The following is a 72,089-nucleotide window of genomic DNA, read 5'->3' as shown; positions in this document are numbered from 1 at the left end:
AATCAAAATGTCATCCAAATACACAACCACATTCTTACCAATCAAAGGTCTCAGGATGTCATTAATAAGGCTCTGAAAAAATGCAGGTGCATTGGTAAGACCAAAAGGCATCACCAGATTCTCAAAATGACCTACTGGAGTGTTAAAAGGAGTGTTAAAAGCAGTTTTCCATTCATCACCCTCCTTCACTCGTAACAAATTTTATGCCCCCCGGAGATCAATTTAGGAGAACCACTTGGCTCCCACTAACTGGTTAAACAAGTCAGGAATTAACGGCAATGGGTAGGAATTGCGTACGGTAATCTTATTAATTTCACGAAAATCCAGACATGGACGTAAACCGCCGTCCTTTTTTTAACAAAGAAGAATCCAACTGCCACAGGCGACTTAGAAGGTCTAATGTGACCAGCAGCCAGGCTAGTCTCTATGTACTCCTCCAAAGCCTTTCTTTCAGGGATAGTCAGATTAAACAAGCGACTTTTGAGAAGAGTAGCACCCGGAACAAACTCAATGGCGCAATCATAATCCCTATGAGGAGGTAAAACTTGCGAATCCTCCTCCAAAAAAACCCTCCGAAAATCCTGAATAGGTACAGGTAATTCCCCTTTTTCCACAGCCGCAATGCGACCATTACAACATTTATCATAGCACTTCGGACTCCAAGACTTAATCACATTAGTAGACCGGTCCAATAAAGGATTGTGCAGTTTTAACCAAGGCAATCCTAGAACAACTGGAGAGGGCAAATTATCCAAAACAACCAAGTCCAAAATTTCTTGGTGAACTCCATTGATAGTGAGGGAAAATGCAGCAGTCTTGTGAGTAATACATTTCAAAGGAGTGTTATCAATTGCAACCACAGAAATAGGTGATGACAAAGGTTTGGATTTCAATTTAAGGTTTTCCAAAAACCCTTTATCAATCACATTAAGTGTTGAACCACAATCCACAAATACCTGAAATTCAATCAAAGCTCCCTGCAGAGTAGTACTCCCAGAAAGAAATACTCCTGCAAAGCGTAAACAAGCTATACGGGCATAACTTACCTTTTTTTTTTCTTTACTTAAACGACGCTCACAATACTTAATCAAATGGTCAGCTTTACCACAATAAAGACATAAACCCTCGGCGAATCTCCGGTCTCTTTCCTGAGAGTGGAGTGACATTGCCCCCACCTCCACTGGTTCTCCGCTGTCAGAGCAGAATTTCTGAGAACTAGGACCTGACGTTACAGGAGTTGTTACATCATTCACCCTGGACCTCAGCCTCCTGTCCACACGAACAGCTAACTGCATAGCTTCTTGCAGAGTGTCAGGTGCAGGGAATGCAGTTAGCAAATCCTTAACTCTTTCACTCAGACCAGCAAGAAATAAACATCTCAACGCAGAATCATTTCATTTAACTTCTGAGGCCCATCTCCTGAAGTGTGTGCAATAATTTTCAACATCATCTGACCCCTAATTCAAACGTCTAAGTTCTGATTCAGCAGATGAGATTTGATCAGGATCGTCATATAATAGCCCCATAGCAGAAAAAAATTCTTCAACAGAACTTAAACACGGATCATTAGGCTGGAGAGAAAAGGCCCAACCCTGTGGTTCTTTGTACAAAAGTGACATAATAAAACCAATGCGCTGTGATTCATTCCCAGAGGATCTTGGTCTCAAACGACAATATAACGAACAAGCATTTTTAAAGGAAAAAAAATCTTGCTGTTTACCATAAAAAACATCAGGCAGTCCTACCTTCGGTTTGACAAAATGTGCTCCAGGACAGCTACTCACGTGTTGCTGAAGCTCGGCCACCTCCAGAGACAATCCCTGCAGGCGTTGAGCCAAATCCTGGACAGAAACCATACTGATCCCCGAATTTCTTTCCTTTAAGTTTTTTGGGCTGGACTTACTGTTATGATCTGCAACAAGAACTAAGGAAAGATAGGGGAAAGCTGTCCCTACAGTAAGACTAAGCTGAATCCCTACAATGTAGCGGGCTGCCTGTTCCTAGTGAACAGACCCGCCTTCGTCCTCGGCTAGTCTGAATGAAGACCTATAGAATTAAGGGAGGGGTCCCTAAAAGAACTAAGGACTGGGACAAAAATGGGACACCTCCTAAACAGAAATTGTTGTAGAACACAAAAGACAAACTGACAAAAAGTACTAGAGGTCCCAGAGGACCAAGCAAACTGACAGAGGAAGGCATCGAAGCACCAGGCTAGCAAAACAGTCAAACAACACTGAAGTCCAGCAAAGCCAGAAGGGCGGAGCAGGAATATATAGGCAGATGGTCATGTGACCGCAAAACACAAGATAGAAAAAACTAACAGGAAGGTTCTAACAATGTCATCATCTCCAAACATCCTTTCAATTGATGGGATAAGAAAACTGTCCAAAATATCAATGTAAACTTGGGTATTTATTGACGATGTAATCTCCCCATACCTGACATCCTTTAATGACAGCCTTTACCTGACATGAAGCCCCATATCATCAATGACTGTGGAACTTTGCATGTTCTCTTCATGCAGTCATCTTTATAAATCTCATTGGAACGGCACCAAACAAAAGTTCCAGCATCATCACCTTGCCCAATGCAGATTCGCAATTCATCACTGAATATGACTTTCATCCAGTCATCCACAGTCCACGATTGCTTTTCCTTAGCCCATTGTAACCTTGTTTTTTTTCTGTTTAGGTGTTAATGATGGCTTATGTTTAGCTTTTCTGTATGTAAATCCCATTTCCTTTAGTCGGTTTTCTTACAGTTCGGTCACAGACATTGACTCCAGTTTCCTCCCATTCATTCCTCATTTGCTTTGTTGTGCATTTCCTGTTTTGGAGACATATTGCTTTAAGTTTCCGGTCTTGACGCTTTGATGTCTTCCTTGGTATACCAGTATGTTTGCCTTTAACAACCTTCCCATGTTGTTTGTATTTGGTCCAGATTTTAGACACAGCTGACTGTGAACAACAAACATTTTTTGCAACATTGCGTGATGATTTACCTTCTTTTAAGAGTTTGATAATCCTCTCCTTTGATTTGACATCTCTCGTGTTGGAGCCATGATTCATGTCAGTCCACTTGGTGCAACAGCTCTCCAAGGTGTGATCACTCCTTTTTAGATGCAGACTAACGAGCAATCTAATTTGATCTGGCGGGCTGAACTGTAGACAGACTGGCGGGCTGGACTGTTAGACAGACTGGCAGGCTGGAATGACAGGCAGCGGGAACTGAGAGCTGAAGCAAGAGACCAGCTCTCTACACCAAAATACCAATACCAGCCACCCGTCAATCAGAGGCCAGCAGCTGACGTCAGCATCCTGGTGCTACCGCACATGACGTCATTGCTAAGCGACCTGGCTGTGGAGGAGGAAGAGGACGCTTTTCACAGAGGGAGCGAGGTCAAGTGAGGAGAATTTTTTTATGTGTGTAAAGAGCGACAGAATGTGGGACACTGTTACAAGAAGGGGGACAAGGAACGGAACATCTCTAGGATGGAACCTGGATGGGAAGATTACCATAAAATGGGACCAGGACGGGAATATTACTATAAGATGGGACCAGGATGGAAAGATTACTATAAGATGAGACAAGGACGGGGACATTACTATAAGATGGGACCAGGAAGGGGGACATTTCCATAAGGTGGAACCAGGATCGGAAGATTACTATAAGATGGAACCAGGATGGGGACATTATTACAGAACAGGGGACATTATTACAGGACAGCGACATTATTTCATGATTGGGGTCATTATTACAGGATAGGTGCCCATTATTGCAAGATGAGAGACATTATTACAGTACAGGGGACATTACAAGCTTACGGATTATACTACAGGATAGAGGACACTATTACAGGCTGAGGGACATTATTACAGGACAAGGGATATTATTTCAAGCTTGGGAATATTATTACAGGGCGAGGGACATTATTACAGGATTGGGAACATTATTACAGGAATTGGGAAATTATTACAGGATTGGGGAATATTATTACAGTACAGGGCCATTATTACAGGATTAGAGACATTATTACAGAATTACTATATGGGGCTAATTGTAAAACTATATTACTGTGTGGGCCCGATTGAGAGTAAAAAAAAAAGCAAAACATTTAAAAAATGTCATATAGAAAAATAATGGCATCATTGAAAACTTAATCTTCTCCCACAAAGAACGCGGCCCTTCATATTCAATTTTTTTCTATGTGTGGCCCATTTACCCGGATTAAATTATTTATAGGGATCAGTAAATGGCGTAAAAAAATGGGGTGATTGATATTTTTCTCTATTAAACCCTTAAAAAATGTAAAAAAATGTAAAAAACTGCAGTTACTTTGTTAAGTGTAGAATCAAAGTTTTTCTGTACTATAAAAAGCACATTAAAAACGCGGCTTCACAGCTGCCACAAAAATGCATCAAATAAGAAAACAAAAAACACAGGATTTATGCTACATGTGAACACAGCCTTACAGACACAAAAAAGCCAGACGTTGTATAGTAAAACTATAGGCGGATTATAATGAAGGCAATCTGGGTTACCACCCGGGGCCCAAGGCTTCGGGGGGGCCCATCGCTAGATTGCCCTCATTATAATGTTTTGTGCTCTGCCATCTGCGGTGCACATATCCCGGCAGGTAGCTCCCCAGGAGCTCTGCTGCCGACAATACATAACAGCAGTGCAGCGCTAGGAGAGCTCCAGTCCCCTCTGCAATGACGTGCCAGCGCGATGAGATCCTCAGCTGGCGCCGACGATGACGTCATCGCACCAGCATGCAAGTAAATGCTGACCAGTAGCAGTGGACCTTCAGGAACCGGAGCACAGTGCTGCGGGAACGGGAGCGAGGTAGGTCTATATGTTTTTTTTTTAAATTAATGAGTGTATAGAATGTGGGGCTCATATTTTAAACACACTATATGCAGGAGGCTATATATAGGGGCTCATATTGTATATAGGAGGTGATATGGGGGCTCATACTGTATATAGGAGGTGATATGGGGACACACTGTATACAGGAGGCTGTATAGGGGCTCATTGTATACAGGAGGCGATATGGGGGCAAACAATGTATGCAAGAGGCTATATATAGGGGCTCATATTTTATACAGAAGGATATATGGGGGCACACACTGGATGCAGGAGGCAATATGGGGGCACACACTGTATGCAGAAGGAGATATGGGGGCACACACTGTATGTAGGAGGCGATATGGGGGCACAGACTGTATGCAGGAGGCTATATATAGGAGCTTATATTGTATACTAGATGGTGGCCCGATTCTAACGCATCGGGTATTCTAGAACATATATGCGGCCGACCAGGCGCGACTAATCAGCGAAGCCGTATTTAAATGGGTTGTGCACTACTTTAAATTAACCCTCCAATGTATCCCCCCGGGGCCCCTAAAGAATTTTAGAGGACCAGGGAGCGAGGCCGCCGGTCGGGGTACTTCTGCTGCGAGCAGCCGGGAGATGACCGGCTAGCACAGGGTGAGCGTGTGAGGGAGATGACCGGCTAGCACAGGGTGAGCGGGTGATGGTGTGCGTGTGAGGGTGAGCGTGTGGAGGTGTGTGTGTGAGGGTGAGCGTGTGAGCATGTGAGGGTGAGCATGTGAGGGTGTGCGTGTGAAGGTGTGCGTGTGAGGGTGTGCGTGTGAGGGTGTGCATGTGAGGGTGTGAATGTGAGGGTGAGCATGTGAGGGTGAGCATGTGAGGGTGAGCCTGTGAGGGTGAGCGTGTGAGGGGAGCGTGTGAGAGTGAGCGTGTGAGGGTGAGCGTGTGAGGTTGTGCGTGTGAGGGTGTGCGTGTGAGGGTGTGCGTGTGAGGGTGTGCATGTGAGGGTGTGAATGTGAGGGTGAGCATGTGAGGGTGAGCGTGTGAGGGTGTGAGCGTGTGAGGGTGAGCGTGTGAGGGTGAGCGTGTGAGGGTGTGCTTGTGAGGGTGTGCGTGTGAGTGTGAGCGTGTGAGGAAGAGCGTGTGAGGGTGAGCGTAGGAGCGTGTGAGGGTAAGCGTGGGAGCGTGTGAGGGTGAGCGTGTGAAGGTGGGAGCATGTGAGGGTGAGCGTCTGAGGGTGAGCGTGTGAGGGTGAGCGTGTGAGCGTCTGAGGGTGAGCGTCTGAGAGTTTGAGGGTGAGCGTCTGAGGGTGAGGGTGTGCGTGTGAGGGTGTGCATGTGAGGGTGAGTGTGTGAGCATGTGAGGGTCAGCATGTGAGGGTGAGCGTGTGAGAATGAGCGTGTGAGGGTGAGAGCGTGTGAGGATGAGCGTGTGAGGGTGAGATTGTGATCGTGTGAGGGCGAGCGTGTGAGGGGGAGCGTGTGAGGGTGAGCGTGTGAGGGGAGCGTGTGAGGGTGAGCGTGTGAGGGTGAGCGTGTGAGGTTGTGCGTGTGAGGGTGTGCGTGTGAGGGTGTGAAGGTGTGCGTGTGAGTGTGTGAATGTGAGGATGAGCATGTGAGGGTGAGCTTGTGAGGGTGTGAATGTGAGGGTGTGCGTGCGAGGGTGTGAATGTGAGGGTGAGCATGTGAGGGTGAGCGTGTGAGGGTGTGAGCATGTGAGGGTGAGCGTGTGAGGATGTGAGCGTGTGAGGGTGAACGTGTGAGGGTGAGGGTGTGCGTGTGAGGGTGAGTGTGTGAGGGTGTGCATGTGAGGGTGTGCGTGTGAGTGTGAGTGTGTGAGGATGAGCATGTGAGGGTGAGCGTAGGAGCGTGTGAGGGTGAGCGTGGGAGCGTGGGAGGGTGAGCGTATGAAGGTGGGAGCATGTGAGGGTGAGCGTGTGAGGGTGAGCGTGTGAGGGTGAGCATGTGAGGGTGAGCGTGTGAGCGTCTGAGGGTGAGCGTCTGAGAGTTTGAGGGTGAGCGTCTGAGGGTGAGGGTGTGCGTGTGCGTGTGAGGGTGAGCGTTTGAGCGTGTGAGGGTGTGAGGGTGAGCATGTGAGGGTGAGCGTGTGAGGGTGAGCGCGTGAGGGCGAGCGTGTGAAGGGGAGCGTGTGAGGGGGAGCGTGTGAGGGTGAGCATAGGAGCGTGTGAGGGTGAGCGTGTGAGGGTGAGCGTGAGAAGGTGAGCGTGAGAGGGTGAGCGTGAGAGGGTGAGCGTGAGAGGGTGAGCGTGTGGTCGTGAGAGTGTGAGGGTGAGCGTGTGGGGGTGAGCGGGTGAGGGTGAGCGTGTGGTCGTGAGCGTGTGAGGGTGTGAGCGTGAGTGGGTGAGGGCGTGAGGGTGATGGTGTGAGCGTGAGTGGGTGAGGGTGTGAGGGTGAGAGTGTGAGCGTCTGTGGGTGTGCGTGTGAGGGTGAGGGTGAGAGTGTAAATTTGGCACCAATATCGCTGATTGGTTGTGGCCGGCGGCATCGCCGCTTACCTCCATGCGGCTACCGTCGGGAGATCAACGGCTAGGGCCGCTGATCTCCCGACGGCAAGTGTGAAGGGGGGGACCAGGGAGCGGAGCCTCCTAGGCCGCCGGTCATCTCCCGGCTTCATCGCCGCTGACCTCCGTGCTAACGGCCGCCATCTTGTTCTGAAATCCCGCGTCGCTGATTGCCCGCGGCCGGACCAATCAGCGACGCAGGATTTCCTGGACAGAAGGACAGACAGACAGACAGACGGGATAAAACAATTATATATATTAGATAGGAGGTGATATGGGGGCTCATACTGTATACAGGAGGCTATATAGAGGCTCAAACTGTATATAAGAGGGTATATAGGGGCTCAAACTGTGTATAGGAGACTATGTGCGGGCTCATACTGCATATAGGAGGCTATATGGGGGCTCATACTGTATATAGGCTATATGGGGCTCATCCTGTATATAGGAGGCTATATGGGGGCTCATACTGTAAACAGGTTGCTATGTGCAGGCTCATACCATATATAGGAGGCTATATAAGGGCTCATAATGTATTTAGGAGGCTATATGGGAGCACACTGTATACAGGAGGATATGTGCAGGTTCATAACGTATATAGGAGGCTAAATGGGGGCTTACACTGTATAAATGGGGGCTCATACTGTAAACAGCTTGCTATGTGCAGATTCATACTGTATATAAGAGGCTATATAGGGTCTTATAATGTATATAGGAGGCTGTGTGCGGGCTCATACTGTATACAGAAGGCTGTATGCAGGCTCATACTGTATACAGGAGGCTATATAGGGACTCATACTGTATACAGGAGGCTATGTGTGGGCTCATACTGTATATAGGAGGCTATATGGGGGCTCATACTGTATATAGGGAGCTATGTGCGGGTTCATACTGTATATAGAAGGCTATTTGGGGCTCACACTGTATATAGGAGGCTATATGGGGGCTCATACAGTATATAGGAGGCTATTTGCGGGTTCATACTGTATATAAGGAGCTATGTAGGAGTATACTGTACGTAGGGAGTTATGTGGGGACTCATACTGTATCTAGCTATGTGGGCACTCATACTATATGTAGGGGGCTGTGTGGGGGCTCAAACTGTATGTAGGGGGCTATATGGGGGCATATTGCCTGGGCCTGTGAACTGTTATCCTCATTGCAATACGGAGGGGAAAAAGCGTCAGAAGAAGATGCCATTAAGCTAAGTATACAACTGTTCAGGCCATAAGAAAACCCCTTCTCAATCCCCATGCTTGGCCCCGATAAAATAAACAAGCCTATACTCACCTCCGGTGTCGGCACTTACCGTCCCGGGGCTTTTGTGCAGTTGTATGACACGTGATACCTGTTGCCCAATCAGCGCTGGCATCACTGTCTCCGCCTTCTGTCGAATTGAACATGAAGAGGAAGTCAGAGAGCAGCTGCAGCCTGGACTTCCTCCTCATGTTCAATTTGTCCAAAGGTGGAGACAGTGATGCCAGCGCTGATTGGGCGCAGGGGTCATGTGTCATAACAGAACGAGAGCCCTGGGAACCTGAGTGCTGACACCACGGGAACGGTTCCGGCATGGGAGGTGAGTATAAGCTTTTTTTATTTTGTAGGGGCGAAACGTGGGGTATGAGAAGGGTATGAGAATTTTTTAAGTGTTTTATTTTGTTATGGTTTACATGTATAAGGGCCCCATGGGTTGATCGCTTTGGTTGTTGATTGTGAGGGCTATGTATATGTACTGTATATACTGTATATAGGGGGATATCAGCATACTTAATTCTGCTCAATATTAAGTCATACAATTATTAATATTTCTTAAATGTTAATATTAACCCCTTTACCCCCCAAGGTGGTTTGCACATTAATGACCAGGACAATTTTTACAATTCTGACCACTGTCACCTTATGAGGTAATTACTCTGGAACGCTTCAACGGATCCCACTGATTCTGAGACTGTTTTTTCGTGACATATTGTACTTCATGATAGGGGTAAAATTTATTTGATATCACTTGCGTTTATTTGTGAAGAAAATGGAAATTTGCCAAAAATTTAGAAAATTTCGCAATTTTCAAACTTTGAATTTTTATGCCCTTAAATCAGAGAGATATGTCACACAATATAGTTAATAAATACCATTTCCCACATGTCTACTTTACATCTGCACAATTTTGGAACCAACATTTTTTTTTGTTAGGGAGCTATAAGGGTTAAAAGTTGACCAGCGATTTTTCATTTTTACAACAAAATTTACAAAAACATTTTCTTAGGGACCACATCACATTTGAAGTGACTTTGAGGGGCCTTTATTACAGAAAATACCCAAAAGTGACACCATTCTAAAAATGTCACCCCTCAAGGTGCTCAAAACCACATTCAAGAAATTTATTAACCCTTTAGGTGCTTCACAGGAATTTTTGGAATGTGGAAGAAAAAAATGAAAATTTATTTTTTTTCACAAAAATGTTACTTTAGACCCCAATCTTTTTATTTTTGCAAGGGTATCATTAAAAAATGGGCCCTAAAATTTGTTGTGCATTTTCTACTGAGCACACTGATACCCCATATGTGGGGGTAAACCACTGTTTGGGCGCACGGCAGAGTTTGAAAGGGAAGGAGCGCCATTTGACTTTTTGAATGTAAAATTTGCTTAAATAATTAGTGGACGCCATGTTACGTTTGGTGAGCCCATGATGTGCCTAAACAATGGAAAGCCCCCACAACTGACACCATTTTGGAAACTAGACCCCTCAGGGAACTTATCTAGATGTGTCGTGGGCACCCTGAACCCCCAGGTGCTTCACAGAATTTTATAACTTTGAATCGTAAAAATAAAATTTTCACATTTTTCCCACAAAAATGTTTTTCAGCCCCCAATTTTGCATTTTCATAAGAGTAACAGGAGAAATTGCGCCATACTATTTGTTGTGCAATTTCTCCTGAGTAAGCCGATACCCCATATGTGGGTGAAAACCACTGTTTGGGCGCATGGCAGGGTTCGGAAGGGAAGGAGCGCCATTTGACTTTTTGAATTTAAAATTTGCTTGAATAATTAGCAGACGGCTTGTTGCATTTGGAGAGCCCCTGATGTGCCTAAACAGTGGAAACCCCCACAAGTGACACCATTTTGGAAACTAGACCCCTCAAGGAATTTATCAAGGGGTATAGTGAACATTTTGAACCCAGAGGTACAACACAGACTTTGATAACATTAGGTCATCATATTAAATAAGTTGTCATTAGTCTTGAGCGCAAGTGCTCGCTACTTGAGTTTGCATCGGGTGCTCAAGTATGTACCGTGTATCTCGGGTGCTCAAGTGACATGCTCGAGTCCCCACCCCACATGTTCCACGGTTATTAGACACCAGAAAAAAAACCATGAGGGGATCGCTCGTGCATGGCAGGCAATTCCCGCAAGGTTTTTTTGGCTGTATAACAGCTGCAAAACATATGGGGCGGAGACTGGAGCACCTGCGATACTCGGTGCATACCCGAGCACCCGATGCAAACTCAAGTAGAGAGCACTTGTGCTCAACACTATTCGCCATATTGTCGTCATTTTTTTTTCTTTACTTTTGTAAAAATCCCAACTCCAACACAACCCTAACCCCAATCCTAATACAGCCCCAACCCTAGAACAACCCCAACCCTAGCCCAACAATAACCCTAGCCCAACCCCAACCCTAGCCTAACCCTAGCCCAACCCTAACCCTAGCCCTAGCCCAACCCTAACCCTAGCCCAACCCTAACCCCTGTGCTAACCCTAGCCCAATCCTAACCCTAGCACAACCCTAACCCTAACCCTAGTCCAACCCTAACCCAGCCCAAACCTAACCCTAACCCTAGCCCAAACTTAACCCTAGCACAACCCTAACCCAAAACATATGGGGCGGAGACTCGAGCACCCGTGATACTCGGTGCATACCCGAGCACCCAATGAAAACTCAAGCAGCGAGCACTTGTGCTTAACACTATTCGCCATATTGTCGTCATTTTTTTTTCTTTACTTTTGTAAAAATCCCAACCCCAACGCAACCCTAACCCCAATCCTAATACAGCTCCAACCCTAGCACAACCCCAACCATAACCTTAGCCCAACCCCAACCATAACCCTAGCCCAACCCTAACCCAAGCCCTAGCACAACCCTAGCCCAACACTAACCCTAGCCCAACCCTAACTCTAGCACAACCCTAACCCTAGCCCAAACCTATCCCTAACCCTAGCACAACCCTAACCCTAGCACAACCCTAACCCTAGAGTTTATTATTTACGCCGTTCCTCGTGCGGTATAAGTGATTAGACAACTTTATTCTTCGGGTCGGTGCGATTACAGCAATGCCAGATTCATATAGGTTTTTTTATGATTGACAGCTGTCACACACTAAAAGACACTTTTTTTTGCAAAGACTAGTTTTTGCATCGCCATATTTTGAGAGCTATAATTTTTCCATATTTTTTTATGTTTTGGCGCTTTTACACAATAAAAACTATTTTATAGAAAAAATAATTGTTTTTGCATCACTTTATTCTGAGAGCTATAAATTTTTTTATTTTTCGGCTGATGGAGCTGTATGGCAGCTTGTTTTTTGCGGGACAAGATGACATTTTCAGCGATACAATTTTTATTTATTATTTGTCTTTTTGATCGCGTTCTATGCCATTTTTTGTTTGGCGATATGATGATAAAGCATCGTTTTTTGCTTTTTTTTTACCGTGTTCAGTAAAGGGATTAACTAGTGGGACATTTTTATAGGTCAGGTTGTTCTGGATGCGGCGATACCAAATATGTGTACTTTTATGGTTTATTTTTTTTCAGAATAAATAAATATTATGGGTACAATATATATATTTTTGGGGGAATATTTTTTTATTTTTTTTTTAGATTTTTATAATTTTTTTTTTCACTTTCTGCCACTTTTTTTTACTTTTACACTTTGTCCCACTATGGGACTTTCACTTTTTGCAGCCTGATCGGCTGTATAGCATAGAGAGAAGCAGCTCCCTATGTTATGCAGCCTGTCAGCGCTGCACAGGCAGAAGTTACTTTGGTCGTGCACTGCGCATGACCAAAGTAACTTCCTGATGTCTGGTGACCCGGATGTTGTCATGACGATATTGGGTCATCATACTTAGGCCCCTGTACAGACTAGTTAATCCCTAGCCACACAACTAAAATCACCACCTCGGACCAAACTCCCTAAAAGGCCGTTGAGAGGTTACTTGTGCCTCCAGAGGAACCAGAAGGGAGGCCACAACCAGGGCTGCCACAAGGAATTTCAGGGCCCCATACTGGCAAAATTTTCCGGCCCCCTTGAGACTCAGCCCAGGCTCCACCCCAGCTCCGCCTCCACAGTTCCACCGCCCACTCTTGGAAAAACTCCTCTTTTGTACCATATCCTCACCAATCACACATTAACGGTTCCCATCAATCACATGCATAGTCATCAGCTTTTGTTTTGGCCAAAAGATTTTTTAAGCCTGCCACCGCGACAAGGTAGACTCTTTTGGCCGGGCCCTACTCTAACCTATTAAACAAATCTTAAAAAATTCAATACTCTTTTTAGGTATATTTTTCTTTATTTTTCTTTAAGGGAATGTGTCACATACATTTTTCAAAATGACCAATAATACCACATACAATGGACAAATACTGTCACACTATGGCCGGATCACATATTACCACCATATAGTGCAAAATAATAATACATACAAGGAACAAATACTGTCACACCATGACCAGATCACATATTACCACCACATACTGACCGAATAATATCATATACAGGGGACAAATACCACCACACCATGACCAGACCACATATTACCTCCACATAGTGACTGAATAATATCATATAAAAGCGACAAATACTGCCACACCGTGACCAGACCACATATTGCCACCACATAGTGCCTGAATAATATCATGTACAGTACAAGGGACAAATACTGTCACACCATGGCCGGATCACATATTTACACTACATAGTGACCGAATATTACCACATACAGGGACAAATACCGCCACCCCATGATCAGACCACATACTACCACCTCATAGTGACTGAATAATACCACACACGAGGGACAAATACCCCCAAATCATGACCAGACCACATATTGCCACCACATAGTGACCGAATACTACAATACTGATCATTAATAAAAAAACACAATACTAATATAACCATAAGAGCCATTATACACAAGAGCTCTGTATATAGTATAATACACTGACTCACTGGTGAAATCGTTGGTTGAAGTCCTTCATCTTCGCATTTCTTCTTCAACCAGCGCAGACCGCCATCACTTCTTCCAGCCAGGACTCATCTCTGCAGAAAATAGCACACCGCTATCTAGAGCACCGCTTCCAGAGCACGTTCAACACTTTTTCCTCAACTTCTACACTATGCAGCTGGCTGAATACAGATGTGCACCCACCATTAATATATAATTAGTTATTGTGCAACTCACCATTCCCTCAAGCCCATTTAATTCATTTTATTAAAAAAAAAATGTCATACTTCCCTCTCGTATCCCAGAGAGTGGAGCGCGTACATGCCACATGTACGCGATGAGGTCATAGCATACACACTGTCACCAACACATCACACAAGAGGTGGAGGGACTCCCTTGGAGCTGCACGGATGTTCCATGGAGCTCCAGAAAGGCTCCATGCGCCGGAATTCAATGGTTTATTTTACCCTGGGGCCCGATGAGCAGAAGCACAAGATGGTGGCCCGGAAAGTGTCCAGTCCCTTCTCTTTACTTCTACTCACCGGGCCCCATACAACAGTAAGGGCAGTAATGCCCTGATGGTGGCTCTGGTTGCAACACACTGCCAACAAGGGGAGAAGAAGGTGTGAAGGTGGATAGGAAGACCCAGAGTGAGAAACCTAAAGCACGTTCATAAAAGGAGGAGAGGAAATAGTACGGAGAACAAAAAAAATAAATTAAACTAGAATAACCTCCCAGCAACCTAAAATTGGTAAAAGGAAATGGTGCTGGGAAGGTAGATAAACAGGCACACAGCAAAAATATAAGCAGTGCAAGCCTAGCAGGGTAAATCCTTTCGCTAAAGGGCTGGAACTCCATAGCACAAATCTACCTTGAAGTATAGCCAGCAAGGAAGTGCAGTGAAGGGATAATATATAAAGCCCCACGTAGAACATGATAGGGCAAACCAAAATGGGAAAATGGAAAACACTTGTAAAGGAACAAACCTAGAAGGGAAAATAAAGACAATAGGAACAATCAGCATTTGGACAGGGAATGAAAAGAGCAATAGCTCAACAGATAGAAGAACCGACCACGAAGACCCCAAACTGAGCCATGACAAATGGAGTCTCTCAGTTTAAAGACCTCGAGATGCCTTTATTTATTACAGGTGACACAGATGGCTAATGAATAGTTGTCAGTCTAATCAAAATATTAATTTTATAAATGTACTTCTGTGGTTATGTGTTACATTATATCAATATATCAAATAAAGCTCATGATTTATATGATGCCAAAAATTATTTCCTGAAAACATATTGCTAAACTTATTTTGCTTATGAGTACCATTTGTACTTATGATTGAAATATCACAAGTCCTATAGCTCAGAATTAGGACAGAGGTCTTGATGTGAAAATAGAACAGACAAAACAAAGGACAAAATAGAGTACGTCAAGAACAATATTATGTTCATTCTTTCTGGTTATCCTATTTTCTCTTACATAACCAATTTATAAAGCTACATAATAGAAATGTTTGTATATGAAGTTTTTCACTTTTCATTACTTTGAAAGGTCTGTTATTTAGCCCATTCATGTTTTGGCATCAATTTTTCTTCTTGAATGTACCTACCTCTCCCATCGCTCCTATTGAGAGAGTTAGCTTTTGCAATAGCGTGATTATTATAGAAGATTTCTCACAATAAAAGTTCAAACGAGCCTGTTTATGGTCCATCTGCTGTCTGTGTGCTCAATGAACCGCACATGGGCAGCACACAAAGCAATTGTAGCCAATGTGCTAGTGCACATGGATGATTTTATACAGAACGTTGGCCCACGTGGCAAAAATTGCAGCATGCTCTATTCTGGTCAATTTTACAAACCAGAATAATGCATGGAATATAAAGCAGGTCCTGCACCCATCCATAATGCGGACGAGCAAACAAAGCTGCACATAGAGCAAGTCATGTCTGTAACTGGTGTGTGACTGTCTGGATCCGGCTTTACCTAGCAATAGCAGTGCTGTAGATTTCTCTAAACATGGAGATTAAACTTTGTTAATTTTACAGAATGCTTGCCTTGAATGAACTCAATTATAACAAGTAAAACCCATACAAGAAAACTGTTAGCATCTAGAGCACAAGATATATTAGATCATTTTCATTAAATTACTTTGGGTATTTTTCCAAAACAGCAGAAATCCCTGTGCATTTGTTTATCCATTAGTTGCACATGTCAACCTTAGTCTCTTGGCACTAAAACAGTTCTTTCTTATTGCCTTTGCCAGTTGGTTCTGTCACAACCATCTGCAGTAGAAACACAAGCAGCATTAAACTACTATTCCCAAAGCCACGTATATTGATCTACATGTTTATAGCCATATACCATGCTCATGACTCACCAAGCAGATACAAATTGCTCAGTTGACATTAAATAGAGCGTTATGATCAGATAGCCTAGTACTATGCAAGGATTACTGCAATATTACCATTTGTCATGCTATAATTCTCCTTAATTCGACATCTGACTATACTTGTTGTGTATTGTATGTATTAAATATAATATATTATGCCACTTCTATCATGAAGGGACTGAGACAAGACCATGGCAATGAGAAGTAGATAAAGGCAACATGACAAATTAAGCAGATGCATCAGAAACGATCCAATGAGAGATATATAAAAATGATGTTGGCTTACACTGACTTATTATTGCTTCCAGGGGAAATGAAAAAAGTTGTGATGAGGCCAAGAGACATTGAGACTGTTAGTTTTATGCTGGAAGGCACCATGTAGCATCCACATCTTTTCCGTTTGTGCACTTTCCTAGAGATTCTAACATATATATGAATTATCAGCACTTGCATGCATCTCTTTCCAGCAACCTTTATCTTTTAGTTTTACAACTATATTTAGTGACTGTATAGAGACAATGACATAAGAGATCCTAACTAGCACCACAATGGTTAATCTAGTCATATGATAAAGTAGCTTTGGATTACTGACAATCTAAATTCCCTGCAACTATAGGGAGAACATACAAAATCCATTCTAATATTGTCCTTGATAGGGTATGAACCCTGGACCCAACACTGTAAAGCACCACTGATCAGTGCTATCCATTGAGCCAGTGTGTTTTACAGAGGCATTTCACATTTTTTTTTTCAACTGTATATATCACTAGAAAGGGGTTCAAGTGCTGGCTAAAACTCTTTTCTCCACTCTTTTACAGAGATATCAGTTTTGGGAGTTTAGAGTTCCCAATATGCAAATTTGTTTTTAAACCAAGGAGGCAAAAGCAGAGATTCTTCTCTGAGGGGGCTTACTTTTTTCCCTGTATATCGCTACCCAATCATAAGAAGCAGTATCGGACTGGGACTGAAATTCAGCTCTGGCATTTAAGAGCACACAGGCCCCTTGCTCTGAGGTCAGGGCTGCCACCAGGAATTTCAGGGCCCCATACTGGCAAAATTTTCAGGCCCCCTTGAGACTCCACCCAGGCTCCACCCCAGCTCCGCCTCCACCTCAGCTCCGCCTCCACACCTTGAAACTTACACATTCCCACCCCTAACTCTTTGAAAAACTCCACTTCTGCACCCCGTCTTCACCAACCACACACTAACAGTTTCCATTGATCACCATATCACATACATAGCCAGCAGCTTTTGTTTTGGCCAAAAGATTTTTTAACCTGCCACCATGACAAGGAGACTCTTCTGGCCGGGCTCTACTCTACTCTAACCTATTAAACATTTGTTAAAATATCCAATACTCTTTTTAGGTATATTTGTTAAAATGACCAATAATATCACATACAAGAGAGAAATACCGTCACACCATGGCCGGACCACATATTACCACCACATAGTGAAAGAATAAGACCACATACAAGGAATACCGCCACACCATAACCAGGCCACATATTACCATCACATAGTGACCCAATAATACCATATACAAGGAACAAATACTGCCACACCATGACTATATCACATATTACCACCACATAGTAACCAAATAATACCACATGCAGAGACAAATACCATCACACCATGGCCAGATCACATTTTACCACCATATAGTAAACGAATAATACCACATACAAGGGAGAAATACTGCCACACCATGACCAGATCACATATTACCACTACATAGTAACCGAATAATACCACATACAAGGAACAAATACCGCCACATCATCATCAGACCACATATTACCACCACATAGTGACTGAATATTACAATACTGATCGTTATTAAAAAAAACACAATATTACCATAAGTGCTATTATACACGGGAGGTCTGTATATAGTGTCAGTGTACAGGTAATACAGGGATCACCAGTGAAATTATACACAGGAGTTCTGTATGTAGTCCATACTGTACAGGTAATACAGTGAACACCAGTGATATTATACACAGGAGCTTTGTATATAGTGTATAGTGTACAGGTAATACAGTGAACACCAGTGATATTATACACAGGAGCTCTGTACATAGTATATAGTGTATAGTGTCAGTGTACAGGTAATACAGGGATCACCAGTGACATTATACATGGGAGCTCTATATATAGTGTATAGTGTAAGTGTACATGTAACACACTGACTCACCAGTGACGTCTCTAGTAGAAGTCCTTCATCTTAGCTTTTCTTTTTCATCCAGCGCAGACCGCCATCACTTCTTCCAGCCAGGACTCGTCTCTGCATAAAATAACACAGTTATCTAGAGCACATTCCCCACTTTTTCCCCTTCTACTCAGCTTAATACAGACGTGCACCCACCATTAATATATCATTAGTTATTATGCAACCCACTATTCCAAATATAAATTGTAATGCACCACTGTGCCCCACTAACTATAGATAGCCACTTTCCCCACCTAATATATAAATTAGTTAGCACCCATACTCTTTCCGCCAATTCAACCAGTCACTCCTGCAACCTTAACGCCCTCACTCTGTACTTCATCATTTGCAGTCCCTCCCTTACTTCATCATTTCCAGTGCCCCCTCACGTCATTATTTGCAGTCCCCCTCGCCCCCTCACTTCATCATTAGCTGTCCCCCCTCACTTCATCATTTGCAGCCCTCCCTCATTCCATCATTTGCAGTCACCCTCCCCCTCTGATTTCATCATTTGCAGTCACCCTCCCCCTCACGTCATCATTTAAAGTCCCCCTTCCCCTCTCACTTCATCATTTGCAGTCCCCCTCCCCCCTCTCACTTCATTATTTGCAGTCCCCCTCTCACTTCATTATTTGCAGTCTCCCTCTCACTTCATCATTTTCAGTCCCCCTCCCCCCTCATTTCATCATTTGCAGTCACCCTCCCCCTCTCACTTCATCATTTGCAGTTCCCCCCTCACTTCATCATTTGCAGTCCCTGTCCCCCTCTCACTTCATCATTTGCAGTCCCCCTCCCCCTCTCACTTCATCATTTGCAGTCACCATCCCCCTCTCTCTATCATTTGCTGTCCCCCTCACTCCATCATTTGCAGTCCCTCATTTCCCCCTCACTCCATCATTTGCAGTCCCTCGTTTCCCCCTCTCTCCATCATTTGCAGCACCTTGTTCCCCCCTCGCTCCATCATTTTCAGTTCCTTGTCCCCCTCACTCCATCACTTGCAGTCCCTCATCCCCCCTCATTCCATCATTTGCAGCCTCCCTCACTCCATCATTTGCAGCCCCCCCTTGCTCCATCATTTGCAGCCCCCCCTTGCTCCATCATTTGCAGACCCCCTCACTTCATCACTTGCAGTCCTCCCTCACTCCATAATTTACAGCCCCCCCTCACTCCATCACTTACAACCCCCCTCACTCCATAATTTACAGCCCTCCCATCACTCCATCATTTGCAGCCCTCTCCCCTCACTCCATCACTTACAGTCCCCCACTCCATAATTTACAGCCCCCCCCACTCCATAATTTGCAGCCCCCTAACTTCACTCCATCACTTACAGCCCCCCTCACTCCATAATTTACAGACCCCCCTCAGTCCATTATTTGCAGCTCCCTCCCCTCACTCCATCACTTACAGCCCCCTCAATCCATAATTTACAGCCCCCCCTCACTCCATCAGTTGTATTCCCTCTCCCTCACCTATTAAATTAATTTTAGAAAATAAAAGGAAAAAAAAAGTTTGACCATACTAACCTCACTTACGATCACCTGCAGGCCCAGCTTGTGGTGTCCTAGAAACGGCGCTAGGCGCTTTCCCGGAGCTCCGCAGCCAGCGGCGCCCCGGCGCTCTGCACTTTGTTACACCATGGGGCCCCGTGAGCAGAAGCACAAGAGGCCGGGCCCGACTGGGCCCGAGCCCTCACTCTGTACTGCTGCTCACGGGGCCCCATACAGCAGTAAGGGCACTAATGCCCTGATAGCGGCCCTGTCTGAGGTTAAAACACCATTCTAGGCATTTTTTTTCAGTGCTGGAGTGGTGCTACTAATTTAAGATCCCTTACCATAGTCTAATACTTGCAGGCCACCGTCTTCACCTTTTATCGGCGCCGCTACTGTCCTGTGGCGCCATCTTGTGACCATAACTTCTGACTGAAGTAACAGTCACAAGTTAATGTAAGTCCATAAGAAACAGAACAATTCTGTACATAGCGGTAATCTGCTTGTAGGCATCATTTGAAACATGCCAGGCAGTCAAAGTAGTAGAATGGCTACAGGGAGAAAATTAAGTTATATCCTACCTGCAGCTAACTACTTTCAGTGATTGGGGCGGCACAAGGGGAGCTGCAGAGGAGGCTGTCAGTCAAGGGAGCAGGTGGAGTGATTACAGCGCTGTCACTGTGTAGTGAGCTGTGACTGTAACCGCCTCTGCAGCACCTCAATGACTGGAAGTGAGTGGTTACAGGAGGAATATCAGTGCATTTTCTCCCTGCAGTCGCTCCTCCAGTTACACTGTCAAACATATTTCAAACGTTATTTGCAGTTGAAACCAGAAGTTTACATGTACTATATAAAGAAGACACATATGCATGTTTTTTCTCAATATCTGACATGAAATCTGAATAAACCTTTCCAGTTTTAGGACAATTAGGATTACCATAATTTTTAATATTTGCCAAATGCCAGAATAATGAGAGAGAATGTTTTAAGGCATTTTTATTACTTACTGCAAAGTCAAAAGTTTACATACACTAAGATTACTATGCCTTTAAACAATTCTGGACTGCCCATATGATGATGTCATGTGTTTGGAAGCTTCTGATAGTTTTTTTGGCAACATCTGAGTTAATTAGAGACACACCTGTGGATGTATTTTAATGCACACCTGAAACACACTGCTTCTTTGTGTAGCAACATGGGAAAGTCTAAAGAAATCTGCCAAGATATCAGGAAGATAATTGTGGACTCGCACAAGTCTGACTCATCCTTGGGTACAATTTCAAGATACCTGAAGGTGCCCCATTCATCTGTACCAACAAATACATGCAAGTACAAACAAGATGGGAATGTCCAGCCATCATACCGCTCAGGAAGGAGAAGGGTTTTGTGTCACAGAGATGAATGTGCTTTGGTCCGACATGTGCATATCAACCCAAGGATAAAAGCAAAAGACCTTGTGAAGATGATGGAGGAAGCTGGTAAGATTGTGTCAATATCCACACTGAAACGAGTACTGTATCAACATGGGCTGAAAGGCCACTCTGCCAGGAAGAAGCCATTACATCAAAATAAACATAAAAAAGCCAGAATAATGTTTGCAAATGCACACAGGAACAAAGATCTTAATTTTTTGGAGACATGTCCTGTGGTCTGATGAAACTAAAATTTAACTTTTTGGACACAATGACCATTGTTACATTTGGAGGAAAAAGGGAGAAGCTTGGAAGCCTAAAAACATAATCCCAACCGTGAAACATGGGGGTGGCAGCATCATGTTGTGGGATTGTTTTGCTGCAGGAGGAACAAAACAGATGGCATCATGAGGAAAGAAGATTATGTGGCAATACTGAAGCAACATCTCAAGACATCAGCCAGGAAGTTAAAGCTTGGGCAGAAATGGATCTTCCAAATGAACAATGACCCGAAGCATACTGCCAAAATGGTAACAAAGTGGTTTAAGGATAACAAAGTCAATGTTTTGGAGTGGCCATCACAAAGCCCTGATCTCAATCCTATTGAAAATGTATGGGCAAAGCTGAAAAGGCAGGTGCGAGCAAGGCGACCTACAAACCTGGATCAGTTACACCAGTTTTGTCAGGAGGAATGGGCCCAAATTCCAACCAACTATTGTGAGAAGCTTGTGGAAGGATATCCCAAACGTTTGACCCAAGTCATTCAGTTTAAAGGCAATGGTACCAAATACTAATGAAATGTGTGTAAAACTATTGACTTTACAGTAAGTAATAAAAATGCCTTAAAATATTCTCTCTCTCATTATTCTGGCATTTGGCAAATATTAAAAATTATGGTAATCGTAATTGACCTAAAACGGGAAAGGTTTATTCTGATTTCATGTCAGATATTGAGAAAAACATGCATGTGTCTTTTTATATAGTGTATGTAAACTTCTGGTTTCAACTGTACCTACAGATTACCACTATGTCTGCAGGGAATTACCTTTTTTACCAGTGCCTATTTAAATGTCTTATGAAATCAATACAAACATACATGATTTTGAATATAAATGAATGGAACTTTAATTTCTACATTAATAGAATAGCAGGAAACATTAAGTCCTTGCTTATGTGTTGTGGAACATACTGTGTTCTATTCCTTTGACCTATCTAATCTGCTACTAAGGCTTACATCACCATAAAGCACAATATCCAGGCCAATCCACAAGATTTCTATCTTATTTCATCCAAAGCCTGAGGCGATGAATAGGATGGGGAGAAAAAACCTTTTTAGCTTATAAAACGCTTGCAGGAATTTAGAGGGCTGTTGCCTCACAGCACTGCTTCAAGATTACATGTTTAAGTTTGTTATCACTTATATAGAAATTCAGGCTTTTGCTAGCCTAGCTAACCACATAATAACAAAGCTTTAGGTACAATAGCATTTATTTAGTATTATGTTTTCCCATCATTGATTTCAATGAAGACCCTGCTGTGCTACAAATTCTTTGCGCCCTCTTTATGATAAAAGTGAATGCACACATAAGATGACTGACCGCTATCCCTTCCAGCCACTCCACCATACACAGTCATGCTCAGCCCGACCTAATGAGCATATATTGTGACTGGTGAGAGAGGAATAACCCACCGCCAGACACCTCTGGTGGCAGTGGCTCATCTCCAGGAAGGACAAAAGGATGGGGCACTGATATTCAAACTGTCTAATCCTTCTTGAAGAACCAGGAGGCTCCTATAAACATGGCCTGCTGACTAGTGATAAGCGAGCGTGCTCGTTTAACCCTTTAAATGAGCACACTAGGGTGCTCATTGAGTATTTGCGGAGTGCTCAGCATCCATGTTTGAGCCGCTGCGGCTGCATGTGTCGCAACTGTTAGACAGCTGTGACACATGCAGGGATTGACTAACAAACAGGCAATCCATGCATGTGTCACAGCTGTCTAACAGCTGCGACACATGTAGCCGCGGCAGCTCAAACATAGATGCCAAGCACGCCGCAAATACTTGGCGAGCACCCGAGCGTGCTTGTTTAAAGGGTTAAATGAGCACGCACGCTCATCACTACTGCTGACCTCACTAAATCAGCTGATTAGTCGACTAATGTATATGGCCTTTAGATACCTAGCTACCTTTACAGTGCTTTCGGTTGTTGTGTCACATTTGATGGCAAGAATAATGCAACATGTAGTGTTAGCTTTCCTGTGAAAACGAAAGGTACCATAATAGAACTCCAAAACGCCCAATGGACTAGACAACAATGACTATTGTAAATAACATCAGAGTGACTTACTGATCATTCTACTGATGAAAATGATTTGCATTGTGATACAAGTGGTGATGCTAGAGCTAAATACTCACAAACCCCAGATTTCATGCCCAGTCCCCCAGATCTCTGGTGAGTGCCACTTTGAACTGTATCAGTGCTAGCATGATGCCAATACACTTCAATGTTGTGGTAAAGCAGAGAGCAATGGGCTACGATTCTCGGTTGTGTGGTCGGCAGGCTGCTATAGGCCTGTAACCTACAAGACATTGCCATTCCGGCGCAAGAGCACAATGAAGTGCAGGACAGAAGAGGACTCAATGTTGAGGTGTAGATCAGATCAGGAGGCATTATTACTGGAGGGGGTATGATGGGTGGCAATATTACTGAAGGTGCTCTCTTGGCAGCTTATTACTAAAGGGGGCACTCTAAGGGAGCATTATTACTTGCAGGGGACACTAATGGGGCATTATCACTATAGGGTGCATTATTAATTGAGCCACAGAATTAGGGGTAGCAGCAGGACGGGGGAGTTTGTGTAGTTTGCGTTACACACTCTGGGGTTAAAAGTTGTCAAAAACTCACTATGGTCTTCTGGGCCAAATGGAATCTATGGGAAAAGTGAAAGACTCCACTCAGAAAGAATGTCAACTGTAAGTCATTACATATAATTGTACTGCAGAACTATTATCTAACACTGTATGGTCACTGTAATATTGGTCTTTTTTAGAGTATATTTGTATTTTTTGTTTGGTAATAGTTTGGTGATGTAATTCAGTCATTATGTAGTATTCAGGGATGTATAGTGGTATTATTGGTGATTTTGGTCTGTGTTCAGTGTGTTTTGAGCTATAGAACCATTATGTGTTCACTATGTAGTAGTAACATTAGTGTTCATGGTGTGACAGTATTATTTTAGCCTAGCATAGTAGTAGTATTGGTAACAATTGTCTTTGTACAGTGTGTTCTGTTTGGAACAGTATGTAGATATTATCTACACTGTTGAGCAAAAGGGTAACAAATCTCCAAATCACCCATTTTCAATCTTCTACTGTCCACTTTTCGTACTTTTTTTCAAACTCGAGCCAACGCTTCTTATGACAATATTGAAGTCGAGGCTTCTTCACCATTTTTTGGGCCACCATTCCACACTTGTGTGACGTGCATTGCACGGTGCTTGCATGGATGTCTGTGATCTCACTATTACGAAGCATAAGAGCCTCCTCCACTGCCATGTTTGTCGCACTAGAACTGATAGACCTTGTGATGAGCTGACTTGTTAACTCCGATATTTTGCTTGGATGTCCACCTCTTGGTTTTTGAATGGATAGACTTCATTTGGAATTCTTCCATCTGTCATGGCACTTACATGATGCAGTTTGGCAATTTTCTTGGCCAGAAGACTGCAAACTACGAGCTGGATGATGCTGTTTCTCTTTTCTTGGGAAATCTTCTTCTTGGTTCTCTTCAATTTGAACCAGTGACCTTTTGCTTGGGAATCAACCTAATAACACACTGAGCTATTAGGGAATATGAGAACAAGTTGTAATTTGCAGTATACAGGAAGAAAAAGATTTTTCCACCACCAGGAGCAAAACAGTAACAAAGCAGTGACATGACAAGAATCTGCATAACTAATCACATGCAAAATAGTTGCAAGTTAAATTTATGTATGAAATAGCCAAGACGATTGTCTATAAAATGATGGTAGTCTCACGTTCAAAGCAGTAGTGGATGGTAAGATATGGAGTCTGAAAGTCAAAAGTTCAAAACATTGGTACCCTTTGGCCGCCAGTGTAGTTCTTTTATAGAAGTAACAGTGTTGAACCATAAAATAAAATTATATACATATATAGTTAAAGGGAACCTCGTCATCTGCTGAAATTTTATTTTTCTGCAGATATAACCGTAATTTTCAGGTAAATAGCATTTAAAGGGAATCTGTCTATATGGGCATGTAGGTCATAGGAAGCATAATACAATGATACCTTGATATCTGCGATCCACTGTCTTATTCCAGAGAAATACATGTTTTTCTTATATGTAAATGAGCAGTTCAGGACTATGGGACGGACACTGATCGGCTAGAGAATCTGCGTCGAGGGATTATTTTAAATAAAAGGCGGAGTTACCAGTGTGATGTGTAATGGCCGCTCTCTGCTCTCCTGATCTCACTGCAGGGCTGTGTGTGATTATAACTGACCTCTGCAGGTTCCTCTCAGCTTCAGCTTCTGTCTCACAGGCAGCCAGGGCTGCAATATTGTTACAATTCAGCAGGGAGCTGCAAAACATGTGTTTGCAAGAAGACAAAGTTCAGTTTTACTGTACTGTGTTACTTATATGTCTCACACTGGTAACACCCTCTTTTATTTAAAATAAGCTCTGCAATAAGGTTCTCATACAGATCAGTGTCCACCCCTTATCTTGGAAAGCTCATTTACATAGCCTGGAATAGGTTATTTACATATATGAAAAACGTAGATTTCTCTGGAATAAAACATCAAACTGTAGATATCAAGGTATCATTTTATTCAGATTCCTATGACCTACATGCACACATAGAAGACTTAGGAGGGTTGATCCTACTCACAGATTCCCTTTAAATCATACCTGAAAGGCTCACTGGAGAAGCAGATACACAGAGAGAATGAAGTTACATTTTCCCGATGGTGCAGAGAGCGGTTACAGTCACCCCTCACTGTGCAATGAGAGTGTAGTAATCATTCCCAGGCATTGATTGACAGCCTGCTCCACACACACACACTGTACACACACGCTGCAGAGTGGGCTGTCAATCAATGTGGAAGTGATAACAATGGTCTCGGTATATAGTGAGCAGTGATTGTTATGGCTCCCTGCATGGCCCCAATGACTGGAAGCAAGCAGCTACAGGGAGAATAAAACATAATTAACCCTTGTAGCCACTACTGCAGTAAGCCTGCCAGGCATGATTTTCGTGCTATTTATCTGAAGATTAGTGCTATTATTTATCTGAAGATTAGTGCTATATTACTACTATATCTGCAGGTAAATAGCATTTATGGAGGTGACAAGTTCCTTGAAGTGGCGGTGGGGATGTATGGGAAGGCATCCCTTAGGTGCCTGGGTCCCTGATCTTTATAAGACCCTAGAAATGCCCCTGGGTGACACAACTAGTCAAGAACAATGATGAATGGTATAATTTTTTTGTTCATCATCCTTCATTCACACGGCTCATTTATCATTATATTTGCTTGGACACAAGTGAACAATACCAGGTCAGTGTGAATGGGCTTTTTTTTTTAACATCATTTTTATTTGATTTTTCAAAACACAAATGCATAAAATACATCTAATCTGTTACATAGAGAAGGAATAGTGCCCGCACGCAGACTAGGTCTATAACAACTCTATTCACATATTTAATTGGTATAACAGATATAACAAACAACAAAATGAATTAGTTGACAGTATGTCTTATATCTCATTGAAGCCATCATGGATAATTAATGCATTTATATCTATGCCAGAAGTCCTGGCCCATTGATTGTTCTCCTCACCATTCCCTTCTTCATTTTAAGTTAAATGAAGGGGACCTAAGTTAAATGGGCTTTTACTCCTACCTTTAGTAAGAGCCACTGTGGCTGGCAGCGATATGGACCATTTAACTCATAAAGCTATCTTGTCCTGATAATATTTTTTACGTTTTTTCATATATCAATATATATCAATATCAATATAGCAAGGAACAAGCAATTATAACACTTTGCAATGTCTGAAATTGAACAATATCCTACTAAAAGCAGCATTGCTTATTGATGATATTCATGTTTTATTAAAGCACGTCTACAGCCAAAAATGAAGAGCTCCTAAATCCTTCTGCTTAGTAACTGTAGCCCGATACAGTACAAGACAAAAATAATTAAACATTGAAATGACTCAGTAAATGAGTTTTTCAAATTTATGTATAAATAATGTGTAATAAATATAAAATGTTTTGTAGTTTTCTAATCTACTTTATGTATTAATGCCTGACAGTTTAGGCTTAGGGTGCTTTCACATTGCATTTAGGCACCAGGATAGTGCCCTCGTTGGGCAGTATACTACGTCTGAGTATCTGCCTTCAGTAGGCATACACTCCGGAAAATGATGCACGGCAGAGCGCACGTTTGCTTTGTTGGCACCATTATAGTCTATAGCCCCGTCAGCACATACTCCTGAATCCCGTTTTACGGGGGGTTCGGACGCAAGCCCTGATGGGGCCAAGGAACAGGAGCCTGAACGCAATGTGAAAGCAACCTTACAGTCAAGATACGGAAGCCATTAAGCTGTAGAAGCTGAAAACCTGACCTTGATCATGAACAGCTTACTGAAATGAGTAACTGATGACAATATATCAGCGCACTCTTTCTTCTAATGAGTTATGTTTCCATTTACTGACACTAAGGGTAGGTCTTGAAAAGCATGATTCACATTTCTTTTAGAACTAGGTACACTGAGCAATGTAGTTTAGCTGTGTCATCACAGAGGCAGGAGGTTGCTGCATACATACACTGTCACTGCTGCATACATGCACTGTCTCTGCTGCATACATGCACTGTCTCTGCTGCATACATACACTGTCTCTGCTGCATACATGCACTGTCTCTGCTGCATACATGCACTGTCTCTGCTGCATACATGCACTGTCTCTGCTGCATACATGCACTGTCTCTGCTGCATACATGCACTGTCTCTGCTGCATACATACACTGTCTGTGCTGCATACATGCACTGTCTCTGCTGCATACATACACTGTCTCTGCTGCATACATACACTGTCTGTGCTGCATACATACACTGTCTCTGCTGCATACATACACTGTCTGTGCTGCATACATACACTGTCTCTGCTGCATACATGCACTGTCTCTGCTGCATACATACACTGTCTCTGCTGCATACATACACTGTCTGTGCTGCATACATGCACTGTCTGTGCTGCATACATGCACTGTCTCTGCTGCATACATACACTGTCTGTGCTGCATACATGCACTGTCTCTGCTGCATACATACACTGTCTCTGCTGCATACATACACTGTCTGTGCTGCATACATGCACTGTCTCTGCTGCATACATACACTGTCTCTGCTGCATACATACACTGTCTGTGCTGCATACATGCACTGTCTCTGCTGCATACATACACTGTCTCTGCTGCATACATGCACTGTCTCTGCTGCATACATGCACTGTCTCTGCTGCATACATGCACTGTCTCTGCTGCATACATACACTGTCTCTGCTGCATACATACACTGTCTCTGCTGCATACATACACTGTCTGTGCTGCATACATGCACTGTCTCTGCTGCATACATACACTGTCTCTGCTGCATACATACACTGTCTGTGCTGCATACATACACTGTCTCTGCTGCATACATACACTGTCTGTGCTGCATACATGCACTGTCTCTGCTGCATACATACACTGTCTCTGCTGCATACATACACTGTCTCTGCTGCATACATACACTGTCTGTGCTGCATACATGCACTGTCTCTGCTGCATACATGCACTGTCTCTGCTGCATACATACACTGTCTCTGCTGCATACATACACTGTCTGTGCTGCATACATGCACTGTCTCTGCTGCATACATGCACTGTCTCTGCTGCATACATACACTGTCTCTGCTGCATACATACACTGTCTGTGCTGCATACATGCACTGTCTCTGCTGCATACATACACTGTCTCTGCTGCATACATACACTGTCTCTGCTGCATACATGCACTGTCTCTGCTGCATACATACACTGTCTCTGCTGCATACATACATTCTCTGCCTTTCACAGGACTGGAATTAGATTAAAGATTTTTTCTTGTTTTGGAAAACCTTGGTCCCCGGCTGCAGTTTTGTTTTAAAAAAACCAAGGTGTCCATTACTTACCCTCACTGTATCCAGTGCTGTAGCTGCGCCATTGCTCCCAGTGTCTGGGAGCAATGGTGCAACTACAGCACTGGACACAGTGACACATGCAGGTATTGTCTGTTTGTTAGGCAATCTCTGCATGTGTCACAGCTGTCTAACAGCCGTGACACATGCCGCCGCGGCGACACTAACATAGAGGCCGAGCACGCCGCAAATACTCGGCGAGCACCCGAGCGTGCTCGCCGAAAGAGTTAACAATACATGCTCAATGAACACTAGTGGCTAGTGTTTTTTTGCCCAAGATTGATCCTGGTGTCAAGCAGTCACTTATCCATCATTTTGTTCTTCTGAAAACCATAAGCTTCATGTTCTTGCAGTGATTACAGAAATCAGCACAGTAGGAAGGGAATGAAATAGGTGTAATATTAGAGCTATTCTGTTCGATGCTAGGAGAATTGAGAATATTTTTTTTTACAAAATCTACTTACCTGCTGACATAGAATTGACCCTCTGATCTAACAACGAGCCTCACATGAAATGTTATGCCATATTGCTTATTGATAATTTACTCATTACCTGTCAACTTTCATTCACCTGTCTCCATTGGTTTATTGTCTTTATTGCCAACCATAATCACAGAAAAGAAGAAAAAGAATAGAAATAGAAAAAATGAGGAATTGCTGCCAATCTTTGCAAATATCAAAAGGACATGTGATTGGCACACTCTCAGTAGTTGCTTACTTACTAATTTCCTTCTAAATTAGGTGCCCAGCAGCTGAGATTGTTGAATATGCAGTGGTCCACGTCCTTTTATTGGCTATCTAAGAAAGGCCATATTTCACAGTGTTGGGCACCATAGTGAAGTGTCCTATCTTCTTGCCATAATTGTGGTGTTTAACTGAACTAAAAGGATAGTGCACAAGAAAATTGACCATTGGACTACATACGGCCTTCATAAAGTACATCTATATATTCCGGGGTTACGAAAAACAATGACAGGGCTAAATATTATATAGTATATTTTTCATGGAAAGCAGTGCAAATGAGATAAAACAGTGGTCTTATGTTTGCCCGACACAGAAATAAAAACTTCTTACAATATGTTATTTTGCATAACACATTTTATGACAGATTTCTTATACTAGCAAGGGGCTTTTTTTTTAATTTGCAGTCTTTTGGATCTGTACGCATTTTACCCCCCTCTGTTAGACTGCTTCTCAAAAGCTTGAAACTACCAATTCAACACCCTCACTCATAAAGACACCAGGCCAGATACCATTACAGGTACAGGTGCATCTCACAAAATTAGAATATCATCAAAAAGTTCATTTATTTCAGTTCTTCAATACAAAAAGTGAAACTCATATATTATATAGAGTCATTACAAACAGAGTGATCTATTTCAAGTGTTTTCTTCTGTTAATGTTGATGATTATGGCTTACAGCCAATGAAAACACAAAAGTCATTATCTCACTAAATTAGAATACTTTATAACAACAGCTTGAAAAATGCTTTTAAAATCCAAAATGTTGGCCTACTGAAATGTATGTCCAGTAAATGCACTTAATACTTGGTCAGGGCTCCTTTTGCATAAATTACTGCATCAATGTGGCGTGGCATGGAGGCAATCAGCCTGTGGCACTGCTAAGGTGTTATGGAAGCCCAGGTTGCTTTGATAGCAGCCTTCAGCTCGTCTGCATTGTTGGGTATGGTGTCTCTCATCTTCCTCTTGAGAATACCCCATAGATTCTCTATGGGGTTAAGGTCAGGTGAGTTTGCTGGCCAATCGAGCACAGTGATACTGTTGTTCTTAAACCAGGTATTGGTACTTTTGGCAGTGTGGACAGGTGCCAAGTCCTGCTGGAGAATGAAATTTACATCTCCAAAAAGCTTGTCGACAGAGGGAAGCATGAAGTGCTTTAAAATTTCCTGGTAGATGGCTGCACTGACTTTGGTCTTGATAAAACACAGTGGACCTACATCAACAGATGACATGGCTCCCCAAACCATCACTGATTGTGGAAACTTCACACTAGACCTCAGTCAGCTTGGATTGTGTGCCTTTCCACTCTTCCTCCAGACTCTGGGACCTTGACTTCCAAATGAAATGCAAAATTTACTTTACTCTGAAAACAACACCTTGAGCAACAGTCCAGGTCTTTTTCTCCTTGGCCCAGGTAAGACGCTTCTGTCGTTGTCTATTGGTCACGAGTGGCTTGACACAAGGAATGTGACACTTGTAGCCCATGTCCTGTATACGTCTTTGTGCGGTGGCTCTTGAAGCAATGACTCCAGCAGCAGTCCACTCCTTGTTAATCTCCCCCAAATTTTTGAATGGCCTTTTCTTAACAATCCTTTCAAGGCTGCGGTTATCCCAGTTGTTTGTGCTCCTTTTTCTACCACACTTTTTCCTTCCACTCAACTTTCCATTAACATGCTTTGATACAGCACTCTGAACAGCCAGCTTCTTTAGCAATGACCTTTTGTGGCTTACCCTCCTTGTGGAGGAAAATTTGAACTCTGGGACCTTGTGGAGAGTGTCAATGACTGCCTTCTGGACATCTGTCAAGTCAGCAGTTTTCCTCATGATTGTGGAGCCTACTGAAACAGACTAAGGGACCTTTTTAAATGCGTAGGAAGCCTTTGCAGGTGTTTTTTGTTAATTATTCTAATTTACTGAGATAATGACCTTTGTGTTTTCATTGGCTGTAAGCCATAATCATCAACATTAACAGAAATAAACACTTGAAATAGATCACTCTGTTTGTAATGACTCTATATAATATATGAGTTTCACTTTTTGTATTGAAGAACTGAAGTAAATTAACTTTTTGATGATATTCTAATTTTGTGAGAAGCACCTGTATCATCACTTCCAGGACTCATTGTCCCCAAGAAAATACATCTGTAATGAACCTCTTCATAAAATAGATGCTGTCAGTTTAATATAAATCATGCATATGTTCATAGGATTACATATACCCCAAATTAAACAAAAAATAAATTTATGTATCAAAAACAATTCTAATAATGTGTATTGAGATAATTAAAGGTTCAGGGTAGAAATTTCTCAAAAGTGTCAATCAAATAAATAAATGAATAAATACCCACCAATGTAAATTACATATCAATACATATTATAAACCAGATATGTTAACATGATTAGTGTCAATAGCTTAAATAACAACTCAAAAGTGGGATTCTGTGCAGCATGCAGGGTAACAATCAAATAGCAGCAAAGAAGAGATGTAATAAAAGTAACATGAGGACATACCACAACCTCCTCACACCACTCCAACGCCGTTTCACTCCTGCTTGGTGGCTTTTGACAGGTAATTTGATGATGCAAATTGGTTAGAATGATCAGTAGATGTGAGGAGATGAACACAATGTTTGCCTCTTTGCATAACATGATGTTTTAGGGGGTAAATTCTAAGGGTACACATGCAAAACCCCTGAAAATGGGGATAAACATTAAGATTTCTTGACAAGCTTCCAGACATTTTTGGGCGCCTTTGAAAGCATACTGATTCAACCATGGTTATTGTTATGCACACGCCCGGGCTAAGCGGCGTGTGCGTGTGATTGGTAGTGATTCCACTGGACCGTGCCGGAGAGTGAATGCCTGGAGGGGCGTAACTAGGTATTCACCCGATCCGACCAGGGTCGCACGACGGCATACGACGCCAGTGCACCAAGGAGGAACCGAGCAGAGGGACCAGGTGCTACTCCAGGACAGACCCCGGACACGGCTGTTGACCCACACAGGGGAATACAGGAACAGACTGGTAGGCTGGCACACAGACTGGTGGGTATAGGCAGGCACGACTGGTATGCAGGCAGGCGGGTAAGCAGGCAGGGGGGGTACAGGCAAGCACAGCTAGAGTGCAGACAGGGAGGCACTAGCAGGTAGGAACACAGGCGGGATAGGGCCCAGTACACACTGGGACTCAGGAACATTACAGGCAGAGGGGTACAGGCAGGGCAGGACAGGACTGCCGGAGCAGCGGGCAGAAGCAGGGCAGGACAGGACTGCCGGAGCAGCGGGCAGAAGCAGGGCAGGACAGGACTGCCGGAGCAGCGGGCAGAAGCAGGGCAGGACAGGACTGCCGGAGCAGCGGGCAGAAGCAGGGCAGGACAGGACTCTGTTCACACGGAACAGACAGGAAGGGAAAGACAGAGCCAGACACCCACAGGGTACTTGCAGTGAAGTAGCGAGTGGACCACAAACTCACAAACGGGAGTACAGAGACAACAGGCAGGAGTTAGGTACGAGTTCAGACTCTGCAGAAAAAGGAAGGGAACGGACATAGAGGCAAAACAGGTAAAGGATAGGAGAGAGTTCAGACTGGAACTGAGTGTACGGAGGAGACCGACACTGCAGCGGGATACAGGAGCGGTTCTGGGAATACTGCCCCCAGAGAGGCGGGACGAACAGGCAAGGAGCGTGTTCAGACAGGACAGACAAGATACAGGAGCGGGTCTAGGTAATCGGCCCCTAGAAGGCGGGAGGAACAGGCTAGGAGCGTGTTCAGACAGGACAGACAAGATACACAGAAAGGACTCAGTTCAGACACGGGAACTAATACCGCAAAGCAGGAGACATACAGGACTTAGTTCAGACACGGGAGCTGATACCGCAAAGCAGGAGACATACAGGACACAGTTCAGACACGGGAGCTGATACCGCAAAGCAGGAGACATACAGGACTAAGTTCAGACAGGCCTGGAAATACAGCCTCCAGGAAAGGCAGACAAGGAAACAAAGACGGGACCTGGCACCTTCAGAGTGCAAGCACACACTGAAGGAAACACTATGCTCAGGCAGGGATAGAAGGGAGCTGCTGAGCTATATACCAAGTGTCAGACAGCAATAGGCTGAGGACGCACAAGGGGTGTGACCCACAGCAGGTACAAAAAGCAGGAAGTGATCGGGCGCCGCCCTTAAGCAGCAGAGACAGACACAAACAGACAGCATGGAGGGAAGCCAGAGAGACATTCTGGACAGGAGATCAAGTGCGCGCTCCTGCACAGTGGGAGATGGACCACTATGCAAGGACGCCGCCAGGTATGTTACAGTTATCATTATTACCCCATTTTCAACAATTTGAGGAGGGTTTGAGTTTAGGGGTGCACCGGAGGGGTAGTTTTTATTGTAGGTGGTTGAACTTGACAGGATCACAAATAATAGGCAATCGACCATCACTAATGAGATTTTCAAACCAATCCATTCTACAGTTTCAGAGAAAAGTTGACTTCTTTGGAATTGTTCTAACTACTTTCCAATTTGGGATGTTTAGAGGGTTGCAGCCCCTAGAATTGAATTGAAAACAGCAAAACAATTTCCGTATCATTAAATTCAGGATCTGGCCTACAGCCATGCAAAATATCATTTCAATACGACCATTGTTTCCATTTCAAAATGAATTTGGAAATATTGACGCTTTAATTTTTCACAGGAGTATATTTTCCCAATGTATAGTTTTTTTTCAATATTTCAATAGTCTTATCTGGGCATTCCTGTTTCTAAGTACACCACTCAAAACAAAGAACTTGCTCATTGATTTTCTATGAAAACATCCAGGTGTGTGTGCAGGATAGCATTAAATAACCAAAAGACTATTTAAAAAGTCCTACTAACAATGTTTTCAATAACCACTATAAACCATAGGGCATAGAAACAAAGCCCAGACAAATAGAGTATATTGTGCCCAAAATTAATTTGTTATATATACAAAAAATTCATACAATTACATGAGTACATCAATATTAAAATCACATTCGGCAGTACGCATGATTTGCTTTAATCTCCCAGGCTTTTCGGTCATCTCCCAGGCTTTTCGGTCTCGTGGCAATTCCAGACGTCTGTGAATGCTGAGTGCAGATAAGGGTGTGGCCTCCCTTTCTTTGATCTGGACATTATTTTTATATACAGGTGCTTCTCACAAAATTAGAATATCATCAAAAAGTTAATTTATTTCAGTTCTTCAATACAAAAAGTGAAACTCATATATTATATAGAGTCATTAATAACAGAGTGATCTATTTCAAGTGTTTATTTCTGTTAATGTTGATGATTATGGCTTACAACCAATGAAAACACAAAAGTCATTATCTCAGTAAATTAGAATATTTTATAACAACAGCTTGAAAAATGATTTTAAAATCCGAAATGTTGGCCTACTGAAATGTATGTTCAGTAAATGCACTCAATACTTGGTTGGAGCTCCTAGTTAATCAATTACTGCATCAATGCGGCGTGGCATGGAGGTGATCAGCCTGTGGCACTGCTGAGGTGTTATGGAAGCCCAGGTTGCTTTGATAGCAGCTGATAGGGGCGAGACCGGTTACATGAATTCGTTGGAATCTTTTGGGAACCTTTACTCAGGGTGACCATAGGCTGCAGGTTCTCTCAGGCACACGATAGATTCAGTTGCTGACCAGACACATCTGACAAGAGTCTTCATAAACGGTACAACAGTAACATTTAATGAGGAACGGTCCATGCAATTCAAATGTCTCTTTGAGCAACAGGCTCCAGTAATAACAGTACAGTCTCCTTTGCAGCACAGTAGTGATGAGCGAGCACTAAAATGCACTGGTACTCATTGCTCGGGTCGAGCAAATTGGAATACTCGGGTGCTCGGCCCAAGCAACGAGCCCAATGTAAGTCTATGGGAAACTCGAGCATTTTTCAGACGGCTCCTTCTGGCGGTTTGCTGAGGGCCTAAAAATTGCCCAAATCGATGGGAACAGTGCTCAAATGACATGGAAACAGCATGGGGAAGACCCCTGGAAGCATTTCTGACTCCCAGGTCACTGCTGTCAACAACGTTGTCAGAGTAATACGCCACTTTTACGGACTCACAATAAAACATAAAAAAAAGAAACCAAAGTGGATTTTCCTGGGAAATATGTCAAGGAACATCCTTTCCAGGGTAATGACTTGTATATAAGGCAAAATAAATAACCAAAAACAAAAATACTCCTCCACACCTTGGGCTATGTTCACACGTAACGTTTTTGATGCGTTTTTGCACTTTTGCATTGCTTTCAACCAAGACAAATGCATTCACTGGGAAATGTCATTTTAACATTTTACAACCTTATCTGGCCATGTGGTGTGTGACACATCATCAGACACATGCATACAGTGCTGAAAATACATGGGAACAGCATGGGGAAAACCTCTGGAAGCATCTCTGACTCCCAGGTCACTGCCTAAAAGTGTGCCCATCATAAGTGATCCTTGGCGCATGCAAAGATGCCTCCCGCCATGCAGACTTGCAACAATCACCGACCACGTCCTTGTCCCAGTGCAGCGTTCAGTGGTCCCTACCCCATTCCTTGCAATGCAAGCGCAAGTATGCAGCCAGCCACCCACCCACCCACAGGCTGCAATACTATACTGCCAAATTTTTGACAACTGCTTGCACTTGAAATGTGGCCTTTTAGGCTAGTGGATGCGGAAGCTGTCCACAATCATATGGCGGCGGCGACCATACTCGGTCCCCAGCCGCCACTATTTGTCCCGCTGTCGTATCCACCTTCCACAAGCACGGGTCCCACAACATTACCCATGCCCTCCCAAGTGCACTTACTGGGAAGGACCGCCTAACCACAAACACGTGGTCAAGTGAATGTGGCCAGGGACGGTGCGGAGCCAGTCCACAGCTTTTTTTGATGAGTTGTATTTCACCACAGCCATATTCTTTAGCTTGGTGAAAGGACTTGGGAAAACATATCTATCCAGCTATCATTTCTCCCAGGAAGTCCTCTAAAGCTGCTTGCACTTGAAATGTGGCCTTTTAGACTCGTGGAGGCAGAAGCTTTCCATAACCTCATGCCGGCGGCGGCCGGGTGTCCATACTTGGTCCCCAGCCGCCACTATTTCTCCCGGTATCGTCTCCGCCTTCCACAAGCACGAGTCCCACAACATTACCTGTGCCCTCCCTAGTGCACTTACTGGGAAGGACCGCCTAACCACAAACACGTGGACAGGTGAATGTGGCCAGGGACGGTACTGAGCCAGTCCACAGCTTTTTTTGGTGAGTTGTATTTCACCACAGCCATATTCTTTAGCTTGGTGAAAGGACTTGGGAAACCATATCTACCCAGCTGTCATTTCTCCCAGGAAGTCCTCTAAAGCTGCTTTCATAGAGGGAAACCGTATCTACTCTGGGTATCATTTCTCCCAGGAAGTCCTCTAATGCAGCTTGTTGCAGAAGCAATGGCAGCCCGTCCAACATCAACTCGCACTTGTCGGTGGTGCTTTGACACACAAACATCTTTCTTTGCGCATTTAATTTCAAGATTACAGAGTTGGTCTGCAATGCGGTTTGAGAAATAACATGCATAAGCACGTCCGATCCACATTAAAAAAGCAGCCATAGAGTGTCCAGGAACCTTCCCCCACACTTTTCTTAGCAAGGGCTGCTTCTCGGCAGGGTTGGACAGTCCCACCAGAGAATCATCTGGTGTGCCCTGGCTTCTACATCAGGAGAGTTCATGATAGCGCTAACTTTGCAGCTGCTATGGGGCTCTTGAGCGGGGGAGAAAGGTGAGCCCTCAGAATCAAATCCTCTGGTGGGCACAATGTTTTTCAATCTGAAACAGCTTCTCAGTGGGAGTTGTATTTCACCACCACCATATTCTTTAGCTCGGTGAAAGGACTGGCATAGAGGGAAACCATATCTACTCCGGCTGTCATTTATCCGTCACCAGGTTCCTCCCATTGTCATACACGACCATGCCTGGCTGTATGTTCAGCAGTCAGAGCCACAGATCAGGCTGCTGTGTTACAACTTTCAGCAACTCTGCAGCGCTGGGCGGTTTGTCACCTAAGCATTAAGCATGTTATCTTCAGCACAGCCTGTTGCCACTTTGCCAAGGCAGTGCTGCAGTGCTTTCAGCTTGTGACTGATGTGGTCATTTCGGAGATGGAGGAGGAGGTGCAGGAGCTGAACAATGTGATTACATTGAGGTTACATTGGCGACTCTGTTTTTTATACTAAAGAAAGATCCTACTGTTTTTGTTTTTTTTTACATTATTTTTTAAGACAAATGCATTCACTGGGAAATGTCATTTTAACATTTTACAACTTTATCTGGCAATGTGGTGTGTGGCACATCATCAGACACATCCTGTTTCGTTTATGATGCAGGGACTCTGAAAGTCACAAAGCCTATTTTTATAGGGCCATCAGGCGGCCCTTACTATTCTTAAAAGGCCAGCAGTCGGCCCTCGCTATTGTTAGAGAGCCATCAGCCGGCTATGCTTTGTTGCTCCCATTATTAACGAGTTAATCTCCTCTACTGTTATTGCGTATGCAGTGACTGCAAGGGCTGCCAAAAATTTGGACGCAACCCAATACCCCTTTGAAGAGACATAGAGGAGGGTCTCAGTATAAAAAATGTTCCCATTATAAAGGAGCAGGTCTCCTATAGTGGTAATGCCCATGCTGTGACTACAAGGGCTGCCAAAATTTGGGAAAAACCCCACTAACAATTTAAAGACAAATAGAGCAGGGCCACAGTAACGAGTATGACATGTTCTTATTAGAAAGGATAGGGTCTGCTATACAGTTACAGGGTATGCAGTGAGTCCAACGGCTGACCAAATTTAGGAAAAACCCCACTAAGAATTTAAAGACACATAGAGCAGGGCCACAGTAACAAGTACAACATGTTCCCATTAGAAAGGAGAGGGTCTGCTATACAGTTATAGGGTATGCAGTGAGTCAAACGACTGACCAAATTTAGAAAAAAAACCAGTAAGAATTCAAAAACACATTGAGCAGGGCAACAGTAATGAGAAATTCCCATTAGAAAGGAGAGAGTCTGCTATACAGTTATAGGGTATGTAGTGAGTCCAACGGCTGACCAAATTTAGGAAAAACCCCACTAAGAATTTAAAGACACATAGAGCAGGGCCACAGTAATGACAAATTCCCATTAGAAAGGAGAGAGTCTGCTATACAGTTATAGGGTATGCAGTGAGTCCAACGGCTGACCAAATTTAGGAAAAACCTCACTAAGAATTTAAAGACACATATAGCAGGGCCATAGTAACAAGTACGACAATAGCAGGGCCACAGTAACAAGTACGACATGTTCCCTTTAGAAAGGAGAGGGTCTGCTATACAGTTATAGGGTATGCAGTGAGTCCAATGGCTGAACAAATTTAGGAAAAACCCCACTAAGAATTTAAAGACACATTGAGCAGGGCCACAGTAATGACAAATTCCCATTAGAAAGGAGAGAGTCTGCTATACAGTTATAGGGTATGCAGTGAGTCCAATGGCTGACCACATTTAGGAAAAAACCCACTAACAATTTAAAGACACATAGAGCAGGGCCACAGTAACAAGTACGACATGTTCCCATTAGAAAGGAGAGGGTCTGCTATACAATTATAGGGTGTGTAGTGAGTCCAACGGCTGACCAAATTTAGGAAAAACCCGACTAAGAATTTAAAGACACATAGAACAGGGCCACAGTAACGACAAATTCCCATTAGAAAGGAGAGGGGCTCCCATAGTGTTGACCTATGCAGTGAATCAAGGGCTGCCAAAAATTCGGAGGCACTTCAATGCCCCTTGGAAGAGACTTAGAGGGCCTCATAAAAAATGTTCCTATTAGAAAGGAGCGAGTCTCCTATACTTGTAATGCAAATGCACTAAGTGTATGAGCTGACAAACATTTACCCCTGGGGGGTATACATGAACATACTGTATAATTTTTTTTTTTTACAGGAATCATAAACACCCTTTAAAAAAATTATGTGGGTGTTGCATCACGGACCACGGTCACCCTGGTGATATGGTGGTGGAGGATGAGGATGAGGAGAAGGAGGAGGACAAGAGAAAATAGCCAAAATCAGGAAGGGTATACCCATGTGTGGGTGTGAAGAGGTGCATGGGAATACACCTCACAAAAAAAGACACTGGATTTGAGTTTATGTTACGCTTCTATCATTCGGTGGTGTTGAGAAGTCTGGCCCAATCCAGCCCTTGTTCATTTTTATAAGAGTCAGCCTGTCAGCATTTTCAGTTGACAGGCGGATGTGCTTATCAGTTATAATTCCACCAGCGGCACTAAAAACCCACTCTGATAAAACGCTAGCGGCAGGGCAGCCCAGGACCTCCAAGGCGTAGAAAGAAAGTTCATTCCACGTATTCAGCTTGGATACCCAATAATTATAAGGCACTGAGGAATCACGGAGGACGTTGGTACGGTCGGCAAGGTACTCTCTCAGAATCTTCCCAAACTTAGCACTCCTTGTGAGAGTACCCCGCACCTCAGGGCCCGTGTGATGGGAGGGTCTGAGAAAACTGTCCCAGAACTTTGACAGTGTTCCCCTGCCTCTGCTGGATTGCATTTGTGTCTCTGTCACCTGTACTCCTGGTTGTCCAACGAACTGTGACCTCTGCCACCAGCGTTTTCAGATGGGAATTTTTTTAATAGTTCCGCAACAAGGGCCTTCTGGTACTGCCCCATTTTTGTAGACCTATCCGTCTCAGGAATAAGAGATATAAAGTTCTCCTTGTAGCGTGGGTATAGAAATGTCACCAGTAATGACTGTCACCCAAAATTTTAAGAACGCAAGGGTCATGGGAAAGGCAGTGTAACATAAACTCAGCCATGCGTGCCAGACTGCTAACAGGCAAGACTTCCATGTCCTCACCAAGAGGATGACTGACCATGCTCTCCTACTCCTCTCTGTCCTCTGGCCATCCATGCTGAGCAGACGGTATGACAGTTGTGCAGGTAGTACCATCTATAGCACATGAAACTAGCTCCTGTTCTTCCTCCTCCTCCTCTTCCTCATTGTCACCCAATCCACGTTGGGATGAGATGAGTCTGGTCTGTGTGTAATCACTCTGTATAGTTCCTTGCTCCATCTCATCGTGCTCCGCCTGCAATGCATCCTCTTTGATTGTGAGCAGAAAGCGTTTCAGAAGACAGAGAAGCGGGATGGTGACGCTAATTATGGCGTCATCGCCGCTCACCATCTTGGTGGAGTCCTCAAAGTTTTGGAGGATGGTACATATGTCTGACATCCATGTCCACTCCTGAGGTCTTATGTGTGGAGTCTGAACTGAATACCGACGGCCTTGTTGATGCTGGTACTCAAGAACTGCCCTCTTCTGCTCAAAAATCCTTCCCAACATCTGCAGCGTAGAGTTCCAACGCGTGGGGACATCACATACCAGTCTGTGAGCCGGAAGCTGCAATCTTTGCTGAAACACGGCAAGGGCGGCGGAAGCTGTAGGTAACTTTCTAAAATGGGCACACAGGCGGCGTACTTTGACAAGCAGATCCGGAAGCTCCGGGTAGGATTTGAGAAACCGCTGTACCACGAGGTTAAGCACATGGGCCAGGCATGGTACGTGTGTGAGTTCGCCTCGCCTCAGAGCCGCCACCAGGTTCCGTCCATTGTCACACACGACCATGCCTGGCTGTAGATTCAGCGGTGTGAGCCACAGATCTGCCTGCTCTTTCAGAGCTATCCACAACTCTTCAGCATTGTGCAGTTTGTCACCTAAGCATATTAGCTTCAGCACAGCCTGTTGCCACTTGGCCGAGGCAGTTCTGCAGTGCTTCCAGCTTGTGACTGATGTGGTCATTTCGGAGATGGAGGCTGAAGAGGAGGAGGAGGCTGAGGAGGATGAGGTGCAGGAGCTGTAGACTGTGGGGGCAACCCTGGTTGACCTAGGGCCCGCAATCTTTGGTGTTGGGAGGACGTGTTCCATCCCAAGGTCCGACTGGGTCCCGGCTTCCACTATATTAACCCAGTGTACCGTCAGCTAGATGTACTGTCCCTGCCCACAAGCACTTGTCCACATGTCCGTGGTTAGGTGGACTTTCCTGGTAACTGCGTTGTTGAGGGCACGGCTAATGTTTTGGGACACGTGCTTGTGTAACGCAGGGACGGCACACCGGGAGAAATAGTGGCGGCTGGGGACAGAGTACCGAGGAACGGCCGCCACCATCAGGTTGCGGAATGCTTCCGTCTCCACGAGCCTGAAAGGCAACATTTCTAGCGCAAGCAGTCGCGAAATTTGGGAATTTAGTAGTGTGGCCTGTGGGGCATTGGCTGCATATTTGCGCTTGCGTTCCAAGGACTGGGGTATGGACAACTGAACGTTGCACTGGGACAAGGACGTGGACATGCTTCCTGATGCTGCTACTCGAGAGTGTGCAATGACAGGTGCAAGGCAGGAGGCATCTTCGCATGCACCATGGACAGGGGATTGGCTTGCATGCACAACATCAAAAGAAGCAGTGATGCCACCCGCAGATACTGTTCCTGGACCTTGGGGTTTGGCCCACAAAGTCGGGTGCTTTACTGCCATGTGCCTGATCATGCAGGTGGTGGTCAGGCTGGTCGTTTTGCCACCCCTACTGATGCTGGACAGGCAGGTGGTGCAAATGGCCTTTTTGGGGTTATCGGCAGAGTCTTTAAAAAACGACCAGACTCGGGAAGACCTAACAGTTGTACTGGCAACTTCCTTTGTGTTGGTGTTACGGGGAACGGTAGCCTGCCTTCTTTCTGCGGCCACCACACTGCTTCTTCCTGCCTGTTGGGGTGCTCTGCCTCCCTCCCCCTGTGTGCTGCTGTCCTCGCTCTGCATGTCCTCCTGCCAGGTTGGGTCAGTTACTATATCATCCACCACCTCGTCTTCCACTTCCGCACTCTGGTCCTCCTCCTGACTTTCTGGCAATTGTGTCTCATTAATGTCCACCTCTTGTGACACTTTCCCACAATCGCCTTTGTGTGACCGTTAGTGTTGAGCATTCCGATACTGAAATATCGGGTATCGGCCGATATTCGCGGTATCGGAATTCCGATACTTAATTCCGATACTTTTGCAATATCGTATACCGGAATCGGAAGTTCCCATAATGCAATGAGCCATTTTCATTTTATTCAGCCAATGAGGATCCTAAGAAGTGTGGGCACATCCTGTTAGGCATGTAGGCATCTTAACTAATGGCATGGCTGTGATTGGCTGCTGAAATGATGTCATGATGCACTATAAAAGCTGCCGCCGCCATTTTGAGCTCACTCTGCTGTGAATTCAGTTAGGGATAGGATGCTGTTGTTCTGAGGGACAGTTTTAGCTACCTATTTGGTCTATTCTGCTTTACCCAAGCTACTTTATAAATCGCTGTGCCTTGCAGTGCTAGTGCACAGTTCTCTGTGCTGTTCACCGCTTTCTGCAAGGTCTCTCTGTGTGAGTGCAGCTCACCCTGTAGTGTGTGCTTCAGCCACGTCTGGTTATAGTGCACTCAGTGTGTGTCACTGCCTCATACATTGTCCTTTTTTGCCAATTCATAATTTTTCCTGATATCTCCTATTAGTGTGGTGGTTCCATCCGTATTCAGCTAAATTGGTTCCAAACACACTATATAGGAGTAGATATAGAAATTTTTTTGGTCTTGCAGAGCTAGTACACAGTGCTCTGCATCTGTACTGTTCACCGCTGTCTGCAAGGTCTGGTGTGTGAGTGCAGCTCACCCTGTAGTGTGTGCTTCAACCACGTCTGGTTGTAGTGCACTCAGTGTGTGTCACTGCCTCATACATTGTCCTTTTTTGCCAATTCATAATTTTTCCTGATTTCTCCTATTAGTGTGGTGGTTCCATCCGTATTCAGCTAAATTGGTTCCAAACACACTATATAGGAGTAGTTAGAGGAGCCTTTCTGCAGCATTGGGCCCTGCAGCCCCAGCCAGATTAGTATTAGCCTATTTTTTGTAGCCTCATCTATTGCATTGTAGGTTACCTTCCTACATTGTAATAGCTACAAAAAGTTTGTGATACTATCGTTATTACATCTTTAGGCGCATCCAGTGTCTTTTTGTGACAAAAAAAACCTAAATAAAGTTCACCCAACACTCCACTTTACAGTTGTGTAGGCCACATTAGCTCATATTAAAGTCTAGTCCACACTTTATAAAATTAGTGTTTCTTATACCTGTTAGCAGCTGTTCAGGAATAAGCACACTAAGCCCTTAGTACTTTTCTGCCTATCTTTATCAGTCTACCAAGATGAAGAAGGCAGGGAGTATGGCATGTGGTCGTGGGCGTGGAGTTTCTGCAGGGAGAGGACGTGAGGATTCTGTGCCTGCAGGGAGAGGACGTGGGGATTCTGTGCCTGCTGCGGGCACCAGTGACTCAGCATCCCCCAGTTTTACCAGGGAACAATCCTTTATGCGCAGCTTTGTAGGAGCTAGCCGTACCCCACTGCTGCGGGAGGACCAAATTGAAGCCGTTGTCGGATGGATGGCAGCTAACGCATCGACTTCAATTAGTTCCAGATCCTCTCAGGTCCTGAGCACTGAAGAGCACCCATCTGTCTCTTCACCACCTGCCAAATTGCCCAGGCAGTCAGAGAGCCCTGGACAGCAGCCATCTCTACTTCTGTTCTCTGAATCTCTTGGCTTGGAAAGAGGGGGCCAGCCAAGCAGAATTCGAGAATTTGAAGAAGAGGTAGTATGCAGTGATGCGCAACCGTTTTGTCTCTCTGAATCTGAAGAGGCGGGTGGGCCAGTGCCTATGGTCAGCAGCACACCTCAGTACGCATCTGATGATGAGACTCAGGTGCCATTTTCTGGTGCGTACTGTGCTGTCGAGACTACCCAGGAGAAGCAGTTGTTTGAAGAGGGTGGTGTAGATGATGAGGTCCTTGACCCATCATGGCGTGAGGGACAGGAAGGTGGTGGGAGCAGCTCTGAGGAAGAGATTCCCCGAACAGCCCAAAAAGGAGGGAGAGGGAGGGGGCAGACTTGGTTGCCTGTAGCCTCCACTTCGGCACCCATTAGGAGCATGGCTCTTCCAAAATCCAAAGCGGGCGCTCCCAAGACTTGCAGTGCCTGGTCCTTTTTTGACACAGTTGCAGATGACATTTGCTTTGTCAAATGCAAGCTGTGTAATCAGAAGGTGAAAAGAGGGAAAAGTGTCAGCAACCTCAATACCACAAATATGTGGAAACATGTGCGGACCAAGCACGTGGTGGAGTTACAAAAACACACTGAAGACCTAGGCCAACCTACAGCGCCACCTACCACCTCTTCAGCTCGTGTTGTAGCCTCTTCCTCCAGCTCACACACAGATGGTTCGGCTTCCTCACAGGATCGCCATGGAAGAATCTCTGGCACTGTTGTACAGAGACACAGTGTAATTCCACCCATAGCACCACTTTCCCAGTCATCCTCACACTCCCAGGCCAGTCTACAGCCATCGTTAGCACAGGCATGGGAGAAAAGGCGCCCATACTCGGCAAACCACCCCCGAGCACAGGCTCTGAATGCTGGCATTGCTAAACTACTGGCCCTTGAAATGCTATCATTCAGGCTGGTGGAGACTGACACATTCAGTAACTTTATGGCATTGGCAGTCCCACAATACAACGTGCCCAGCCGCTTTTATTTCAGCAGGCAAGCCGTCCCTGCCCTGCAACATCATGTGGAGGGAAAAATTAAACATGTGCTACAAAACGCCGTCAGTAGCAAGGTCCACCTGACCACCGATGCGTGGACCAGTAAGCATGGACAGGGACGATACCTTTCCCTCACTGCCCATTGGGTAAATGTTGTGGAGCCGGGTACAGATCTTGAGAGTGGCGCTGTACGTGTTCTGCCAACTCCAAGGATTGCAGGAATCCAGTCTGTACACATTGACTCCTCCTCATACTCCAGTTCCTCTGAATCAGCGCTGCAGGAGCCGTCACGGTCTACCTCCACATCGACCCGTGAACGGTTACCTGTTATGGTGACCAATATGAGCACAGCCGTGGCCAAACGTCAACAGGCCGTATTAAAATAAATTTCTTTGGGGAATCGAAGCCACACAGCGCAGGAGCTCTGGAATGCCATCAAGCAGCAGAGCGACGTGTGGTTTGTGCCAGCGAATCACCAGCCAGGCATGGTAGTGTGTGACAATGGCCGAAATCTGGTGGCAGCTCTGGGCCTAGGCAACCTCACTCACATCCCATGTCTGGCACATGTGCTTAACTTGGTCGTGCAGAGTTTTTTGAGGGACTATCCGGATCTTGATGCACTGCTTCACAAGGTCCGCATAGAGTGCGCTCACTCGCGGCGTTCCAGCAATGCAAGATCACGCATTGCAGCTCTGCAGCGCCGATTACGTCTTCCGGAACATCGCATCATATGTGACCTACCCACCAGGTGGAATTCAACGTTACATATGTTGGAGAGGTTGTGTGAGCAGCAGGCAGCAGTAATGGAGTACCAGCTGCAGCAGGCGCAAACAAGTCGCAGTGCGCGCCGTTCCCGCTTCACCACCACTGAGTCGGCCTCTATGAAGGACATTTGCCACGTTTTGCGTGCCTTCGATTATTCCACGCGGATGGCGAGTGCAGATGATGCACTAGTCAGCATGACTATCCCCCCTATCTGCCTGCTTGAAAAAACACTGCAAGCACTAAGGGACGAGGTTTTGGAAGAGGTGGAGGATGAGGAGTCACAAATGCCATCTGCTTCTCTACAGTCTGCGCAACGTGGTTCCTCACAAAGGCCTAGGCAGGGGACACTTTGTGAGGAGGATGAGGAGGAGTCAATGGATGAGGAAGACATCTGTCCAGAGGAAGGAGGTACACAATGCTCTAGTAACACCATTGAACCGGGAGCGTAAAATGCGGGTGCATTCCATCATATTCTCCATTCCAACCGAGAGGAGTGCTGCTAGTGCTTTACAAAGCAGCTCAGTGCGTCGAGGCAGTGGAGGAAGCTCTGCACAAAGAGGGAGCAGAAGCAGCGCCTCAGCACAAGGCAAGACCAGTATGGCCGAAATGTGGCAAAGTTTTGTGTCCCCGCCGCCACAAATGTCTACACCATCACAGACGGCTCCAGTCAGCAGGAGGCAACGTTTCCGTCAGATGGTGACAGACTACATGTCTTGCCCTCTTAGTGTACTCCCAGACGGCTCTTCTCCCTTCAAGTTTTGGGTCTGTAAGCTGGATACATGGCCAGAGCTTAGTCAGTATGCATTGGAGGTGCTAGCTTGCCCTGCTGCTAGTGTATTATCGGAACGCGTCTTTAGTGCCCCAGGTGCGACTATCCTCCGATAACGTTGACTGGCTTACTTTTCTCAAAATGAACAAGGCCTGGATCTCTCATGAATTTGCCAGTCCTATTCCAGAATAAATAATTGGTTGGCAACAGTATCCAGGACTCCTGTTGTGTTCATGTTTCTACCACCTGAACTGTAATCCCTGAGCTCCAACATCGCCAGTTGGCGCTCGGAAGTGCCATCTGCACAGTCAACACTTGCTGCCGTGTTATTGGGGTTCAGTAATGTCAGCTGTTCCCCTGCTGTGCGGACGGCAATTTCTCCTGCTCTGTCCACATTCTCACTACTACAGATTTTAAAGTTGCTCCAATTACACCTCTGGCTCCTCTGTTTTCAGTATTATCCCTGAGCTCCAACACCGCCAGTTGGCGCTCAGAAGTGCCGTCTGCACAGTCAACACTTGCTGCCGTGTTATTGGGGTTCAGTAACGTCAGCTGTTCCCCTGCTGTGCGGACGGCAATTTCTCCTGCTCTGTCCACATTCTCACTACTACAGATTTTAAAGTTGCTCCAATTACACCTCTGGCTTCTCTGTTTTCAGTATTATCCCTGAGCTCCAACACCGCCAGTTGGCGCTCGGAAGTGCTGTCTGCACAGTCAACACTTGCTGCCGTGTTATTGGGGTTCAGTAACGTCAGCTGTTCCCTTGCTGTGCGGACGGCAATTTCTCCTGCTCTGTCCTCATTCACACTACTACAGATTTTAAAGTTGCTCCAATTACACCTCTGGCTCCTCTGTTTTCAGTATTATCCCTGAGATCCAACACCGCCAGTTGGCGCTCAGAAGTGCCGTCTGCACAGTCAACACTTGCTGCCTTGCTATTGGGGTTCAGTAACGTCAGCTGTTCCCCTGCTGTGCGGACGGCAATTTCTCCTGCTCTGTCCACATTCTCACTACTACAGATTTTAAAGTTGCTCCAATTACACCTCTGGCTTCTCTGTTTTCAGTATTATCCCTGAGCTTCAACACCGCCAGTTGGCGCTCGGAAGTGCCGTCTGCACAGTCAACACTTGCTGCCGTGTTATTGGGGCTCAGTAACGTCAGCTGTTCACCTGCTGTGCGGACAGCAATTTCTCCTGCTCTGTCCTCATTCACACTACTACAGATTTTAAAGTTGCTCCAATTACACCTCTGGCTCCTCTGTTTTTAGTATTTACCCTGGGCTCCAATACCACTAGTTGCTGCTCAGAAGTGCCATCTGCACAGTCAACCCTTGCTCCAGTGTTATTGGGGTTCAGTAACGTCAGCTGATCCCCAGCTGTGTGTCCGGCAAATTCTCCTGATTTGTCCACATCCACTGTACTACTGATTTAAAACTTGCTCCAATTACACCTCTGGCTCCTCTGTTTTTAGTATTTACCCTGGGCTCCAATACCGCTAGTTGCTGCTCAGAAGTGCCGTCTGCACAGTCAACGCTTGCTCCAGTGTTATTGGGGTTCAGTAACGTCAGCTGATCCCCAGCTGTGTGTCCGGCAAATTCTCCTGCTTTGTCCACATCCACTGTACTACTGATTTAAAACTTGCTCCAATTACACCTCTGGCTCCTCTGTTTTTAGTATTTACCCTGGGCTCCAATACCGCTAGTTGCTGCTCAGAAGTGCCGTCTGCACAGTCAATGCTTGCTCCAGTGTTATTGGGGTTCAGTAACGTCAGCTGATCCCCAGCTGTGTGTCCGGCAAATTCTCCTGCTTTGTCCACATCCACTGTACTACTGATTTAAAACTTGCTCCAATTACACCTCTGGCTCCTCCGTTTTTAGTATTTACCCTGGGCTCCAATACCGCTAGTTGCTGCTCAGAAGTGCCGTCTGCAAAGTCAACGCTTGCTCCAGTGTTATTGGGGTTCAGTAACGTCAGCTGATCCCCAGCTGTGTGTCCGGCAAATTCTCCTGCTTTGTCCACATCCACTGTACTACTGATTTAAAACTTGCTCCAATTACACCTCTGGCTCCTCCGTTTTTAGTATTTACCTTGGGCTCCAATACCGCTAGTTGTTGCTCAGAAGTGCCGTCTGCACAGTCAACGCTTGCTCCAGTGTTATTGGGGTTCAGTAACGTCAGCTGATCCCCAGCTGTGTGTCCGGCAAATTCTCCTGCTTTGTCCACATCCACTGTACTACTGATTTAAAACTTGCTCCAATTACACCTCTGGCTCCTCTGTTTTTAGTATTTACTCTGGGCTCCAATACCGCTAGTTGCTGCTCAGAAGTGCCGTCTGCACAGTCAACGCTTGCTCCAGTGTTATTGGGGTTCAGTAACGTCAGCTGATCCCCAGCTGTGTGTCCGGCAATTTCTCCTGCTCTGTCCACATTCACACTACTACAGATTTTAAAGTTGCTCCAATTACGCCTCTGGCTCCACTCTGTTTTTAGTATTTACCCTGGGTTCCAGCACCGCCAGCTGTTTCCCAGCAGTGTCTTTGGCACGGGTACTCCCTCCTGCCCAGCCTGGTTCCAGCACGCCAGCGGGTAGTGTCAACGTCACTTTGCCTCCAATGCGTTGCCCTGTCGTGTTGCGGTCCTTGGTAGTGCTTTCTGGCACAGGTACCTCCTGCTTAGTAACCGAGTTCCAGTACCGTCAGCTGGTCTTCGGTAGTTCCATTGGCTCTTGTACCTTCTGCTACCCATCCGGGTTCCAGTACCGTCAGCTGGTCCTCGTTAGTTCCATTTGCTCTTGTACCTTCTACTAGCCATCCGGGTTCCAGTACCGTCAGCTGGTTCTCGGCAGTGCCTTTGGCTTAGGTGCCTCCTTCTCGGTATCCAAGTTCCACCAACGTCTGCTGGTCCTTGGTAGTGCTTTCTGGCACAGGTACCTCCTGCTTAGTAACCGAGTTCCAGTACCGTCAGCTGGTCTTCGGTAGTTCCATTGGCTCTTGTACCTTCTGCTACCCATCCGGGTTCCAGTACCGTCAGCTGGTTCTCGGCAGTGTCTTTGACACGGGTATTCCCTCCTGCCCAGCCTGGTTCCAGCACGCCAGCTGTTTCCGGGTAGTGTCAACGTCACTTTGCCTCCAATGCGTTGTCCTGTCGTATTGCGGTCGGGTTAGCCGACTCTATGGTGCCTGCAGTTTAGGTGACTCCTATGTGGGCTGCGGGATCTAGCATTGAAGGCTGGTTCCATAGTGCCAATAGGACAAGCACCCCCTGTAGGACTGTGGGTTTTGGTAACTGCGGCCGGCTCACGGCCTTGAAACTTTTTTTACATGGGTACCTTCTGCTACCCATCCGGGTTCCAGTACCGTCAGCTGGTTCTCGGCAGTGCCTTTGGCTTAGGTGCCTCCTTCTCGGTATCCAAGTTCCACCAATGTCTGCTGGTCCTTGGTAGTGCTTTCTGGCACAGGTACCTCCTGCTTAGTAACCGAGTTCCAGTACCGTCAGCTGGTCTTCGGTAGTTCCATTGACTCTTGTACCTTCTGCTACCCATCCGGGTTCCAGTACCGTCAGCTGGTCCTCGGTAGTTCCTCAGCCTTCTTGTACCTTCTGCTACATTTCCAAGTTCAAGCTTTTTGAAATGGTTCTTGGTAATCACTCTGGATCTCTCTGACGAGGACCCTGAAGGCGAGGACCCTGAAGACCACCCCGAAGAAGACGAGGACCCCGAAGACGAGGACCCTGAAGACGAGGATCCTGAAGACCAACCCGAAGAAGACGAGGACCCTGAAGACGAGGACCCTGAAGACGAGGACCCTGAAGACCAACCCGAAGAAGACGAGGACCCCGAAGACGAGGACCCTGAAGACGAGGACCCTGAAGACCAACCTGAAGAAGACGAGGACCCTGAAGACGAGGACCCTGAAGACCACCCCGAAGAAGACGAGGACCCTGAAGACGACGACCCTGAACACGAGGACCCTGAAGACCACCCCGAAGAAGACGAGGACCCCGAAGACGACGACCCTGAAGACGAGGACCCCGAAGACGACGACCCTGAAGACCACCCCGAAGAAGACCAAGAAGATGACCCTGAAGAAGTTGACCAAGAGGACAAAGAAGAGAAGACAACTACCAAGATACAGAAGAACAAGAGACAGAAAACCAAGAAGCAGAAGTACAAGAAGCTGCAGAACAAAAAGAGGAAGAACATTAAGCATAAGACTAAAAATCAGAGCAAAAGATAATATCTAAATTATAAGCAGAAGATGACTAAGCAGTGTATGGGGGTGAGTCCGTTCCTCCTCGTGGTGCCCCTGGAAAAGACCTGCTGCTGCAGGCCAAACTGAATGCGGACAAATCCTGTTGTAAATCTTTTGTGACGGGCAGAACGAAAGGTGTAGTGTTCAAACTTTTATAGATAACAACTACAGGAATGCCTGTCACAAATAAGAATATGATGAAGAAGAAGAATATGAAGAAGATGAAGAAGTAGAATATGAAGAAGAATAATAGTTGAATAAGAAGAATATGAAGAATGTAAAAAAAAAAGAATAATACGAAGAAGGTGAAGAAGAAGAAGATGTAGAAGGTGAAGAAGAAGTTGATGAAAAAGATGCTGATGCTGAGGATGATGAAGGAGAAAGTGTGGGAGAAGTAAAAAAGAAGGTGAAGAGCATGGAAGTAGTGAAACATAAATATCTGACAAAATATAAAAATACTTAACATAGTCAATTTTTCCGTAACTCAGAATGTCTTAAAAAAAATATTAATTCCTGCTATTCCATTTGATTGGGCTAAACCTCTATGCCTTTATTGTCTCCCCCACCTCCCCCAATACATTCTACAGTCATGGCCAAAAGTATTGAGAATGAGACAAATAGTAATTTTTCCAAAGTTTACTGCTTCATTTTTTGTAATGGCAATTTGCTTATACTCCTGAATGTCAAAGAGTGATCAGCTTAACAGCAATTACTGTACTTGCAAAGTCAATATTTGCCCAGAAAATGAACTTTAACCCCCAAAACACATTTCAACATCATTGCGGTCCTGCCTTAAAAGGAGCAGCTAACATCGTTTTAGTGATTGATCCATTAACACAGGTGTGGGTGTTGATGAGGACAGGGCTGGCGATCAATCAGTCATGATTAAGTAAGAATGACATCACTGGACACTTTAAAAGGAGGCTGGTTCTTGGTATCATTGTTTCTCTTCAGTTAACCATGGTTATCTCTAAAGAAACAAGTGCAGCCATCATTGCACTGCACAAAAATGGCCTAACAGGGAAGAGTATCGCAGCTACAAAGATTGCACCTCAGTCAACAATCTATCGCATCATCAAGAACTTCAAGGAGAGAGCTTCCATTGTCAAAAAGGCTCCAGGGCGCCCAAGAAAGACCAGCAAGCGCCAGGACCGTATCTTAAAACTGTTTCAGCTGCGGGATCGGACTACCAGCAGTGCCGAGCTTGCTCAGGAATGGCAGCAGGCTGGTGTGAGTGCTTCTGCACGCACTGTGAGGCGGAGACTCTTTGAGCAAGGGCTGGTTTCAAGGAGGGCAGCAAAGAAGCCACTTTCAGGGACCGACTGATATTCTGCAAAAGGTACAGGGAGTGGACTGCTGAGGACTGGGGCAAAGTCATTTTCTCTGATGAATCCCCTTTTCGATTGTTTGGGACATCTGGAAAACAGCTTATTCGGAGAAGAAGAGGTGAGCGCTACCACCAGTCTTGTCTCATGCCAACTGTAAAGCATCCTGAAACCATTCATGTGTGGGGTTGCTTCTCAGCCAAGGGAATCGGCTCACTCACAGTCTTGCCTAAAAACACAGCCATGAATAAAGAATGGTACCAGAATGTCCTCCAAGAGCAACTTCTCCCAACCGTCCAAGAGCAGTTTGGCGCCCAACAATGCCTTTTTCAGCATGATGGAGCATCTTGCCATAAAGCAAAGGTGATAACTAAATGGCTCATGGAACAAAACATAAAGATTTTGGGTCCATGGCCTGGAAACTCCCCAGATCTTAATCCCATTGAGAACTTGTGGTCAATCATCAAGAGACGGGTGGACAAACAAAAACCAACAAATTCTCGCAAAATGCAAGCATTGATTATGCAAGAATGGACTGCTATCAGTCAGGATTTGGTCCAAAAGTTGATTGAGAGCATGCCAGGGAGAATTACAGAGGTCTTGAAGAAGAAGGGGCAACACTGCAAATATTGACTTGCTGCATTAACTCATTCTAACTGTCAATATAACTGTTATGTTCTGCTACCAGAGCTAAGGAAAGAGAGGAGGTCTGTCCCTACGATAGAACTCAGCTGAATCCCTACGATGTAACAGGGGACCTGATCCTGCGATCAGACCTGCTAAAGTCCTAAGCTAGTCTGTACCGAGACCTATAGATGTGGGGAAGGAATCCCTACAAGTACTAAGGACTGGGAGGAAAATGGGACACCTCCTAACAGAAATAGTAGCAGACAGACAAACAAACAAAATATATAGAACACAGAGGTCCGTAGACCAAGCAAACTAACAGAGTAAGATACAGAGCACAGGCTAGCTAGAAAGTAGTTATACAATGAAGTCCAGCAAAGCCAGAAGGGCGGAGCAGGATTAAATAGGCCAACAAGGTCATGTGACCAGCAAAGGAAAAAACCTAAGAGCAAGGTTCTAACAGTACCCCCCCTTCTAAGAGGATCCTCCGGATCCCCTAGGACCAGGCTTATCAGGAAATCTCCTGTGAAACGCTCTGATAAGTCTGGATGCGGAAACATCATCTGACCTCACCCAAGAGTTATCCTCGGGTCCGAAACCTTTCCAGGCCACAAGATACTGCAAACTACCTCTATACCGTCTAGAGTTAAGGATGCGAGAAATTTCATATTCCCCGTCCTCCACCACCGGAGGAACAGAGGCAGAGGCGTCACAATCCGATACAACAGCTTTTTTCAACAGAGAGACATGAAATACCGGATTAATTCTCCAGGAGGTAGGAACCTCCAACCTAAGAGCAGATTGGTTGACAACCTGAAGCACCTTAAAGGGCCCTACAAACTTGGGACCCAATTTCTTAGAAGGAATCCTCAACCGCAGATTCCTAGAGGACAACCAAACCATGTCACCAACAGCGAACAAAACCTCCTGTCATTTCCTATCAAAGTAGTCTTTAGATTTTCTGTTGGCCTCCTGAAGATTACCACGCACATCCGTCCAAACTCTCTCCAAATCACCGGAAAAATTCTCCTCCTCAGGCACGGCAGATCCCAACTTGGAGAACGACCCAAACGACGGATGTCTCCCAGAACAACAAAAAAAAGGCGAACAACCAGCAGAAGAAGATGTATGATTGTTCAGAGCAAATTCAGCAAGTGGCAGAAACTCAGACCACCCCTCTTGATTGTCTGCCACAAAACAACGCAAGAACTGCTCAACATCCTGGTTTTTCCTTTCTGTCTGGCCATTAGATTCAGGATGATATCCGGACGAGAACGACAAATGAACTCCCAACCTGTCACAAAAGGCACGCCAAAAACGAGCCACGAACTGAGGACCCCTATCAGAAACAATGTCAGTAGGAACGCCATGAAGTCTGACAATTTCCTTGACAAAGGCCTTAGCGAGAGTTTTAGCGCAGGGCAGTTTGACGAAGGGAACCAAGTGACACATCTTGCTAAAACGGTCCACGACCACCCAGATGACAGTAAAACCCTCAGAGGGGGGAAGGTCAGTTATAAAGTCCATAGCCAAATGTGTCCAAGGAGCACTGGGAACCTCCAAAGGACAAAGCAACCCCGCAGCAGGAGTATGTGAGGATTTAGATCTAGCACATATAGTACATTGACGCACCCACTTAATGACTTCCTTCTGCCATCCAGGCCACCAAAAACTGCGACCCACCAGTCTCTTGGTCTCAGAGATTCCGGGATGACCTGCCAACCGAGATTCGTGACACTCAACAAACAAATCTCTCCTAAAGGTCCCAGGCACAAACAACCTCCCATGAGGAGTGTTAGATGGGGCATTCTCCTGTGCTTTAAGAATCTCATCTTCCAAAACGGAGTCCAAAGCAGCTATCACAACACCTTCTTGTAAAATGTTCTCCTCTTTCTCAGCACCGACTATGGGAGAAAAACTGCGAGACAAGGCATCCGCCTTAACATTCTTAGTACCAGGGATGTAAGTAACGGAGAAATTAAACCGCGAGAAAAACAGTGCCCACCTAGCCTGACGGGCATTCAGGCGCTTGGCAGCATCAAGATATATCAGATTTTTATGATCCGTAAGAACCTGAACGGGAAATTCCGCACCTTCCAAGAAGTGGCGCCAGTGTTCAAATGCGAGTTTAATAGCCAATAATTCCCGATTACCAATATCGTAATTCAGTTCAGTCTCCGAAAATTTTTTTGAAAAAAAGGCACAGGGATGTAATCCATCCCCGTTATCCTGAGACAATACTGCGCCAACCCCCACAGAAGAAGCATCAACCTCAACCAAAAACGGCTTAGTCACATCAGGCTGCATAAGGATGGGAGCAGAGGTGAACCCCTCCTTGAGATACACAAAAGCTTCAATGGCCTCAGAAGACCACTGAACCGCATCAGCACCTTTCCTGGTGAGATCGGTCAGAGGTTTGACAATACTAGAAAATTTTTTTATGAATTTTCTGTAATAATTGGCGAAACCTAAAAACCTCTGTATCGATTTCAAACCAATAGGCCTAGGCCATTCCTGTACAGCTTGAACTTTAACCGGGTCCATCTCAAAACCTTCGCTGGAGATAATGTAACCCAAAAAACTAATTCTCTGTACAGCGAACTCACATTTCTCCAGCTTAGCAAAAAGCGAATTGTCCATTAATAACTGTAGTACCTCACGTACGCTCCGCCAATGAGACTCCAGATCCGGCGAATAAATCAAAATGTCATCCAAATACACAACCACATTTTTGCCGATCAAAGGTCTAAGGATGTCATTAATAAGATTCTGGAAAAATGCAGGAGCATTAGTAAGACCAAAAGGCATAACCAGATTCTCAAAATGACCCACAGGAGTGTTAAAAGCAGTCTTCCATTCGTCACCCTCCTTCATGCGCAACAGATTGTATGCCCCCTTAAGGTCAATTTTAGAGAACCACTTGGCCCCCATTAACTGGTTAAACAGATCAGGAATCAATGGCAGTGGGTAAGGATTGCGTACAGTAATTTTGTTAATCTCACGAAAATCCAGACAAGGACGTAAACCGCCGTCTTTTTTTTTTACAAAAAAAAATCCTACCGCCACAGGAGACTTAGAGGGCCTAATGTGACCGGCGGCCAAACTTGTCTGTATGTATTCCTCCAAAGCCTTCCTCTCAGGAATAGTAAGGTTAAATAAACGACTTTTAGGAAGAGTCGCTCCAGGGACAAATTCAATAGAACAATCATAGTCTCTATGGGGAGGCAAAACCTGCGATTCCTTCTCAGAAAAAACTCTCCAAAAATCCTGAATAGGAACAGGCAATTCTCCCCTATCCAAAGCTGCAATACGCCCGTTACAACTCTTGTCATAACATTTATGGCTCCAGGATTTAATTTCACTGGTAGACCAATCCAGTACAGGATTGTGAAATTTTAACCAGGGCAATCCCAATATTACTGGAGAAGGCAAGTTATTCAAAACTACCAAATCCAATTTCTCATGGTGAACACCATTAATAGTGAGAGGAAATTCACAGACCTTAAGAGTAATATTCTTCAAAGGGAAACCATCCACAGAAACCACAGCAATGGGGGATGATAAAGGTTCGGGTTTTAAATTGAGTCTTTCCAAGAATCCCCCATCAATTACATTCAGAGTAGACCCACAATCAACAAACACCCGAAATTCCATTAATTTTTCCTGAGCAATCGTGGAAGCAGCTAAAAATACACCCTTGGAATTTAAACAGGCAATACGGGCATGACTGACCATTTTTTTTACTTTCTTCATACGAAGCTCACAGCCTTTAATCAAATGACCAGATTTTCCGCAATAGAAACACAAGCCTTCAGAAAATCGACGGTCTTTTTCTTGAGAGCGAGGTGCCACCGATCCAATCTCCATCGGTTCACCACTGTTAGTACACACATTCTCATAACCAGAAACTGACATAGCAGAGGATTTGCTCTCATTAACCCTTGCACGCAGTCTCCTATCCACCCGTATAGCTAATTGCATAGCCTGTTGCAAATCTTCAGGTGTAGGATAAGCAATTAGCAGGTCTTTAACCCTTTCATTGAGCCCAGCAAGAAATAGACTTTTCAGAGCAGAATCGTTCCACCCTGTTTGAGTAGACCAACGACGGAAATGAGTACAATATTTTTCCACATTACCTGATCCCTGTTTCAAACGTCTCAACTCAGTCTCAGCTGATGCGACACGGTCAGGATCATCATACAATAGCCCCAAAGCAGAAAAAAAACTATCCACTGATCTGAAGCATGTATCACTAGGTTGCAAAGAAAAGGCCCACTCCTGAGGCTCTTTGCGCAAAAGTGACATTATGAACCCTATGCGCTGGGATTCATCCCCAGAGGACTTGGGTCTCAAACGAAAATACAATAAGCAAGCATTTTTAAATGAAAAAAATTCTCGGTGTTCACCAAAAAATAAATCCGGCAAACATACCTTAGGCTCCAAGAAATGTGCTCCAGGACAGTTACTCACGTGCTGACGGAGCTCGGCCACCTCCAGAGAGAGTCCCTGCAGGCGATGAGCCAAATCCTGAACCGACACCATGATGGAACAGAAAAATCTTTCATTAGAGAATTTGCAGGCTGGACTTACTGTTATGTTCTGCTACCAGAGCTAAGGAAAGAGAGGAGATCTGTCCCTACGATAGAACTCAGCTGAATCCCTACGATGTAACAGGGGACCTGATCCTGCGATCAGACCTGCTAAAGTCCTAAGCTAGTCTGTACCGAGACCTATAGATGTGGGGAAGGAATCCCTACAAGTACTAAGGACTGGGAGGAAAATGGGACACCTCCTAACAGAAATAGTAGCAGACAGACAAACAAACAAAATATATAGAACACAGAGGTCCGTAGACCAAGCAAACTAACAGAGTAAGATACAGAGCACAGGCTAGCTAGAAAGTAGTTATACAATGAAGTCCAGCAAAGCCAGAAGGGCGGAGCAGGATTAAATAGGCCAACAAGGTCATGTGACCAGCAAAGGAAAAAACCTAAGAGCAAGGTTCTAACAATAACCTATTAGTACTCATAATATGATTGCAATTATATTTCTGTATGTGATATAAACATCAGACAAACACTAATAAAAACCAGAGGCCAGCAAATCATGTGAAAATATAATTTTGGTGTCATTCTCAAAACTTTTGGCCATGACTGTACATTATTCTTAGTTGTTTTCCTTCATGTAGAATTAACCTACAAGGAAAGAAAGGGTTTATTTTCATTCCGATATTTCTGTCCCATTGACTTGCATTGGCTTCCAGTATCGGAATCGGCGATATCCGATAATTTTTGGGTATCGGTCCGATCCAATCCGATCCGATATTTCCTGATATCGGAAGGTATCGCTCAACACTACTTGTAACCTTGAGATTGTTGATATTTTTCAACAATTTTGGTTCTCAAGTGCTCAAACAGTTCTCTACTCTTTCTGTTCTTTATGCTTAGTGTGGCACACACAGAGACACACAAATGCAAAGATTGAGTCAACTTCATCTCTTTTTATCTGGTTTCAGGTGTGATTTTCATATTGCCCACACCTGTTACTTGCCACGGGTGAATTTGAACGATCATCACATGTTTGAAACAAAGTTGTTTACCCACAGTTTTGGAAAGGTATCAACAATTTTGTTCCGCCCATTTTTGAGGTTTTGTGTGAAATTATGCCCAATTTGCCTTTTTTTCTCTGTTCTTTTGTGTTGTTCCAATACACAAACAGGAAATAAACATGTGTATAACAAAATATATGTAATTGCAATAATTTCCTGGGAGAAATACTTCATTTTCTGGAACAATTTCAAGGGTGCCAACAAATACATATTTAGTATTGTCGTGTTTGTTAACGTCCAATCTATCAAAATATCGGATTAATTAACTCCTATGGTAAGCACTCTTTTATTCTGTTACCTTACCTAAGAAAATGCAATAAAAAGCTATCAAGATGTCATATTTACCCCAAATTGGTAGTAATAATAATGTCAGCTTAAAAAAATACAGAAAATAAGCCCTCATTCAGCTCCATCAGCATAAAAATAAAAATGTCATAGTTCTCAGAAAATGGCAACACAAAGAAAAAAAATCTGTAAAAAAAAATTCAGAACTTATTTTCATCTTTTAAATAAAAATAATATGATGGAAGTTTAATATAGCTGTAATCGCACTGACTTGGACAATCATAGTTCCAGGTCATTTTTAACGCACAATGCTCTAAAAACAAAACAAAAAAAACAAAGGCGGAATTGCATTTTTTTCAGCATTTTATCCCACTTTGATTTTTTTTCCTGCTTTTCATGTGTACATTCTGCACATTTCATAGAAGTGTTTTACTTGGAGATACTATAATAGTTCATGCTCGGACACCAGGTCTGAGTAGCTTTTTAAACCAAACGTGTCATCCAGTGTGGACCATCTCTGGATCCAGTGCAATGTTAAGAACAACACTTTTTGATAATTTTATAGTTGATGAAAGATAAATTTGCTAATCCTTGACATTAGAGATGAAATAAAGATATGAGGTTGGGAGACATGCAAGAACAGATCATCACTGTGACCAATGAATTTTTCTCGAACTACATGTCCATAAATTTAGAGAAGTCGTACCGAAATGAAATCTAGTTTTATATTAAAATGGTATTTGATGTAATACAGAAAATATTTCCCTTTCTTTGATTCTGTCAGATAGGAAATATCATGGAATAATGCAGTAAGATTAAAAAGGCTGCTGCCTTAAATGAAGTCTGTATCGCTGCAGAATAAGGAACCAGTTCTGTGTATGAATAGCATTTACGATGTTGTTCTTTCCTTAGGTTATCAGGCCCTTGCCCACTCATGAATCTTGTGTGAAATTTTCTATTAGTTTTGACCTATGGCACAGCTTTTAGCTTTCTGTACTTAGATCAAAGAATTGGCTCTAGACTCATTTTCCAGAAGATATTAGTGACATTAGTTAATGTAACAATATCTTTGTGCAGCCTGTGTTTTCTACAGACTTTACAATAACCCACTCAATGCTTTGTTATTTTCTTATAAACTGCATGTGAATTGATAGAATGTGGTTAAGATGCCAATTCATTTCCTGAATCATTCAGGTGGTCTATAGTCTCTAAAGCCATGTTGTGTTTTTTCCACACGTTTTCCAAAAGTGTCCGCACCAAAATACACAATAGAAATCTTCTCCGATCGTTATGTTTTTGCTATTTTTTTTCATGTTTTTTCCCTTTTTCCCATTTTTTTGCTGCATTTGATGCAACTTTTTTTATGCGCTTTTTTGAGTGCAAAAACACAATTGCCTTTTTACATGCATTTTTTCTGGTTCTCCATAGAAACTTATTAAGAAAAAATAGCAATAAAATTGCACAGTTCCACAGTGTCTTTAAAGGGAACCTGTCATGTAAAATACCGCTATTAGGCCACATGCACACGTTCAGTATTTGGTCAGTATTTTACCTCAGTATTTGTAAGCCAAAACCAGGAGTGGGTGATGAATACAGAAGTGGTGACGTTTCTATTATACTTTTCCTCTGATTGTCCCACTCCTGGTTTTGGCTTACAGATACTGAGTTAAAAAACCTCACCAAATATTCAATGTGTACACGTGTCCTTAACCTGCAGATATGGGGTTAATCTGCAGGTTAATAGGGTTATGACACCGTGCGGCGCTGGCACTGAGAGTCCCGCTGCCGAAAGGAAAGGAACGTTATTCCCCCCAGCAGCATTTAGCTTCCATTCATAGAAGTGGGGCCGGCATGATTTCAGTCACCACTCTGTGCATAGAGAGCGGCAGCTGTAATGCTGAGCCTGCTGTCAGTCAGTGCTGGGGGTGCAGGCCAACACGTAAACATAAGTAACTTGCTTAAAGCAACTATAATCATCTCATTGCCACCTATGTGTTTACCATTAAAGGGGTTATTTGGTCTTGTGCCAAAACTCTGCTATCACTCTCTATGTCTGCAGACTTCTGAATCCCTACAGCATGTGCACCTCACGCTGTCAGGATTCTCTGGTGTTGCTGTTGAGAAAGGGTGGTCACATGACCAAAAGGATGCGATTTGCATACATGCAGTCATGTATCTTCTAGACATGTGCGGACTCACTCAATACAAGTGAATTGAGTGAAGTAGTGCACATCTAGTCAGAATGTGGCCATAAAAATGCAAGCTGCACAGTCTCGGTGGCGACACTGAAGAATCCTAACAGCATGCGGTATGCGTGCTGTAAGGATTTAGAAGTTTTCAGTCACATAAAGCGCCTGCAGACTTTCACCACAACCCCTTTAAGAGTAAAGCTTCATATGATAAACATATTTCGTCTGCTATATCGCCTGTATTTAAAAAAAAATATGGATTAAATAATCCAGAGCCAATCCCTGCTTGCTAAAATCAAAATGAACTTTATAAACTCAAATGAAGTTTTACAAGACTTCTTGACAAACATATTTGCAGCTGAGTACAATCTAAAAGATGCCACAATATACATTTATGAGAAAAATACTAACTAGGACAAAATGTAGAAGCAATGTGTGAAAAATTAAGTCCACATTTAGGAGGCATCATTAAGACATCAGTTTTCTTTTTTCACGACCCAATCTTCAACAGCGTATTTCATCACATTTTAGCAGTGCTTGGTGAGTTTGTCAGTTTTTACCATCAGAGTTTCATTAGTGATTTTTTCATATGTAAAAAAAAAATTAAATTTTCAAATCTTTTCTTATCCTTTCAATGTTAAAATCGGACAGCACATGGATTGCACTTGGATGGCAAACATGTACTGTCTGTGATTTTCACAGACCCATACACTGGTATTGTAATTTTGAGCTGTGACATGTCTCCAGTTTGCAAATAACATGGACCCGTGTACAATACCATAGACTACAATAGTATCAATGCTTCTCTCCTTTAGGCTATGTGCCCATGATGCAGAAATGCTCCGGATTTTCCCTGAGCGTTTCTGCATCACCCTGGCAGAAAAAACGCATGCGGATTTTACATGCATTTTTTCTGCCAGGGACAAGCGTTTGTCAAGCGTTTTTAGCATGCGATTTCGCATGCTTTTGTCAAGCGCTTTTCCAAGAGATTTTAGCATTACTTGGAAAAGTGCTTGAAAGTTGGTCACACAATACAAATCCATGCAACCGGCATGGATTTATATTGTGTGACCAACATAAAGTTAAAAAAAAAAATTAGAACGTAAAAAATAACCATCAGAAGGTGAGTATAAGGTTATTTTTTATTTTAATTCTTTTTTTACTTACAGGTACTGTGGTACCCGAGTCTGAAGGAGAGTATTCTCTTCTCCAGACCCGGGTACCATCCGCGCATTAATCGAATAAGATATGCATGACTACATGTAGTAACTATAACCCTGAAAAAAGGTTATTGAATTGTTTATTGAAGTGCTATACTGTATTGTATTTAGGACATTTTTTGGTAAATATTTTTAAAAGTTGTCAGGTTCAGTTATGAAATGAGCCATTTCTTAATGATTTTGACTTCATGAATTCAAATCTGACAATGAAAATTTTTAGTTGGCTCTTGTTTCTATGATATCAAAGAGTTTTCCTTTTACTGCTACATATTGTTAATGCATAAACGTTTCAGTACTTTGAAACATTATTATTTTTGTAAATATAAAGAGGCAGAATATCTTGTTATGCCAATTTTCTGAAATTAATTTTGAGCAAACATAGCAACAAGTCAAATAACTAAAACGTGTCCAAACACTATTGTGAATTATTAACAGTTGCAGAAATTGCACTACAAAATATGGTCCTCATTCAGTGACAATTTTTTTTTACTTGTCTCTTGTACTCTTGCATTGGATCATTTCTTACAATAGTCCAACAGTATTCTGCAAGCATTGATGTATTCCATTTTCCTTGATATCTTTTCTCCATAGCAGCAATATCTTTGTGAAATCTCTCACCATGCCCATCACTCACTGCTCCGCAGTTTGGTGGAAGAATGTCTAGATGCGAATGTAAGAAATTAATCTTTAAGGACATGTTACAGCCAAGATCCTTATATGTTTTCAGTAGATTTTCCAACAACTCTTCATAGTTATCTGCTCTTGAGTTTCCCAAAAAATGAGATACCACTAATGCGAATGCTACCCATGCAGCCTTTTCCTTGCCCTGCAAAAAATGGTGAAACTCCTCATCTTGAAGGTTACAAATTTGAGGTCCAATAAAGACCCCTTCCTTTATCTTTGCTTCACTCAACCTTGGGAATTTATGAATGAGATACTTGAATACTTTTGCATTTTTTTTCCATTGTCTTTACAAAGTTCTTCATTAGACCCAACTTGATATGCAATGGTGGTAACAAAATCTTATGTGGGTCAACAAGTGCTAGATGCAGAACATTTTTACTCCCTGGCTGAAGTGAGTGTCAGAGAGGTCAGTCTCTTTTATTGTGCTTCAATGGTTTTTTATTGGAATTTAAAGATTATTTAGAGGGAAGAGGAGGGAGGGAGGAAAATTAAGGAAGAGGGAGAAAAAAAAGGGGGCGTGTGGAAGTAAATATTTATTAGGAAGGAAAAATTTGGGAAAGAATAAGGGAAAAGGAAAATTGGAGAACTCAGATTAAAGTCACATTTAGAACAATAATGAGTATAATACAAAAAGAAAAATAATAAATTTAACAATGAAAACATACAAAATAATTGTGTATAATCAGTTATTTCACGGCATTTTAAACATAAAATAAAACAATGTTTACAAAGATTATAATTATTATCCAGTTTTAGATAAAGGAAAGATCCCAAAGTCTCTTTTATTGTAATGATATTCTCTTGCACAACTATCCCACTCGCACAGAAAGCGCAGTACTTTGCATAGATACCCTGGAGACCAAGTTAGAGGTCAACCACATTTAAGTCACCACAGAGGGGCCACAAATGTTGATCATTATTCAGGCACCTCAACAGCTCTTTCATATTGTCATAGGTTTCTTTCATGTGGACAGCATAAAAAACTGGAATTGAAGGTAGCGCATTGCCATTAAGCAGCAAGACCGCTTTTAGGCTTTGTGAAGGAAATATATAATCAATAAAAATCATAACAGCAGTAGAGTTACATTTGACAAAATGGTGAAACTGGATATATCAGTATTGCAAGCACAAAAGGCGCTTTTTCTGGAGGTGTCAAATCTGGCACCTTAGCTCCTGAACCATGAGCTTCAAGGCAGTTAGCAAATGGTCTGTACTAGGCAGAATATTTCCTATTGTCTATGTAAGAAGTCACGGGTATTTGAAATGCCATAAACGTGGCTCATCGTCCATTCACAGACAGCATCGTTTAAATGAGCCAGTCCAGGTCATCCATGAAATATGAGCCTATGGTCAGGACTATTAAAAGCTGGGTGACACAAAGAGAAGTGTTCACATGTAAGGGTAGCTTAAAGGCTGATGTGCTCCATAATTCCTTTCTCCTTCCCTGAAGAAAACAGGCGATAATTGCAGATGGAAACATTTAGGTATTTGTTATTTTCTCCTTTTTTATTTCATAACGGTTTTGAGTGTGTTTTATTTTTATCTTTTTATATATTTATTGTAAACACTGTATATTTTTATATTAAAGTTTAAAACCTTTAATAAGTTGATCCTTTTTCACTCTAAAGAACCTATAGCCTTTAAGAGAGTGTGTTACCTTTTTGATTGTCTGACAGTAACATAAATTTCGGGGTCTCATCACCCCGTGTGTTTGATAAGTGGTGGCAACGGTAAGAAACTCGGGTGTGCTGAATGTGTCGGGGTGTGATTTATGCTCTCTTTATAGCCTAAAACAGAGGTTGAGTGCTGGATTGAGTGAGAGGATATAAATTTACCCTTGCAGACGCACTCCACATCACGTGCTGAGAAGTGTGTACGTGACAGGTTTGTTTTAGACGAATCGATGAAGAGCCTCTATTCCTTTGGATTATGACTTATCTTTAAAAGTTTCCATCTTTAAACTGTTGATGTTGTTGCAAGCCACAAGATCGCCCTTCATGAAGAAGTATTGGGCAAGATCTTTATCACGGTTGTGGAACAAAGAAATCCAAAAATCTCCCGCTAGGAGATTCCACTGCTGTAACCTGGAACCTAAGAACTTAGCCTTACTCTTGGGCAGATCCAAATCTCTAACAAGACCATTCAGTTCACTTTGTGTTATAAGGTGTGGCTCAATTGAGGTTGCTGACAGAAAGTCTGGGCCGTGAGAGGAAGTTGCTTCATGACAACTGAAAATGATTCTGGTGCTTTTGGAACTGGCAGTTCTTCTGTATGTGGTGCTGGGCGTATTGCAGATGGAATGTTTGGATATTCTAAAGGCCACTTCTTCTTCCTTGTTACTCCTTTCCTAATGGGAGGTCACCAAGCCGAAATAGCAATTGGTAGTGTGATCGGTTGACTCTCTCCAGATCATTGGAACTGCAAAAGACATATTGCAGCATATGTGTGGAGCCCAACGCTTGCCCTAATCTCCTATTCTGCAGCCAAAATACAGGTTGTAGACTTTCCTTACCATGGTAATCAAGTTTCGCCTTTGTGACGCAAAAGTGGCTTTTCCATATATAGTGTGGAGAATAATTTTGCAAGTTTTCCCACCTACAAAGAACGGAGAGGTCTATAATTTTTATCATAGGTACATTTCAATTGTGTGAGAGAATCTAAAAATAAAAAACAGAAAATCACATTGTATGATTTTTAGAAAATGAAACTGCATTTTATTGCATTACCTACTAACCAGAGAGAATTCTGGCTCTCCCAGACCAGTTAGTTTTTCTTCAAGAAGCTCTCCTACTCTGCTCTCATTACCTGTATTAATTGCACCTGTTTGAACTCATTACCTGTATAAAAGACACCTGTCCACACACTCAATCAATCACACTCTAAACTCTCCACCATGGCCAAGACAAAAGACCTGTCTAAGGACACCAGAGACAAAATTGTAGACCTGCACAAGTCTGGGATGGGCTACAGGACAATAGGCAAGCAACTTGGGGAGAAGGCAACAACTGTTGGCACAATTATTAGAAAATGAAACACAAAGAAACACAAGATGACCGTTAATCTTCCTCGGTCTGGGGCTCCATGCAAGATTTCGCCTGGTATGATAAAGATGATCATGAGAAAGATCAGGAATCAGCCCAGAACTAAACGAGAGGACCTGGTCAATGACCTGAAGAGAGCTGGGACCATAGTCACAAACATTATCGTTAGTAACATGCTATGCCATCATGGATTAAAATCCTGCAGGGCACGCAAGGTCCCCTGCTCACATCAGCACATGTCCAGGCCCATTTGAAGTTCACCAATGCCATTGACCATCTGGATGATCCAGATGAGGCATGGGAGAAGGTCATGTGGTCAGATAAGACCAAAATAGAACTTTTTGGTATCAGCTCCAGTCATCGTGTTTGGAGGAAGAAGAAGGGATACAACCCCAAGAAAACCGTCCCAACCGTGAAGCATGGTGGGGGAAACATCATACTTTGGGAGTGCTTTTCTGCAAAGGGGACAGGACGACTGCTCCGTATTGAAGGGAGGATGGATGGGGTCATGTATTGTGAGATTTTGGCCAACAACCTCCTACTCTCGGTAAGAGCATTGAAGATGGGTCAGAGCTTGCTCTTCCAGCATGACAATGACCCAAAGCACATAGCCAGGTCAACTAAGGAGTGGCTCCGTGAGAAGCATTTCAAGGTCCTGGAGTGGCCTAGACAGTCTCCAGACCTGAACTCAATAGAACATTTTTGGATAAAGCTGAAACTCAATGTTGCCCAGCGACAGCCCCGAAACCTGAATGATCTGGAGAAGCTCTTTATGGAGGAGAAGGCCAAAATCCCTGCTGCAGTGTGCGCAAACTTGGTCAAGAACTACAGGAAATGTCAGATCTCTATAATTGCAAACAAAGGTTTCTGTACCAAATATTAAGTTCGGTTTTTCTATTGTATCAAATACTTATTTCATGCAGTAAAATGCTAATTATGTAAAAATCATATAATGTGGTTTTCTGGATTTTATTTTTAGATTCTGTCTCTCACAGTTGAAGTGTACCTACAATAAAAATTACAGACCTCTCCATTCTTTGTTGGTGGGAAAACTTGCAAAATCGGTAGTGTATCAAATAATTATTTTGCTCACTGTATGTAGCAAAAACTATCTACTTTGTTAATGCAAGAATGTAACGGGTCCGGGTGGTGGAACCTCTGTGCCGCGGAGCAAGGGGGGACCCAGAAGTTACTCTGGGGACGACCTTGTAGAGTGCAGGTGGCTCCCATGGGTCAGATAGCTGGGACTGACCGGAGTAGCGGGTGGACACAGCAGGTAGGTAGCAGTCTCTGGGTGAGCAGGCGGGTGGTCACGGGAAGTGACGGAAGAGCAGGTAAGAGTCTCTTGGCTGGCAGGCAGGTAGTCACGGCAAGTGACGGCTGAGCGGGTAAGAGTCTCTTGGCAGGCAGGCAGGTGGTCACGGCAAGTGACGGCGGAGCCTCCAGGTAGGCTAGCAGGCGGGTAGCAGGTGAGCGCTCCCAGGTGAGCGGGTAAGAGTCTCTTGGCTGGCAGGCAGGTGGTCACGGCAAGTCATGGCGGAGCCTCCAGGTAGGCTAGCAGGCGGGTAGCAGGTGAGCACTCCCAGGTGAGCGGGCTAGCAGGAACGGCAGGTAGCAGGCAGGTAACTGGCAGGTGCTTCCTGTTCCGCAGGTGGACTTGCCCATAGACAGACTGGCGGATGCAGGAGACAGACTGTCGGGCTGAAGGGAAGACAAGCAGGCAGACAGGACTGGAAGTCAGGCTGGCAACGGGACCTGAGGGCTGAAGCAGAGGTGAGTATGCTTTGCATCAACTTTGCTCGGGCACCTCCATTTTGGAGGAGGTGCCTTAAATATGGGAGGTCCTCCGGCAATTGGCTGGGGACTCCTTAGGACGGAGCGCGCGGTCCCTTTAAGAGAGGGGGAGCGCGCGCGCCCTAAGCACAGTGCCCGGGAAGGAGCGCACGCAGGCAGCAGCGAGGGAAGGAGCGCTGGAGGACGCCGCGCCCGGAGCAGGAAGGTGAGAGGGACGGCGTCTCTGCCTAGCAGGGGGCAGAGACGCCGATGCTACAAAGAACGAGGCATATCTGAAAAAAAACATATAGAAATGTCAATATGCTAAGAAACTAAGCTAAGGAATCCTAAAACTGTATACCTTACACAGAAAGCATTTATAAAAGTAGGTGATGCAACTGTAATAAGGATTACGTCATCGGAGCCGAGTTGGCCTTATTTTGATTGGTCACCCTAAGATGATAGAATTCTGAAGGCTCAATAGACTAAGTAGATGATGTAATAGACTAGCTACTAACAAGACAATAATGATGCTGAAATAATAGACAATTTTTCTATAAGTCTGTATGAAAGGTCTCATAAGTAGTTACAACCTTCTCTGGATTTTGAAAATTAGAGCCAATCAGCAAATGTAAGCATCATATTCATTTCAGCACCACAAAATTAGTTAAGTTCAACTGTTTTCATCTCTGAACCAGTTTGGCTGTAGAACAGTGGTATTAGCTGTAAACTTCTCTCTGCGGTGAGCCATCACATTTAAACTCCCAGCAACTTGATGTGAATTGTCAGTTTCTGCCACTGATGTACATAAGTGAGATGTGTCTGAAGGATGTGACCATAGAACTTGTATCATTGTACAAGCAATGGCAGATAGGTACTCGGTAGCCTCGCCTCTATAGCCTGACCAGCTGCGCGTGGATGATCCAAGAAGGAAGATGCAGTGGCCGAACTTCTAGGTAGTTTTTCACAGTACCTTCACAAATGATGAGGTTGAGATGTCAAAGGAGATGAAGGGATGAGAATGAGGAAGATGATGGAGGTTGGAGGATAGAGGCAGGGCCGGCTCCTGTTTTTTCTGGGCCCCGGGCGAAAGGGTCTCAGTGGGCCCTTTTAACACATACCACGATTCATGATGCACAGATACGGCGGAGATATATATATATATATATATATATATATATATATATATATATATATATATATATAGTACACAGGGCCCAGCCTGCCCCCTCATCCTTCACATATGCAGACACGCGCACACACGGTACGCAGACATATGCACGCACGGTACGCAGACATATGCACGCACGGTACGCAGACATATGTACACACGGTACGCAGACATATGTACACACGGTACGCAGACATATGCACACACGGTACGCAGACATATGTACATGTAGCACCCCGAGGACTCGGCTGCTACAGGGGTATTGCACCTCGAACCAGAGGTGTGATATTCCACTCCCGGGTAAGGATGGAGTGTGGACCGTGGCTCAGTAGGCTGCATGCACCACACACACCCCATTTCCGAGGAACAGACCAACGGTGCTCCCACTAGACAGAGTGCAGGCACGACAGCTTCTGTTCCTGGCTGGAGTGGGGAGGGGGAGGAAAACCCAGTGGTGTAGGAGCAGATAGGGGTGGGTTTCTGGGCATAGGTAGGAGCCCATTGGTTGCTTGTCACCTGGGCTCACACATAGAGGGAGGTATATAAGGTGGGCACCATCTTAGATCAGGGTTCAGTTCAGAGAGGAGGAGAAGAAGAGAGGAGCTCAGCCAGAGAGGGCTGACAGGGAGCTGTGGCTCAGTCTGGGCCCAGCTCCAGAGGCAAGCCTGGAGAGGAGGCCTGAGGCAGAGAGAGAGAGAAAGAAGAAGAAGGAGGAACAGAAACACCAGGAAAGGCCCAGAGACGCAAGAAGAGAGGGAACCCTGAGATCCCACGAGTTAACGGGTGAAGGGTTGGCAGAACAGGGTACCGGATCCCAAACTGGTGGAGGCCAATTATCCTCAGCCAGGAACCGGAGGTCGTGGTCAAGTCTTGGCGCGACCCCTCACCATATCCACCAGGAAGGCACACCATATAGGGTCAGGGAAGCCGGGAAAGGTTTCGCCACCAAAAGGCCCGAGGGAGCCGGACAAAGGTTGGTCCCTGGTGGGGACGGCCAGTAGGAAGGAAGAGAGGGGAGCCCTGGACCACGCTCCGGAATTGCCTGGGAGTTAGCCGAGTCCCTCACCTGGTGGGCGCAGCACGGCTCGGGTGGTCCTTACTGCGCACAAGTGACCTGATAAAGAACTGTGAGTAAAGCTGTGAAAACTGCAACCGCACGTCTCTGTGATTCCTTGTCACACCACCACTTCCACCATCATTCCTCCCTGCCTCACTAGCTGCCCTGAGGCTATACCCCTCCCGTTGGGGGTTATACCATCCACGCTGCACCACCGTACCACCGGCCTCAGCGGTCTGCCCTGCAGCGGCGGCTTCATAGCCGCAATCAACGGGTGGCGTAGTCGAACTCTATAACATCTATTAAATTCCGCCACTTAGTTTGACACCCTGGGCACGGACCGGGTCACCGCCACAAGAAGACTACTACCCCCATCGGATCCGGCTCCGGGTATCCCCCGCATGCGCAACGCAGCACAACATGGCCCAGGGGGTGAGTCATACACACGGTACGCAGACATATGCATGCACACACGGTACGCAGACATATGTACACACGGTACGCAGACATATGCACACACGGTACGCAGACATATGCATGCACACACGGTACGCAGACATATGTACACACGGTACGCAGACATATGCACGCACACACGGTACGCAGACATATGTACACACGGTACGCAGACATATGCACGCACACACGGTACGCAGACATGTACACATATAGACATACACACATTTTTACACAAATTCTTAAAGACATATATAAAACAGACAAATATATATACACAGTCATACACACTGACATTCACATACATGCACTCACACAGACCCATTACAAATATTTTTAATATGGGGATTGGGGAAGCCTCACTCACCAGTCCCCGGTCCAGTGTCCTGTCCAGCAGCTCCTCAGGTATGGGGCAGTGCAGAGCCCCCGGCGTGTCACAGACATCATGGCCCTGGACCATCAGAGGGGCCCACTTGCGGTCGGGTCCGGGCCCCTCCCGCCCATCTGTGCAGGACCTCCGCGTCAACGGTGTTTGATTGCCGGCAGTCCCCCAGACATGGCCGCGCGCTGTGCGGTTGTGTCTCCTAGTAATGACGCGGCAGGGGCGACACACAAGCACAATTAAAGGAGCAGTGCCGTCGACCCTGCCGCGTCATTACTAGCAGACACAGCCGGACAGCGCGCGGCCATGTCTGGGGGGAGTGCCGGCAATCAAGCAGCGCCTGCGTCCCTGAACAGGTGCCGAGGAAGCGGCCAGGGCCCCGACAGTGAGTGGGAGGTGGGCCCCGACAGTGAGTGGGCGGTGGGCCCCTCTGATTTTCCAGGGCCCCGGCACTTGCCCGGGTACGCCGGGTGCTGACGCCGGCTCTGGATAGAGGTAACAGGAGAACCCTCTCTGCAGCTCTGGTGCATGCTTCTGCCAAGATGGCACTGACCAGAAAGAAAGGATGTGAGGAAAAATATAGGAGGAGTTACACAGAGAGAGAGGCATTGTGGGAGATTATAGTATCAATATATGAAAACATATAATAACAATGGCCAGTAGATGGCAGCAATGGACAACAAATACCGTACAACCATCATAATAATCAAAATATTATGAAGTCCTTG

Source organism: Phyllobates terribilis, unplaced genomic scaffold (assembly GCF_046119375.1).
Source record: "Phyllobates terribilis strain yellow unplaced genomic scaffold, ASM4611937v1 Scaffold_2__4_contigs__length_985480577, whole genome shotgun sequence".
NCBI lineage: Eukaryota > Metazoa > Chordata > Amphibia > Anura > Dendrobatidae > Phyllobates > Phyllobates terribilis.
This window is presented reverse-complemented; position numbering follows the sequence as displayed.